The sequence below is a fragment of the Taudactylus pleione genome, unplaced genomic scaffold, assembly GCF_031769625.1.
Source record: "Taudactylus pleione unplaced genomic scaffold, aTauple2 ptg000007l, whole genome shotgun sequence".
Taxonomy (NCBI): domain Eukaryota; kingdom Metazoa; phylum Chordata; class Amphibia; order Anura; family Myobatrachidae; genus Taudactylus; species Taudactylus pleione.
This window is the reverse complement of record NW_028284410.1, coordinates 10,584,277-10,656,365: the sequence shown is the minus strand read 5'-3', so window position 1 is coordinate 10,656,365 and position 72,089 is coordinate 10,584,277. Positions and strand designations below refer to the sequence as shown.

The window sequence follows — 72,089 nt, the reverse complement described above, 5'->3', positions numbered from 1 at the left end:
TTGGGATTTTGGCATCTGGCTAAAGATAGGTATCAGTATTTAGATGCCTATCTTTAGTACAGATTTGGGCTTCCAGTGTCGGGATTCCGACATCCAGAATTTCGGCCGACGGTAAATAAACTGCATCCCATGAGCTACACAAATTTGTTGGCACTGTGGGAACAATGCGTAGCATGCAATGAGAAACATTGAAGTATTGGCATTGTGGGAACAGCGCATAGCATGCAATGAGATACACAAATGTGTTGGCACTGTGGGATTAGAACGTAGTGTGCAATGAGAGGCACATATGTGTTGCAATGAGATACATGGAGTGGGTGCAATAACCCTGGAGCTCAAAACCAGACAATGAGTGTACTAGAGTACACACATGCACATAGATCATAAATGCAAACAGGTGAAATTGGCACAGTCAAATACATTGGCACGGAGTCTAAGACCCCCACTGGAATTCACCATAGATTCCTACAAGAGGATCTTGTGAGGATCCAGGTTGCAGCTCAGTGTAGCTGATCCCACCATGAATGCAACAGAGTACTTAGCTGGTATGAGGACTAGAAACACCTCTGATGGAACATCAATGAAAGCAAGCTATACTGGAAGTATAGTACCAAAGCAGGAGTCTCTATGGAAACATAACTGATACTCCACTGAAATCCACTAAACAGGCTTTTATAGTGGTTGACTGATAGGTAAGTGAAAAAACTGTGAGAGGTGTTATGTCATTTCTAGCATGAGACTAAGGGCTTCATTCAGCTTGGATTGCAAGTCTGCGGAAACACGCAACTGGTCGATGTTTGCATTCTGCGCATGTGTACGCACTGCACCATGCATGCGCGAACTGCCTGCTGCGAACGCAAAAGCGTTCGCAGTGGATAAGCAGAGACACAGATAAATTATTGACAGGAAGTGCCATTTGGGGGTGGAGAGGGGGTTGGTCAAAGAAACATAGGCGTGCCTGTGCATTTGAATGCCATTACAGGGATGTGCATAATTAAGCATACACTGCCAGAGGTCTAGGTAGTGACAGGAAGTATCGCAGTGTGTAAGTCAGGTCAAGTTCAACCACAACTGTATGTATGGGTCCGATGTTACCGATATTTATGCTGACTTGCAGATGTATGTAATGGTAAGTGGGCAGATTTACAAGCTGGTGGTAGTTTGGTATAGTGCTGCAATCACATTAATTTGCATAGTTTTGCAACGTGCTGGTTCGTGTGATTGCAGACTTGCGAACCAAGCTAAATGAGGCCCTGTCCGGCTGGGTTCAGTTGAGGATTGCATCATCAGTGCTGATTTTTAGCCTGGAGCCAAGTTCAGCTGGATATTGTTGAAGAATTCTGATTGGGAAGGCTAGTAATCAGTGGACTGCTGAGTGTTGAGGCCAGGCCAGGGGTTTCCATGATTGCTGATATTGATAGTAGGCACATAAGCAGCAGCTCAAGGTAGCCTTCTGTAGGCTTACCAGAGTACCTCATGTCTTGAGAGCTACAGATTGCACACAATAATCTGAGACAACCTCAACATATGGTAGAGACTTGGGAGTATATTTACTAAAGTACAGGTTTTTAGAAGTGGAGATGTTGCCCATAGCAACCAATCAGATTCTGCCTAACATTTATCTAGCACCATATAGACAATAATAGCTAGAATCTGATTGGTTGCTATGGACAACATCTCCGCTTCTAAAAACTTGCACTTTAGCAGTGCTCAAAGTGGAAATTTAGAGGTCGGCAGGGCCGGACAGGCCATCGGGCACTTCTGGCAAATGCCAAAAGGGCCGATGGCCACAAGGGCTGGTTTGACAAAGCACTGGCATGCCCAACAGAACTACCTCCCGGGCGGCGCCATGCTCTGAAGCAGTGGCCGTGTCGTTGCGTGATGACGTCATGACGCAGACGCGTCATGACGTTATGATGCAGCTGGCGGTCAAGCTCCACCAAGGCAGCATCCACCCCCGGCCAGGTGAATTAGTCAGACGGATCCTGTCAATTAGTCAGACGAGCTGTCAATGTGCAGGGCTGTTACAGTGCCTAGCAGCCCTGCTTCGGCAGCTACTATGTGCGGCCACGTCAGGGCCGGATTATAGGCAGGGTGGTCATCCTGGGACCCCATGGCTGGCTCCCACGTCCCGGCAGTCCCGGCAGCATCACCCTTTTCTTTATGAAATAATGCCATGAGTAGGGGGCGTGGCCTTATGCCGTGAAGTACCCGCCCCTTTAGGAAAGCTGGTACCTAAGTGCTATTGAGAGAGTGTGCAGTGCACACACACACACTCCTTTCCTACCTCTCAATCTCTCTCTCTTCCTCACTCTACTTTTCTCTCTATCTGTCCCCTCACTCCTGTCCCCCCCTCCCTCTCTCTTCCTTTATCTCACGCTCTGTCTCTCTCCATCTCTCTCACTGTCTCCCCCCTCTCTTACCCTGTCTCCCTCCCTGTCCCTTTCTCCCTCTCTCTCTCTCTCCTGGAATCGGTATGAATTACCGCTGGACCCCTGGCCAGTGGTTCAAATCCCAACAGCGGCTGGCCGACAGAGGAGGAAATCCCTATCATCCCTAGGTAAGTATAAACTAACCTATTTTTCCCCCTAACCCTCCTTTAGGGTTCCTAACCCTAACCTCTCCCCCTGTGCCTAACCCTAATCCCCCCTCTAAGTGCCTAAACCTAACCCCCCTTCTCCGTCGCCTAAACCTAAGACCCCCGGGGGGTGCTTAACCCTAACCTCCCCCCAAGGGTGCCAAACCCTCCTTCCTCCTAGCCTAATCCTAACCTCCCAGGGGGGTGCCTAACCCTAAGTCCCCCCGGGAGCCTTAAACCTAACCCTCCCCCCCCACGGCTGTCCACTGCAGTGCCCGGCATCCGCTCGATCGGGATGCCAGGCGCCGGTCTCTCAGTGTTCGTAAAATGACAGGCGTCTAGATTTAGACGCCTGTCATTCGTCCCTCGTCTGGATTAAATTGTCTGGAAGCCGTCGGGCAGCATTCCGTCTGCCGGCTTCCTAAACATATACCCTCTCTCCCCCCCCCTTTCCCTCTCTTAGGGGTCTATTTGATGTTAATTATCAGGGTCGAACGGACCCTGATAATTAACATTTTAATGCTACGCGAGCACCGGAGCAATTCATCATTGCTCCAGCGTGGAGACAGCTGATCCAAAAATCAGCTGTCTCCCCAAAGTGTTTCACTGTTCCTTTCAGAGGAGACAAGTGCGCATGTGTGACCTACGGGTCATGCATGCGCACAAGAGCATATGTGGACATGGGCCTTTCCGCAAGAGGAAGGTAAGCAGGAGATATCTGTTATATCTCCTACTTTACCTTCTTGATGAATGGCCCAAAAACCTAATTTCTACAATTGCAGGTGAATATGTCCATTTTCCTCTGCTTTTGTAAAAATTAAGTGTCGATGAATAGGCCGCTATATATCTCACTCCATGTCCCTCCCTCTTTTTCTCTCCCTCTCCCTCCCTCGACTTCTCTCTCTATTACTCTCTCCCCTCCCTCCCTCTGTCTCTCTCTCTCTCCCTTCCCCCTGGCAATTTTATTGCTGGGGCCCCCACAAGTCTATACGACCCAGGGCCACGTCATTACTTAGTGATGTGGTCTGGTATGTGATGCACGGTGGGGGCTGGGCCTGGGAATAATCTGGGAGGAATGGCTGGACGGCATTTTGACAGCTCCTGTGAGTTGCCAGCAGGATTGCCCGGTGGCTCCATGCTGAGGACATGGTGGAGTAACTGGCTTGTCACGTGCGGCCACATTGATGTCATGACTCGGCCGGCCGATGGATGAAAAGGGCGGACGAGAAGCTGACTGGATGGACTGGATGCCATCTTTGGATACCTCATGATCTGCTGACAGACGCCATCTGCAGTTGCCAGGGTATTACTGTGAGTGGCATAATGTGTTTTAAGGGGCATTATTGTGTGTGTCATAATGTATAAGGGGCATTACTGTGTAGTATAATGTATAAGGGGCACTACTACAGCGTGGCATAATGTATAAGGGACACTACTACTGTGTGGTATAACGTGAATGGGCTCTGGGTGGCATAACTGAATGGGCTATACTGTGTGGTGTAATGTGAATAAGGGACACTACTGTGTGATGTAACGTGAAAAAGGGACACTGACGTAACGTGAAAAAGGGAAACTACTGTGTGACGTAACATGAAAAAGGGACACTACTGTGTGACGTAACATGAATAAGGGACATTACTGTGCAGTGTAGTGTGACGAAGGAACACTACCATGTGGTGTAATGTTACTAAGAGACACTACTGTGTGACATAACGTGACTATGGGGCACTACTGTGTGAAGTAATGTGAATAAGGGAGACTACTGTGCAGTGTAAGGTGACGAAGGGACACTACCATGTGGTGTAATGTGACTAAGGGACATTACTGTATGACATAACATGACTATGGGGCACTACTGTGTGATGCAACGTGATTGCTGACTCCCTATTGCTTATTTTGAGCATTATGATCGCTAATGCAGCATATACTTGTTCTGTACTCTATTGTACTGTAAGTCACTGGTTTCTTGTTCACTTATTTGTTTATGTACTGTACTTTGTAAGGTGCTGCTAAACACTTATGGCGTCATAGAAATAGAGGATAATAATAATGTGACTAAGAGGCACTACTGTGTGGCATAATTTTAATTGGGGGTACTATTATGTGCATACTCGTCTTCCCAGTGAGACCACACCTGGATTTTTTTTCGGCATGCGCTTTCCCTGCTTCACCTGTGGTTTGCGGCACAAACATTCTTTTGTCAAAATGTGTAGTTACGGCTCTGCTTTGGTATGCACAGATGTGTCTTCTGCGTTCAGCACCCCTGCCCTAAAAATTCCTGCAGTGAACACTATCTAATCCTGTACAACTGCTAAGCCAGGGATTGGTCATTTGGGAAATTGCGTTCCCTTTTCTTTGTGTGTGACCTACACCAGTAATGCCTGCCTATGGCACATGTTTGAATCCCCTGCAGGATGAGCTCTGTTGTAGGTATTACATTATTAATACAAAGAATGATGTGTACTTGAACAGTATGTTGTTGTAATATCAAATATATATGTAAGAGAATAGACTAAGAAGTGGGAGGGGCCAGGAATAGTAAGGGGAGGAGTCCAAGCCAACAGCCAGATGCTGACGCGAGGTGGGCCTGTACGCTCTTTAAATGCCAGGGCCTATTTTTAGTCCCAGTCCGGCCCTGGAGGTGGGGGTATGGAGATTTGGAGTATGGGGATATGGAGATTGAATCCCCCTCTTCGGCCCTTGCTTCCATATTACCCCATTGTACTTCTCACCCCCACACTTCTCCCTGCCTGCTCCCCTCTCTCACACCTTGCCCTTCTCACTGACTTATTCCCACTCTCTTTCACCCCCCTACAATACTAACTGCCTGCTTCCATTTGTCTGCCCCTCTCTCTACTCCCTCTCTCAAACCCTCCCATCTCTCTAAAAGCCTCTAACCTGCGTTGCTGGGATGGAGCCGCTGGGAGCATCGGGTCTTGGTTGCTGCAGTAGTGCACTGCAGTTTAATCCGGCGCCGTTGCGAGCCAATGAGAAGCTTCTCTTTGGCTGACGGCCAGCGAGCCATGTTATTAGCTGGCTGCCAGTGAGCGATTGGCTGGCGGCTAGTGCTTTACTTTACAGTGCAGCCGGGAACTGATGCTCTGTCCCGGCTACATGCCAGTGCCTCCATCGATCCAGATGTGTCCCTTGTGGGAAACATCTCTACACATTGCCACCGCTGTTCCAGCACTGGGATCCCATACCGGATCCCAGCACTGGTAGATTCTTTTCTGCGGCTATAATGAAGTGGGGCCAGGAAGTGGCGGTATGTCATACTGCCGTAAACCATCCAACTTCCACCATTGCCTTTCAGTATAGCATCCGCTTTTATTATCACTCTCTGAATGTGCAAGCAGTCTATGATGCAACATGTGTATAATGTGTGTTGTGGCCAAGGGCATAGAGAGCCTGGCCGGAACCAGGTGCAGGGGGCGTGGCCTAATTGTGGGGAGGCGTGAGCCCCTCAGCCCGGTGCAAAGCCAGAGGGGGGCTAGGAGACTGCTGCGGCTTCTGCTCAGCAGCCGCAAGCAGTCTCCCACTGCAGGCAAGCACACACTATGTGCAGGGCTGCTGTGTGGGTGGGAAGAGTGAGGGAGGGAGGGTGAGAGAGGCGCTGGACCCAGGCTCCTGCCGGGCCCCTCTATCAAGCCCGGGCCCGGGTAAATAGTACCTGCTCTCCCCTCCTCTCAGCACCACTGATTGTGGCCAGCTAGCCAAGTTCCTGCCACAATAAATATATCTTGCGCCAAGTCATTCTACATCAAATATGAGAAATTCAGTAGAAATAGATCCTGTAAAATGGTATGGAGTAGTCTTGTTGACAATCAGAAAGTCGCCAAGCAGTATGTGGACACCAGAATGCAGGATCCATGAGGACGACAAATTTTAAAATGCTGCTTACAGCATTTCACATGCCCTGGCAGTACAACTGTGAACATGATGGTAAATCATCATGTTTACTATTGTACTGCCGGCCCATGTGCAGGGTCGGCAACAGAAATCTTGGGGCCTGGTACACAGATGTCTGTGGGGCCCCCACCTCCTCTCACCACCATCAATCTCTCCACCCTTGACTGCATCACCCTTGACCCCTGCACCCACACATCCATTTCTTTGAATAAACAAAATAAACCCAGGTTTGTAATAAAAATTTAATAAATTAAATATATACGTACCACACACCGTGTCACTGTTTGATGATGTTGCAGGCTTCCACCAGTCAGTGTGTACTTCTTTTTGTAGAGTCTGACAGTAGACATAATTCAGTTGTCTCTCTGGTTAGTACTGATAGATAGGTACTCCGCTGCTGTGTAGTGAGGAGGGTGTTTGCAATGCTGCTGTGCAGCTGGCGGTGTTGCTTGCTGCTGCTTGGTTGCTTGCTGCTGCTTGGTTGTCTTGCTCCAGCCAGTCTCGCCTTGTCCTCCTTGGTGGGTACGGCAGCAGGGACTGACTGAGGTAGTAACAGAGAAGGGACAAAGTGGCACAGTATTGCATGTAATGATGCTGCAGCTCAATGATTGCTATGGCGCATGCACAGTGGCAGATGGGAGGAAGGGGTAACCAGGGGGTATACCCTTAATTTTTTGTTTTCACTATTGTGCTGGCCTATTCACAGCCGACGTGGTATCAAATTTAGGCAGTTGATGCCTCGGCCCCTTAGTATTTTGGTTTCGGGCCCATCCAAACTTGGGGTCCCTCTGAACCGCAGGACCTGGAGCAGGTGTACCATTTGTACCCCCTGTCACCAGGCCTGCCCATGTGAAATGCTTTAAGTAGCATTTAACACTTGCCAACCTCAGGATGCATGCATTCAGGGGTCCACAAACTGCTTGCCAACATTTTATTTGTCTATAAGATGTATGTATCCCATGTAAAACAAGCATTATTTTGTACATGCACCTTGTGTGATATGCTTAACATTTGCTAACAGCAATATATGTTAATTAAATGTAAGATGTAATCCATGAGTCATTTCAGGTGATTCCGGATATGGCTGTTTTTTAGGCTAGTGATATCTCTGCTAATTTTTCAGACACTTAAGCAGTACAAATATAATGATGCACATACAGTGTAACAACTAGATAGAAAATTATTGGCAGATCCTATAGGTGTTGATATAGGTGCCAGCGGAGTGTGAGGGAGGTCAGTCCACACGATGAACAACCAGGTCTTTAGAATGTATGGGGTATTGCAGGTGATGTGTGGAAAGTGGTGGCAGAGGAGTATGCATTCACTTACATATATTGGTGGTGACACAGTAGAATACAGTATATCAGAACTTTCATGTATAGGGCTGTTTTCTGCATAGACTCTTAGGAGCATATCCTTCCTCTATGGAAGACAAAGCTGAAGATCCGTGGTAAAGGCACACATGTACAGCAGTGCAACAGTGTCAGAGGTCATGTGGTGAAATGCTTTTGGCACTGTGGGGTCCTGGTATCTGGGAGAGAGGAGACCACGTCAAGTGCTATTTTCTAACGAACCTAACTTTGGGAACTGAAGACCAGGTTCTTGTAACTAACACATACATGCCTACCCTCCCGGAATTTGCGGGAGGCTCCCAATTTTTCAGGTAACCCCCCGCACCCCTGGAAGGGTAGGCACTTCTCCCGCATTCTGCCCACTTCCTAGTGAAGTGGGCAGAATGGGGAGAATTTCTGCGGTGATCGCAGGTCTCAATGCAGGGGGCGGGGCTTAATGACATGACTCATCAGGCCCCGCCCCCCGTCGCCACCCTCCTGCTTCTCTTACCCGGGGTTTCCCGGGAAGAGAAAATAAAAGGTAGGCAAGTATGAACTGACATGGTAGTTGCTTTTCGGACTACTGTCTACAATCTACCTAAAAGCACTGCACAGATCAGTATGAACTGTGCAGGTTTTGTTATATGTAAAAAATAGAAGAAATGTTACATTTTGAAAAAAATTTATGAGTTCCTGCCCACAAATCAGTAAACAGCCCAGAGCTCTGAGCCTGGTCTGGTATTGGAAAATAGGGGAAAAAAGATGGAGTGGGGTTCCCCCTATTTTCCTATAATTAGCACCAGGATGAACAAGCATGAAACCCAGAGCTATTCCTGACAGCGAAAACCCCACGCCTAATTAAATTCCCTCCTACTGTATATGTTAGGATTTCTGATTTGGCCACTTGTTGAAATAAATTTTCTGTTTTTGTGTTTGCACCAAATTAGGCTAGTACATATACAGTAATAACATAAAAATGTAATTAGATTAACTCACCTGCTACCTCCTCATCTAACAGTTGAAGTGTTGATGGTGGTGAACCTATTGATTGAACCATGGGACAATATATTAATTTGTTAAGAATCTATTAACTATAGTTATACTGTGATGTAAAAACAAGTCATACACATGGCATATTTCACTGCTTATTTATCAAGGTTTATTATTGTATTAAAATAAAAAATAAATATTTTTAAAATTCATAGTCATGCCCTCAATGGCAGCGCTGTTTTCAGCTCCTTCTCATTCCTTCCATTACTAGGCCCACCACCTATGATTGCAGCAGCCCTTCATTCCCCAGCTTTAGTAGTTTCCCAATGCAAAACTTAAAATCTTTATCTGCCGTGTAAAACATTTCACCCACCGCCCCTGCTCCCTCAATTCATACTATGCCACATATTAGTGATGCTAATATATAATATGCCATACAGTAGACCCCCAAAATCATACTGTGCCTCATAACCCTGCCCCAATTCATAATGTTATGTTCCACAATTCATTATATGCCACACATCTGTATCCCCAATTCATAATTATGCTACACATCAATGCTTCCAATACATAATATGCCACACATTAATGTCCCCAATACATAATATGCCACACATGTGTGCCCCCAATACATATGCCACACAGCTGTACAAAAAAAGTGATTGTATGCCACATAGCCATGAATTATGCCAAACAATGCCCCGAGTACATATGCACACAAGTTCCCTAAATTCTTTATATGCCATATACAGTAGCTGTGCCCCCAATACATTATACCAACCATCCATGCCCCCAATATATTATTTCACACATCTGTGCTCCAATACATGTCAGTACCCATTACCCTCCACATACACACACACTCACCCTGCCATCACTCATGAAACCAACACACACATACACTAACCCTGTCAGCACTCAGTAAAACCACCCCCACTCACACTAAACCAACCTGTCTGGGATTGAAAGAGACATCCTTTCTTTTTTTGTGGACTCAGTGGTGCCTTCCAGTGGCCGGTGCCCCTAGGTTGCTGCCTAAAACTGCTTGATGGTAGCACCACCCCTGCCTGCAGTGCAAAGTGGTTTTACCAAGATGTACAGCTACTTTCTTATTCTTGCTCTATTCCTAAATCTGAATCAGGCCTCAAGTTCCTTGTACGCACACACTATTCATAATGTACAAACTGCATATTCCTCAGTCTTTGTTATTGCAATTTAGCTTGTCTCATCAGTCCCTGCCTCATTTATCCCACATTCCACACCTCTGTCCCTTACTGTCCTAACTAGCTGTATTTCTCATTCACATTCTCACTCTCTTACTTTTCTCTCTTCAATCTCTCTCAATATCCACAAAACAGTTAATACCAAACACAAAAGAAAAAAAACACTAACTACAATCTTACTTTCACACCACGTTTATATATATACAAACACCTATCACAGATAACAAGGAAGTCGGCACGCTTTATGACATTTTGAAACTAAATAAAAAACAGCATATTTTTCATTTTTCTATTTGCAACTAACAGAGATTGCAAGTGCTATCGCAGTTGCTACCGTGGTAGCAGCTGCAATAGCATTATTATTGTAAAGCAGCAGGAGGCATCACGCTAAGGACGAAGCATCAGATAATCCGCAATCCCATCGGACGGCTGAGTGACCCATGGGTCATGCCTATCTTCTTCTCCAGCTGGGCCACAGTCATCCGGGCCTCCAACTCAACTATGGCCCACATGGCAGCAATGTTATCCTCGATAAAGGCAGACACAGGTCGGCCGCAAACTCCACGTCTTCCAGGGACTGCTTCCCATGCTGAAATTATCAAATTATTCAAACACAGTGGTTCGGGATGGTGATTTCTCCCTAAAAGCAGCTCGGAGTTGGTCAAAACTCTCCTGCTGTTGCAGACCACTCTTTTAGTCTTAGAAGATCATACAGTAGCTCTCAAGTGGCCTCTGTTGAGCTCCAGAACAAGTTTGTGAAGGAAGTGAACAAGCTGACTCTTTCAGTGTGCAGTGCTGCTTATATATGGTTCTGTGCTCTGAAATTTCACAAGAAATCTAGTAAAAGATTACAGTTCACAACCAGACAGTCAGATTGTGTCTACTCTACCTATGCACTGCACACCCGCAAACTTATTGCGCAGCACCACTACCTATATATTATACACACCACTGCCACCACTGTGTTTACAGGTGTGTCACATCAACCAGCATTAACCACATACGTTCTTGGCTGCACATGGAAGTACTGCATCCTGTAATTGCTGCACAGTTATTGACTTTGATGTTCACGCAGATTGAGTGATTGTTAGCCACTCCACATGCGTGAAAGCCGTACTACACATATGTGGCTATTATGCACACACAGAGGATTCACTTGCAAAGTGAGTGACAGGTAGTCATCATTTGGAGGAGGTAATGGGGAGTGGCTAGGCAAACGCAGGTATGTCGGGACCATTTAGACTCCACTTCATGGGCGCGCATAAATTAGCCATTGCAATCTCCTTTGCAGCATGAGAGCTATTAGCATGCCAGGAGAGCTACAGTGTTTCAGACAGGTCAGACTCACTCAGAAGCTGTGTGGCTGCCAGATCTGCATTGATGTTCCCAATGGTCATGCAGTTGTACATCATCGCATGGATATGAGAAGGCAGCAGTCTTCGCCGATATGCTCGGGTAAGCTTGGAGACATTAGCAAATTTTGGCTATTGTGATCCCTGAGAGATCACAGCTGCAATGACTTTTGCTGGAGGATGTGAATCAGGCCCTATATACATCATTTTACTCTGGGGGACTGTCATCCTTGTCTGTCTCATGTTTCTATGTGAGTGATTACCTGTGTGGAGAAACTGTATAAAAGAAAGGCAGAAGAGCTAATCTTAACATCTGGAGTAATCTTGATTTATGAAGATTACCAGTACCACATATTAGTGTGTAACAGTGTTTGTCAGAGCTATCTTCAGTTGGGTATGAAATACCAGCAGTCGGGATGCCAGCTGTCAAAATCCTTCATCCTAAGCTTCCCCCACCCCACACTCTAACCCTCCCCATCAGTGTATTAACCTAACCCTCCATCTTGGTGGCTGAACCTAACCCTCCCCCTTAGTGCCTAACCCTAACACCCCAGTGGTTCCTAAACCTAGCCTCCCTGCCCACAGCCTAACCCTACGCCCCCCGTAGCCTAACCCTAACCACAAACCTGGTCACCATCCCCCCCGTGGCTGACACCTAACCCGGCCCACTATACTTACGTTTGGGATGCCGGCTGTAGGGATTCCGGCATTGGCATCTCAACTATTGTCGGGATTTCAGCACCAGCGTTATGTCCCAGGTCAGGATTTCATCATCCGGCATCCCGTTTGTAGGTATCATAACTACATCCCCTTCTGAACAAAATAAATCATTCTGCTTCAAGTTTCTGCCTCATGCCTACTGCTTGCTATAACCTGTATCCTATAGATAACAGTTAACACTCTAATCTGTTCCCCAGCTGTCCTAACTCAACACCTGCTACCCTGCAGTCATTATTGTTCTTCCCTGACATAATCTTCTCTAATTAAAATTAGTGAGACAGCATAACCACTCCTACTTTTCAATAGTCCAATCTAGATATGAAGAGTTAAAGAATGGGGCTTATTGTACTAATAGAAAAATGTGGGAAAACTGTAATGCAAAACATAGAAATGTGCAATGAGTACAACATGAAAATGATATAAATAAAACAATCATAACAGGATTGAAAACTAACTGAGCAGACCTACCATCAATGCTGTGCTAAGGGAAGAAATATACTGCACCTGTTTGCTGAGATGTGGGAGATCTAAGATGGAGTCTGCACTATAAACTACCCAAGGTGCACTGGCAAGCTACTACAGAAGTCTGAGAAGACCAGAATTAATTGATATCAAACAGAAGAAAGCAGAACGAGGTGCCATTGAAATAGCACCTATGTATAGTGATAAGTTGGCACTCCTAGTAGGTGAGTTTCTGGTGGGTAAAGTACTACTACTAGGAGAGGTCAATAATAGCAGGTGGCTGACAGTAAGCTAACCCTGAAATCACAGTTTCTCATATGTGGCCGAAGACTGGATGGCATAGTAAACCCACTTTTACAAATTATAAGTGCTTGCATTAGTGAAATTATAAAAAGATAGTGTGATGGAGTAAGCCCTTATAATTTAATTTTTGGATATTAATAACTTAAATATAATAAATATTAATGAGGATCTGTCATCTTTGAGACTATTTTGCTGACTGGAGACTCTACGGCATATTTATTCATTATTTGGTTCTAGATATGATTATGATAATTTCTTATTGCCACTTATTGTGTCAATAAGGAATTATGGATTGCCCGGATCTACCATTAAACACATGCATGGACAAGTGCTCCAATGTGCTTAAAGTGAAGTGATTGCTAATGCAAGCACTTCACTTCTTCTTCAGGACCCCGGTGCACTACTGCACATACTGTGTGTGGTCATCAGATCCCTGCCCTGGTAAATGTTGTGGAAAGAAGTCATAGGCTACAATGGATAATTCCAGTCTAAAGATGGCATTAGCTACCTGAGCCAAAACTCTGGAATGCTTCACACCATAGTTAATAAATCACTCACATCAACAACACTATTTATGTTTCTACCTCTCACTATTACTTAACCTTATGTTCAATGCCACCATCATTTACTGTCTTATTGGTGGTTTCAATTAGTGTTCTTACTGTCCTACATTTGTGTAATATTGACACTGTACTACCTTTTGCCTAGTTTATTTCCAGATGATGAACCATCTAATGGTTAGACCTCCTTCTTTCCTTCCTTTCCCCCTTTTACCTCAAACACAAACCTCCCAAACTCTACTACTCTGTCTCTCCCCTACTTATGTACCCACTAACTCCATCAATACCCACACAATCATGGAAATCTAGCTATCTACTTCAGATCCCATCTCTCCTGATGCCCTACCCTATGAGGTCTCTCCTTCTCCCACATTCCCAGACATGGTGGCTATAATCTTGGTAATGTTGGCCCCTTCTATCCCCCAACTGCACACTCAATATCATTCCCTTGAAACCATCTCTCTCATTCTCCTCCTTTAAGGTCCACTTGATCTGTCTCTTCCATTCTATTCAGTTTCAAATTGCCAACATTTATTGTCTGGTCCCAAAATTTCTTCATAACTTCTCCTCCTGACTTCCTCTGCCACATCCTGGAGGACTTTAACATCCCAATTGATGGTTTCTCCAACCCTGCTATCCCCAATTATCTCTTCTATTCCTTTTGTGGACTCTCTCACATCAATGGTTACTCTCTTGACATGTAATTCTCTCATCTCTTTACTGTTTCTAATTTCAACAATTCCTACCCCCTCTGTATGTCCACCACATACTCTCCTTCAGCATTATCTTTCCCCAGCTTCACCCAGATCCACTAAGGCTATTCATACTAGGAAGAATCTTGACACCTTTGACCCCACTAGTTTCTCCTCCTCTCTAGATTTCCTTCTCTCTCCAATTACTACCCTCACCTGCCCTGACCAAGCTCTCTCCCTCTATGGCCATGCCCTCATTACTTTCCTTACTCTGCTGTCCCTGCTGTTACATTAATTCATCTAATGGTGACAGCTCTACACTGACCCAAAAGTGTTATTACACTGCTGCGTGCTTCTGCAGGTATAAGCACTGACTTCCTCCATTTCAAGTTTATTATCTCATACTATAGTTCCACTTGTTAACTTGCTAACAATCCTATGACAAAGCAATAATCTACTACCAGGCATCCACATCTCACCCCCTATTCATTACCTTTAACCCCCTCCTCCTCCTCCCCTCTCCTTCCTTCCTCCTTCAGTGCGCTTGATTTTGCTACCCACTTCCCCTCCAAAATAGAGTCCACCCGCAATGAAAATTTATTACTTCTGCATAAAGCTTCTCATAAGCATACATATGTGCTCATATATGAATGTATATACATATTTATAGAAAAATAGAAAACTTTTGTATGGGCTAAAAGAAGCTCAGTGAATTATTTAAATCCACAGTGAACATATTACTTGATCTGCATATAACAAAAACATTGTAAAAAAATTAGTAGTAAGTAGATGTAACCTAGAATAAACTACTATATAAATAGCTGTAAAATGTATTTCAAGTCCTTCAGACTTGTTTTATTGTATTATATATATTTGAATATATAGCAGGGAAAATATTTAATTTTTTGCAATTGCCGTATTACTTAGAACTATTTGCTTATTACTTCTCATTCCAGTGTTATCATACATGATTTTATTAGTATCTGTTGTTTTGCAGTTTCTATATTGTCTATATTGCCATAGAGACAAACACTATACTGTAGTAAACTTTACTCCCATAGATGCAAAATAAAGATTGGTCCATTGAAGAAATTTCCAATTTTGATTAAAATAATGGAAAAAATTGTACTTTACCTAGTCTCAGCACATCACAACATAACATGTTATCTACATAATAAGATTGCCATCACAAACAAGCACATGCATATTCAACCTATGGGGTTTATTTAATAAGCGTCAGGTTCTAAAATCCGTCGCTTCAAATTGTGTGTATGCCCAAAATGTAAAATGGCAATGATTTAGTAGCAAAACACAGCTAGTAAAAGCGTTTACCTTTTAAATTTCAGGCATATTGTAAAAACGATCGTAAGCCCCTGGTTTTAAAACACAATGCTTAGTAAATAAACCTCTAAGTTTATTCCTACAGGAAAGTCTAATGTCTAAATACTTGTTATTCTTCTGGTGATAAATGCAACCAGTGGTGGCTCCAGAGGTGGGGTTGCAGCACAGGCAAAACTTCAACTAGGGAAGCCAGACCAAATGCCACCCCAAATACTGCCAAACATCGCCGGCCGGGACTTACTGGCAGTTGGTGTAGCTCCCCTACTTGAACTTGGAGCTGAATGTAACTATTATTTTGAATAGACAATTGGTTTACAGTACTTAGATATTACACCTTAATGGCATTGTCATAGATACAAAGCGGTTGGGTACGAGATCCCGGCAGGCAAGATGCCAACGGTCGGAAAGCCAACAGTGGTATCCCAGGATCCTGACAGAATTTGGTAAGTAACTCTTAACCTACAAAAACCCTCCCCCTAACCCTAAACTATCTTTCCTGCAGCATAACCCTAATTCTATCCTCTCACAGGCTAAACCTATTCCTCCCCCTAGTGCCTAACCCTAATACTCACCAGCCAGGATTCAGATTGCTGTTAGGATTCTGGTGCCGGGAATCTGGACATTGGCATCCTGACCATTGGTATGCTGACTACATCACATACAGAGGTTTAGGTATGAAAGTCAGAACTACTGTAGGTATAAGGCTCTAACCACAGGGCCATAAAAAATCAATCAAGGGCTGAAAAGATTTTAAAACAGGCACAGGTAGTAATTAAACATAGGTGTCATCCTTAGCCATCTTCATTCAATACAAATCAGAGAGGAAGGTCATGCATCCGTTCGCCGAAGTTTAGAAGGAATAATTGCAGAAGAATGGTAAAATTCCTGTTAGGTAATACACAGCTGCTTTCTAGTTAAAAGTGGCATCATTAAGAATATTGCAATGTTTATTGCTGTAGAACCTGTGTTTATTCTCTGGACACCAGGGCCGGTGCAAGGTTTCTAGGTGCCCTAGGCAAATCTTCATAATACTCCCAGTGCTAACCCAATACCCTCCAACCAATCCATCACATCAAAATTGGGCTTCTTAAAATATTATGAGATTTATTTTTATATTTATCACCAACATAAATTATAAATATAACACTATAGCAATATTGAAAAATGTTAACATTTTTGTGACTGTCAACAATGCCGAGAGCATTTTTGTTACCGCCATAAACTACTAAGACTATTTTTGTTAGTGTCAAACAATAAATACTGATGCAATTTTTGTGACCACCATACTATACTGACAGCATTTTTGTAACCGCCAAACCATACTGAGAGCATTTTTGTGACCACCATATAACGTTACTATTAAATAACCTTCCTCAAAAATCATTTACTAATTTAGCATAATTCTAGCAAACTCATTCAGCATAATTAGCCTTTTTATGATCATTAACTCCCCATACCCACCAATAATTAACCCCCATGTCATCAGGTAAGTAATATAATAAAATCCACAAAGGATACCCCTTATACTTATTAACTTACTGTCAGGATCTGCAGCTTCCAGCCTAAAGCACTGCATTAATTACTGCCTGTCTGTGTGCAGTGTCAGGTGCATGCAATTAATTCCCCTGTCTATGCACAGCTGCACACTGGTCTATCATTAAGGGAGACTTGCTCATTTGGGCCTTGTTTCTGTTAATTTCCAGCCAGTCCATCACTCCATGCTGGTGATAGAAGTTTTTTTGTACTTCCAGTTCCTGTCTCCTGCTTGTCAGTCGAGCCAGTCTAGCTGTGTTTCGTGTGTGCCGTTTACTCCATCCAGGTGGCTCCACCTGTATCCCATCCACACATGCTGCTTGTACCATCTGGGCAGCACAGAGCGCTTCCTATCCCAGAAGCATCTGTCACCATCTGGTGGCCAGTGTCATCCCGGCAGCACTGGTAGCAGCTCTGCGTTCCAGGTGCGTAACCTCGCACACCGTCACCAGTGTCATCCCGGCAATACTGGTAGCCACTCCGCATTCCAGGTACGCAAATTAGCACACCGTTGCCAGTGTCATCCCGGCGACACTGGTAGCCACTCTGTATTCCAGGTGTGCAACTTAGCACACCGTCGCCAGTGTCATCCCGGCAGCACTGGTAGCAGCTTTGCATTCCAGGTGCGCAACCTCGCACACTGTCGCCAGTGTCATCCCGGCAACACTGGTAGCCACTCCACATTCCAGGTACGCAAATTAGCACACCGTTGCCAGTGTCATCCCGGCGACACTGGTAGCCACTCTGCATTCCAGGTGCGCAAATTAGCACACCATCGCCAGTGTCATCCCGGCGGCACTAGTAGCAGCCTCACATTCTGTTGCATACCTCTCCTGAGTATCATCAGCCCAATGGTGGCAACGGTCCTGGGGCCCCAGGTCACTATCAGCCCCCAAGGCTGCTCAACAGCCCAAAGGCTGCATCACACCTGTAGTCCCTTGGCCATGACTTTAAAGGCCACAATCAGCCTCAATGGCTGCTCCAACAGCCCAAAGGCTGCTTCACACCATCAGTCCCTTTGTCACAACTATAAAGGCCACAATCAGCCCCCAAGGCTGATTCAACAGCCCAAAGGCTGAATCACACCACCAGTTCCTTGGCCACATCTATAAAGGCCACAACCAGCCCCCAAGGTCGTTCCTACAGCCCACAGGCTGCATTACACCTCTTGCCCTCATCACCACTAGTACAATACATTCCAGCCCTCAAGGCTGTCATCAGTTGGCTCTACATTTATACCATCGATTCCCTCCAGGAATCATAACATTATCACCGGCCATAAAAATTTGTAGAGCCATGGATTGTGATCATGGAGCCAGCTCAGAACCTAGCTCAAATTCTGGCTGCCCAAATACAGGGCCTAACACAAAAAGTCCAGGAACTTTCTCTCCTGGTAGAAGAGACATTGTCAGCTCCCCCCTCAGTTTCTGCCTCAGCTCAGCCCCTCAAAGCTAAACTCAATCTGCCGGATCATTTTTTGGGCAACCATAAGGACTTTCTTAACTTTTGAGAAAGCTGCAAACTATACTTCAGGGTTCAGCCCGCTTCTTCTGCATCAGAGACTCAACGGGTCAGAATTATTATTTCCTTGCTCCAAGGTGACTCTCAAACCTGGGCTTTTGGTCTGCCTCCGGCTCATAGTGCTCTGCAGATGGGGGATGCTTTCTTTGCCACTCTTGGCCTCCTATGCGATGACCCAGACAAGGCCTGTCACAAAATCAAAGAGCTGCAGAGGATTACTGTACAGAGTTTCATAAATGGGCGAATGACTCCGGTTGAAATGACCCTGCACTACGAAGTCAATTCTGCCTTGGTCTCTCGGGCCAGATTAAAGATATCCTTGTCCAGCATACTGTTCTGGGGACATTGGATGACTTCATGCATCTAGTCATTCGTATTGACCACCGCATCTGAGAACGTAGAATGGAGAAGGAGCTTCCTACACCTGCACCTTGGTCTCCAGTTTTGGTAACTCAGTCGGATCCTGGAGAACCTATGCAGCTGGGTGCCTATCGGCTCTCATTTCTTTTGATGCCATTTTGCCTGTCAAACGCCCCAGCTGTATTCCAGGACTTCATTAATGATGTGTTGAGGGAGTATCTCGGGGTATTCGCAGTGGTCTTCCTTGATGATATCCTAATTTATTCCAGCTCCCTGGAGGAACACCGCAAGCGCGTAAGGCTGGTGCTGCGTAAACTCCTGGAGAACCAGTTATATGCGAAACCTGAGAAGTGCGCCTTTGAAGATCAAGAAGTGTCATTCCTGGGGTACATTATCTACTCTCAAGAATTTTCAATGGATCCGAGCAAAGTCAAGGCCATCTTAGATTGAGTTCAGCCCACCAATCTAAAAGCAGTACAACGCTTTGCCAATTATTATAGGAGATTTATTGACTCCTTCTTGTCCATAGTCATGCCTATTATGGAGCTTACCAGGAAAGGAGCGGACAGGGCAAACTGGCCAGCCACAGCTCTTCAAGCTTTTGACTCCTTAAAGATTGCCTATACCTCTGCTCCAGTTCTTCGGCATCCCAATACTGACCTCCCATTTGTTGTTGAAGTAGATACCTCAGAGATCGGCGTGGGGGTTGTACTGTCTCAGAAGGATCTTGAAGATGGCAAACTCCATCCCTGCACTTATTTTTCTCAGAAATTCGCCTCAGGAGAGAGGAATTATGATGTAGGAAATCATGAGTTGTTGGCTATCAAGTGGGCGTTTGAGGATTGGAGGTAGTGGCTGGAAGGAGCGAATCATGTCATCATGGTGCTCACTGATCATAAAAATCTTTCTTATATTGAGACCGCCAAAAGTTTGAATGCCAGACAGGCTCAATGGGCATTATGTTTTACTCGTTTTAATTATGTCATCTTGTTTTGGCCTTGCTCCAAGAATGTTAAGGCAGATGCGCTGTCTCGCAGTTTTCAACCAGTTCAATCACTAACCAGACTGGAAGAAACCATCATCCCTACCTCTAATATCCATTTCTCTGTGACCAAGGATCTTGTGGATCTTATTTGTACCTGTCAGTCGGAAGCTCCAGCAGAAACGTCACCAGGGGTCTTGTTCGTTCTGGAAAGATTTTCTTCTAAGCCATCAGGACACCCAGGAATTGCAAAAACTACCGAGTTGCTGTCCTGTTCGGTCTGGTGGAAATCTATGGGTCAAGATACTTGGGAATTCATTTTGGCTTGTGATGTCTGTGCTCACAACAAGTCTCCTCACACAGCTCCGTCTGGGCTCCTGCTTTGTCTTCCTACTCCTTCCAGGCCATGGACCCATATTGCCATGGTCTTCATGGTGGACCTACCATCTTCCTCCTGCTGCTCTGTCATCTGGACAATTGTCGATCATTTTAGAGAAATTATTCACTTTCTTCCACTCACCAAACTGCCTTCTGCTAAAGAATTGTCTTCACTATTTGTACTCCACATATTCAGACTTCATGGCTTACCGATGGATATCGTTTCCGACCGAGGAACTCAGTTTGTGGCATGGTTTTGGAAGAATTTCTGCTCAGCCATGGGTATTGACATCAGCCTATCTTCTGGGTACCATCCACAGTCAAACGGGCAGACAGAACGGATGAACCAGTCATTGGAGCAGTATCTCTGATTCTTCGTTTCCAAGTACCAGAACGACTTGGTGTCTCTTCTTCCCATTGCAGAATTTGCATTTAATAATTCTTGTCACTCCTCTTCATCGGTTTCACCTATTTTCTGCAACTCTGGGCTGCACCCTAGAGCAAACTCCTTTGAGGCAGTTTCAGCTGGTATGCCATCCTCCACATCGGTGGCAAGGCTACGGTCTGTTTGGAAAAAAGTTTGCCAATGTCTGATGAAAGCATCCGGTCGTGCCAAGATCAGGGCAGATAAACATCGACGACCGTACAATTTCAAAGTGGGCGATTTGGTTTGGTTGTCTTCCAAGAATATTAATATCCATCAACGATCGCAGAAATTAGGTCCCAGATTCATTGGATCATTTAGGATTATCTCTCGTATCAATCCTGTGGCCTTCCATCTGAAGCTGCCTGCTAACCTGAGGATTAACAATACATTTCACTGCTCCTTACTCAAGCCGGTGTCCTCTTCTCTCAAGTACAGCTCTAGACGACCAGCAAGGCCTCCACCCGTCCTTGTTCAAGGACATCAAGAGTTTGTGGTGGAGAAAATTCTGGAGGGTCCCTTCAATTCCTTGTCCATTGGAAGGGGTATGGGCCAGAAGAACACTCCTGTGTGCCTATGAGATCATTGAATGCTCCTGTCTTAGTAAGAATTTTTTTTCAAGATTTTCCATCACGTGTCATCCCGGCGGCACTGGTAGCAGCCTCACATTCTGTTGCATACCTCTCCTGAATGTCATCAGCCCAAAGGTTGCAATGGTCCTGGGGCTCCATGTCACTAGGTAGCAGATCCCGTTGTGCTGGGAGGTGCAACCAGTGTGTCAGAGTCTGTATTTGTTGTGGACCTGGGGTGGAAACAGGAGCAGACACAGGTTTAAACTGAAAGGTGGGTTGTTTTAATGTGGCTGTTTGCAGATAAACTAAAGTCCAGTAATAAATAAACTGATATATGTGGCTGAAGGGAGCTGCAGGGAATGGGAGTAACAAATGTCCAGATCAGTGGCAGAGATGAATCCAGATGAACTGTAGGAGTGAAGTGAAAATCCTGGTTTGCTAAATAGTGGCTGAAGGTGATATCCAGTAAGGCAGTGATGCTGGCTGAAATGGAGATCTGGAAATGCTGTGATGCGTGTACTGAGGAGAGTGATGCAGGCAGGAGTGGGTTGACTGAGGAGACAGGTTCAGGCAGGAGTGAGTCTGGTGGAAGGCACAGGACTGATCTCAGCAGTGAGCAAGGCTAGGCAGAGTGGTGCAGGCTATGCAGGGAGCCAGAGACCGTCAAGGAGCTAGGGCTAGCACTGGAACACCAGTCTGGGTACAGAAGCGCAGAGAACTCTCTCTCACAGCTACGCTGTGACCACGTTGCAATGTCAATTACAGGGAGCTCCAAACTCCCTTAAGTAACCAGTAGCGGAACGTGATAGGCCAGAGAGAGCAGATGACCTACAGACGATTGGCCTGCTATGTCACATGGCAAAAGAAAACATGGTGGCACCCAGACACCTGTGACACAGAGATGCCACTAGACTTACCCTTGCCAGGATGGTCCAATGCTGGCAGACCTCTGCGTACAGCCAATGCCAGTCTCCACATGCCAGCTCCCCCAACAGAAGGACCGCGCCACAGCGCCCTCACCGGTAAGGACAGCAAACCTCCACGCCGCGAAACCCTGGTCGTGACACAGTGGGGTGAACATGTTGGCTGCTTCTAAACAGCTGACTGGTCCGCTCTTGAATTATAGGACTGGTACAAGCTGTCCTTTTGCATCCCTGTTCTGATGTTTCTTCATTCCATCATGATGGACAGAGTCAGGGGGCAGATGAAAGTGTAAGTAAGCAGCTTTAGTGCCACATGACATCGTTAGCAACGGAATCAGTATGAAATACCGATGGCTGAATAGCCGACTGTTCTCATACCGATGCCAGAAGCCTGATGACAACATATCCCGAAAGGGGCATGTAAGTGTCCTATCCCTCCCCTTTCCCACCCCTCACCCTAACCCTCACTTAGTGGTGCCTAACCATAACCTCCCTGGGGGGTGCCTAACCCTAATCCCCCCAGTGGTGTCTAACACTAAACACCCTTCCTGCACCCTAACCCTCCAGGGGGGTGCCTAACCCTTACCTTCCCCCAGGGTTGCCTAACCCTAACCCACCCTCCCCCTAGCCTAACCCTAACCCTCCCGGGGGGGGAGTACCTGACTCTAAATCCCCCCCGGTGATGCCTAAACCTAACCTTCCACCCCGCGACTAAGAGCTAATTATCCCCGCTTACCTTTGTTCGGGATGCCGGCCATCGGGATATCAACATCGGGCTAAAGATAGGCATCAGGATTTCGACACCTATCTTTAGTCCCGGGTCAGCCTTTCACTGTCGGGATTCGACATGGGAACGCCTACCATCTGGGGCTGGCCCCACTGACATCACAAGTGATGTCATCACAAGTGATGTCAGTGGGAGTGCTCTCAGCACTGATAGAGCCGAAAACACTCCAGGGCTTGCAGCAGACGAGACCCTACCACAAGGGTCTTGTCGCAAGCCCAATGGTCGCGATGGTCTCGACCATCGTGACCATCATTTTGGCCGCTCGCTATAGCTGTGGGTGGTCACCCACACCTATGAGAGCGGCCAGGAGGCCGCTCAAAAAAAACAGAGGGACGGCCCTGATTCAGAGTGAGCGCTCTGTCAGAGCGTCCGGCTCTGAATCAGGGCCACTGTTCCTTGATCTCTGTTGGGTGCGCTGCTGTTAGCTCTGTGCAATCTGCGGACTGACTCTCTTTAGTCTCTTCTGGCCCTCTCAGTTGGACTGTCTGTTAAGGCCCCCATATATCAGCAATTGATTGCAGCAATCGTGCAATTTGTAATCGATTGTGTATAAAAATCTTTCCCTTTTTCAATCGATTGTGGCAATTCTGCAATCTGCAATCGATTGAAAAAGGGAAAGATTTTCATACACAATTGATTGCAAATTGCACGATTGCTGCAATCAATTGCTGATGTATGGGGGCCTTTAGATTATGGTAGTGTAACGCCTCACTAGGTGTTATTAACAAAACTGTCCTGGCAAGTGGCAAATAGTTTATACTATGCTTTGATCAGCTAAAGGCTTATACTGTCTCTGGCAATGTCCCTCTCTAAAATGGACTTGGGGATAATGTGGATAATGATGCAGGACTACCATAACTGAGGGCTGACAATATGTCCTCTTTATCTGTAGCCACTGCTCTCCCCTGGTGAATGGATACATTATTCTGCCACCCACCGAGTTCTTGTCAATGGAGAAGCTCTCTGGTCATTGGGAAAAACAACTGGGAATCCAGTAAAACACACACAACATGCAGCTTTGTTCCCATAGGCAGTTACCTCGCCACAGCGCAGCCACCAAGTGCCATTCTCTCTAGTTCAAATCATTGAGCCTGCTACAGTACTCACTGGTCCCCTAATGTCCACCACCTCTGAGGGGGCTAGGTCCATGAACCCTAATTAAAACAATTAAATCATGGCCTATATTAGACAATGGCTAGAGGCACATTATGAATTTACAGTTTTGTAGGAGTACTCAGTGTGGGTAGACACACAGGGTCTTGGTGATGTGCCACATATAGAAATGTTATTGTCACGCTAGGCTCCAGGGAATCCCCTACTGAGGGGCAGAAAGCTGAGGTCCCGGGTTGATGAAGGAATCGGAGGTGAGGGGCATGAATGTAAGTTCTTCTCATCCACAAGTATTGGATGTTGACGAGACCTGACCAGAGCGTCCGGCTCTGAATCAGGGCCTGAGTACACAATATGCGAATCCAGACGCACTGGAGGATGGCTCAGTAATTGTACTCAGCTGTGTGTACTGAGTACACAACGTGCGAATCCAGGCATACCGGAGGATGGTTGGTAGTTGTACTCAGTTGTGTGAACCGAGACCCTGATTCAGAGCCAGACGATCTTTCAGAGCGCTCGCTCTGAATCAGGGCGGCATTTTTTTTTCATGCCAGCCTCCTGGTCGCTCGCTAAGCTGTGGGTGACCAGCTACAGCTTTTGCGAGTAGCCAAGTGATGGACACAATGGTTGTGACCATCGTAACCATTGGGCTTGCGATGAGACCCTTGTGGTAGGGTCTCGTCCATCGCAAGCCCCAGTGGACTTCCTGCTCTAATATAGCAGGAAGTCCACCTACTGATATCAGTAGTGATGTCAGTAGGGCCGCCCACAAATGGTAGGTGTAACCTGGGCATTGCAAAGGCAACTTCCTGGTGTCCAGAGCCCAGTTATATATCCTACGGTAGCAGTTAATTGGAGATCACCATCAGCTGACCGAGGCTAAGCTACCATTGGTTGAAGATACAGTCAGTTGAGAAAGACTAACATGGTGGCGCCCATGACGGTAACTTCGGAAACGAAGACACGGAGCCATACATGGAAGTCCAAGAGCACCTAAGGCAAAATCCTCAGCACATCACCCACCGCCGCACTTGATGTCTGACCGTACGAGAAGTCAGGGGAAGCCTGTGCTGTGGTGAGTAACGGCCGATCCTAGACCGAATGCTGATAGTTATATTTATGGGAGAGGGGGTTTTGAACTTAAAGATGGAAGCTAAAAAGAGATTTTTCCAACTTTTTACAATCTTGTATAAAAACACAGAAAAATCACTTTTGCATAATTTTTTCTGTATCCCAAAACACTTAGGCCCTCATTCAGAGCCACTCGCAAACAGCAGTACGCTCGTTGCGTTCCGATGTTGACTAACCGCGCATGCGTCGGTGTTACACTGCGCATGTGCGTACGGCAGATTGCGAGCTTTTTTTCTCTCATTCCTAAAATAGCGTACAGGAAGTGACATGTCAAATGTGATTGACAGAACAGGGCGTTTTTGGGTGTTGACGGGGGTGGAGATGGAAAAACGCAGGCGTGGCGAGGCGTTTTTGGGGCGTACATACATTAGCAGATGCGAACGTCAAATGTGTTCGGACCGTCACATACGTCACTGGAACATCCTCTTTCCCTTCAAAATGCTCGCACAGTTTAGGGTCTGAATTACTCGACCACATTGGCGATGGCCTTCTCCTCCGTCCCGGGACTCCATGATGTTGCAGCGATTAATCGCTGGTGGTCACAAAAACAATTAGTGTTGTATTGAAAACCGGCTTGGTATGTGTTTGGAAAGCAGTTTATTGGGATAGCACAAAACCAAACGCAGGTGGAAATCATACCTGCTAATGTCAGGATTACACAATCAATTGGCGTACATTTTTTGTGGGTTTTTTTTACCTCAATTTGTTGTTTCTGGCCTATTGTGACAATAATGTCATCATGTTTTAATTAGCTCCCCTTTTTTTTTTTAATGTGGAATTTGCATCGTTATGTGAATTTTTAAACGTTCCTTCAAGAGGCCTTTTTTGTATACAAATGAAATGGTTTTTTGTGTCCTTTTTTGCCTTTATGGCCAGGATTAAATGTAACCCATTTGTACAATAATGTCACAATACAATGTCAGATTTTTAACATAAATTTATTGTTTAAACACAAACCAATTGGCATAATTTTTTTTTTTTTTTTATGCCAAAGATACTTTTTCTCAAAAATAAATAATCAATAACTGATAACATAAACGTACAAAAATAACTTAAAAACATTTCACAAGAAAGGAGAGGGAAGTTTTGACCAGAAAGGAATATGAGCCAAGCACAGAAGGAGTGTGGGAAAAGTCGCCATTGCTGTCACCGTTTTTTCGCCCGTTTGGATGGGGGAGGGTGGGCGCCAGACCGGGTCCGGGATGCCATCGGGCTAGCCTGTCCAGAGGCAGATGTTGTGGCCTCTGGACTAGGCACAGGGCTAGGCACATTTGGAGGATTGGCTGATGTTGTGCCAGAGGTGGAGGATCCTGATGTTCCGGCAGGAAGGGAGGTCGGCTCCACCATGTGCTGGCGAACGAGCTGCTCCAGGGCATCGGCGATGCGGATGTTGGCCCTGGTATTTTCCGCCAGGGCCTGACCAATGGTCACGTTGGCCGCAGCATTTTGCTCCAGGGCCTCAGCCACCCGTATCAGACTGGCGTCCATCCTCTGCAGAATCTCCGTATGGAAATCCGATTTGAAATTGAGTTCTGTGAGGAGGCCCACTGCCTGCGAGGGGGCACGCCCTGGACTGGCTTCTGCAGGGTCCTCAGCCGGATGTACTGGTTCCTCCCCTGCAGAGCCAGCAGAAATTCTGCGGCCAAGGCTTCCCTCTGGAGCAGACTCATCCGCCTGTGTCTCTGTTTGAAAAATGAGAAAAGAGTCACATTAGAATCTACATATTGGCACAATAGCATTTCAGAGTTGGTGACATCACAATACTTACCTGGCCCAACATGAGGAGCCGCAAAGTCTGGCATGTCCGTATCCATGTTGGACACGCCAAACACCTCCACAGGCTGCACACACCCCTATGCCAGCTCTTCTAAATCCGTCAACTCCAATGACACAGGGGTGGGACCCCCACCTGTCCCCCTTGCATGCCTAGCCCTGTCCGCGAGTTTTTGCTTTAGGCGATATTTGAAGTCACCCCATCTGTGGGGAAAAATGGAAGCCATTATCCTTTGGTTTAAAATGGGGTTTGATTTTAGGGGGGGCAAGGGTTTACTTACCGCCGTTTGACATCCCGGGCTAGACGGACATAATCACCCACTCTATTGACAGCAACGGCTACCTCTTCCCACATTCTCCACTTCTGGCTTAGACTCATATTCCTGTCTGCCTGTGGCAGGATGTCCACACACTTCTGGATCAAAACCTCCATCTCCTTTCTTGTGAAATGTGGCTGCCTTTTTTTTTTTGCCCGCTTTGGCCGGAATACTGGGCCCAGCAGCCTCTTCCATGTCATCCTCCTCACCTATTTGTGTAAATTTACAGAATTCACAAAATCACAACTTGCCTAATCTTATGTTTCAAATTAATCGTTGATAGAAAATGCATGAAAGACTTACCGCCTGACTCTTGTGCATTTTTTCCCTGTTCTGTCGCCATGTCTGCGGTCCAAACAAGAAATACACCAGAATTTGAATGTGTTTTCGTGACGTATTTATACATGCGTCCTTATTTTGCGGCCGCATCATTGATTGTGCGGCCCTATGATCCCTCCTTAATTTGTGCGGGAAACTAAACACTATTTATGGCTTGGTGTGTCTCAAGTCGAGGTGGCATTTTTGGATTGTTGGAGGTTATCTTGGCTGGAGTTTATTGATTGCGTAGAAAGGAGTTGGAGGTTGTAGATTCGTTTGTTGGTTAGATTTGCGGTTTTTTTTCCATTATCTTTGTTGGTTTATATTTTTGGGACCTCGTTTGTTGATTTGGTAAGTTTTGTGAAGTCTAACTTTTGTTCAATTGTTGTTTCATTGTGTTTCGTATATTTTGTAATTTTTGGATCTATAATTTCTTCTATTTTAGATTTTGTTTATTTTCGACCCCAAAGACCTTTTGATTTTGCATCTTAGATATTTGCTCTTGGTAAGTACATTTTTTATCTTGTATTACCGAACTAATTAGCGAATTTTTAGTAGTTACTCTTGTGACTTGTATTAGCGAACTAATTAGCGCATTTTTAGTAGTTACTCTTGTGACTTGTATTAGCGATCTAATTAGCGATTTTTAAACAGCTTAATAATCATTCTAACTTTTTGGTGGTTTATCTTTCGCTTTTTGAGCCAACATTTCGACCCATTTTGATGTACTGTGTTAAATGTCGCTTTGCGGTTTTGCTAAATGGGTGTTTGGCATACTTGAACTTTGGTCTAGCACAAAATTTATAAACAAAAATGCACAGAGTGAAATGTGTCAAGTAATTTTGTTGTTTATTTTCAGTTTGGACGTATCATGACAATACCCCAGCATGTAAGCAGCAATGGATGGTATCATCAAGCTAAGTTGTTTTAATATAGTTTTGGGGTGGGTCAAAAGCCTTACTTTGAAATCTATGAATTTCAGGTTGATCTGGGGCGGATTGTTCTGGCCATGCTCCCGGAAGCCGACCAACCTCAATCTCATCCCAGGCGTAGGCATCGTAGGCATGCAAGGCCCCAGATATTTCGAACACGTGTCACCCTTTTTGGAATGCCCGATGATGAGGTTTTAAGACGCTACCGTCTACCTCCCAAAATCATCATAGACACTCTCTCATTAATAGAAAGTGATCTTGAGCGGCAAATTGACAGTCCAACAGCAATACCACCACTGACGCAATTTATGGCGGTGTTACATTTCTGTGCCTCAGGATCGTTTCAAACAACGGTGGGAATAGTGGCGGGCATCTCCCAATCCTCCTTTTCCCGGATCCTGAGGGCAGTGATGGAGGCACTTTTCAAGCACCTCCATCATTTTATTCAAATGCCTTTGGATATGGGTGCCCTTAGTGTGGCCAAGGCCAATTTTTACCAAATAGCTGGCTTCCCACACATCATAGGGGTTGTGGATGGTACTCACATACCACTTCAGCCTCCAGCACGGCTGGAGGCAATATTTAGAAACAGGAAACACTATCACTCCCTGAATGTAATGGTGGTATGTGATGCCTCCCTCCAGATCCTGTCCCTGAATGCTAAGTTACCAGGAAGTGCACATGACTCCTTCGTCATCCGGCAATCAGGGATATGGCAGAAATTAACCAACCTACAAGCTGGTGATGCGTGGCTTCTGGGTAAGTGGAGACCTTTAGTACATAACAATGTTAAGCTTGATACACAGTGTTCCTGATGTTGTCTCTTATTTTTCACAGGAGACAGTGGATACCCTTGCATGTCCTGGCTGCTCACTCCTTATTTGGCTTCCACACCAGGCCCACAAAGTGAGTATAATTCCGCACTTACAGCCACCAGGCAAGTGGTGGAGTGCTGTATCGGCCTTTTAAAAGGCCGATTCAGATGCCTCCACCGCTCTGGTGGCGAGCTCATGTATTTGCCGGATATGGTGTCGAAAATTGTGGTCCTGTGTGGGATATTTCACAACATCGCCATAAGGAGTGGTGTCCCAATGCAGCCAGAGGATGCCTTAACTGAGGATGGCCCCCCCGAGGTTGGTCGGAGGTCAGTATGTGGGGGGGCCATACGCGATGATGTGGTGGCCAGATTTTTTAGTTAAGTTTGACCCAAACTACAGTGTTTATACCTAATGTGTTTGTGTTTGTTTGCGAACATCTAATTTATTTATTTTTTTTCACCATCTTCTGTTTGTTCACATAATCTTTGACACTCCAACGCTCACTACTTCCTGCTACTCTTACCAAACCTGGATCTGGTGATTTTGGCCATATATTCTGGAACCCATATCGCAACGCCATGTTTGTGGAATCATGTTGGCATGGTCCTTCGTCAACCAGTTCTTGATTGTTTTTTTTATTTAAATATTTTATTTGTATGTGTTGTATTTGAGATTATCACTGTTTTTTTTTTTTGGGACTGACCACTTTGATTTCTCATTTATGTTGTGAATAAATGTTTGGAGAGTGAAATGGTCTTCCTTTTTTTGGACGTTAACAGCAAGTGTAACCAGGTTAACACACCTTACATTTGACTAAGGGGTAATCCAGTACTGACACCAGTTGATGTAAACTGAAATATGTTTGCAGGTTCCCAACCCACACCAAAAGGAAGCCTGTCCAAACCTTTGGATTTTGAAGATTGGCCTAAGCAGCTTGCACACCAACTAGGAACCTGTAAAATGTCGAAATATCTAATTGACACTACACCCAAAAAGGGAAATAACATTGTTACTGTTATGTGTTTCTTGTGGCTGTTTAACATACAAATACAAAATACAATCTAACTTTTAAAAAAGGGAAATCCTTGCAGGAACAGTCTACTTATGTCAGGGAAAACTATTTTTGTTTTTGAAAAAAAGAATGAGCCAGAACGTATATTAGAACTAGAAAATTTATTTACAAAACGAAAAAAAACAAAAAAAACTACTGGCGAAGGATGCCAGACAGCCGGTCAAGGGCCACAAGAATGCCAATGACATGTTGGTGCATCTGGCCAACACAATCGTCCACCTCTTGTCGACGCCTCTGTTCCTCTGTGGGTGAGAAAAGTGTGTGGATTAATAAAACAATAGGGAATCCACATTAAAAAAACAAAAACACAACGAAATCACTCCTAAACCGAAAAAAAAAAAAACAAACCCAAAAGGGGGTGCTGCCAAAAATACAAGGCCTATGTACAAATTCACACAGGTGTGATATGTGTATGTTGAAATCAGCAGGAAGAGGTAAAGGCAAACTGCTAAATCACCAAAAGTAAACCAAACAAGCTCGAATAAAGGCACGACACATGATTACATACAAACAGTTTGTGGTTAAAAAAAATTAGAAAGAAAAACATACCGGGAGCCAAAACGGGAGCTCCGGAAGTCCCTCCATGTTCCTCCTCGGAGGAGCCTTCATTCCCCAAAGAACGGGGAGGGGTAATGATGGACTCCGGGGAGGGGGTAATTGGAAGAGGGGTGGGTGGAGGAGAGGGGGAAGTGGGACGGAGGGGAAGGAGGCCCGACAGTTCCGGGAGAGGGTCTTGGAAGGCTGGGGAGGAGTGGGGTATAGGGGAAATATTTGGGGTGGAGTGTTGGCTGGGGGTTGGGGATAGTGGCCGGGAACGCCGTCTGGCCGGACGGTGACGGCGTAGTCCTGGCTGTCCTCCTAAAATATGTCAAACAAATTGAGGTTAGTTTCTGGCCAAATCCGGGGCCCAAATAAAAAAAATAAAACCACCAACAAAAAACATGCAAATAGGAGTAGAATGAATAAAACAGAAATAGAGGGAAAACAAGCACACGCTGATATGAGGACAAATAATTAATAGGACAGACAGGAAAACATGCACACGCAGATATGAGGACAAATAATTAATAGGACAGACAGGAAAACATGCACACGCAGATATGAGGACAAATAATTAATAGGACAGACAGGAAAACATGCACACGCAGATATGAGGACAAATAATTAATAGGACAGACAGGAAAACATGCACACGCTGATATGAGGACAAATAATTAATAGGACAGACAGGAAAACATGCACACGCAGATATGAGGACAAATAATTAATAGGACAGACAGGAAAACATGCACACGCAGATATGAGGACAAATAATTAATAGGACAGACAGGAAAACATGCACACGCAGTTTGCCCCACAAACACAAACATGAAAACCACAATACATAACACTTACTTTCAAGGATCTGCATGCGAAAGCATGCCAGCAAGCGGGGCGTTCGCCGTTGCAGGTCTGACCACCGGCGCTCCAGCTGCCCGATGTTGCGGCGTGAACCCAACGACCGCAGGCGGGACCGTGCCTCCGCATACGCGGAGCGCTTCTGCCGGTTGGTGATGGGTGGAGGCTGGCTGGTGATCCGCCTATCCATCACCTCCGTAAGCACCAGCAGCTCGCGCCTGGTGAATGCGGAAGCTCTCATGATGGCAATGGAGTTTTTCATACAAAACTTTTTTGATAAAGTGTGCAAAAAATTTCTGATTGGCTAATGTATTTTGGAAATTAACAGGAGCAATTTTATTGGTTAGTGTATGAGTCATGTGTTCAACAGGGCCAGAAATCTCTGGAGAGTTATGATAGGCTTGATGCAGTGACATGCGTTTGCAAATTTAAATAAAGAAATGAACCCCGGAAAATATGCGGGGATCCACAGCAATAGAACAATTGTTTAATTGTGGTTCACATGTTTTTTGAACAATAAAAGCGAATGTTCCATCCGTACGTATTCTGCAGGTAAACACAAACACGGACAAGAGTAAAGTTTCTTGCATTGTGTTGAAAAAAAAAAAACAATTAAGCTAATTGATACATTGATTGGCATGATACGATTGAGGGAGGTAGGCAGAATAAAGGAGCAGGTAATCGACATCTGACAAGGCCACTTCCGGTTTCACTTGTGCGTGCGTTCCCTTCAAGCCATTTCGTGGATGTACGCTCGCTATTTCGCACGCTCGTTAGTTAGAGGAGGGGTCGCCTGAGTTTAGGGAGGAATTTTAGATGCGAACGAAAATACGAGCGAGCCATTGAATTTAAATAATTTTGTATGTACGCCTAACGTACGTGCGCCCGCTTGCGAGTGGGTCTGAATGAGGGCCTTAATTTGATGAAAAACACTTACTTGCTATCATTTCATTGTTATCATTAATGAAAATTGCAAAAAACAGCCAATTTACATTTTTTAAGAACCTCTAGTACTTTCCTTATGGCCACTGACAGCCTTATATATGGTCACTTTTTTAGGGTCTAAGCTGTAGTTTCTCCACTTTTTCAATCACTTTTCAAAGCTCACTTTAAGTAGAAAAGTCGCAAAACCTTCCTGTGTGTCCTGCAAACTGGCATTTCTAATTGGTTCTCACATTTCTTGGGTGCGCACATTTGTGCAATGTATGCGAGTTTCATTTATTTTATTTTATTTATTTATTAACAGTTTCTTATATAGCGCAGCATATTCCATTGCGCTTTACAATTGTAAACATTAATAGAACTAAACTGGGTAATAACATACAGATATATAGGTAATAAGGCCCTGCTCGCAAGCTTACAATCTATAGTTTCATGATGCGAACTTGCTTTTGCCAACTCATACCTAATAGGATTGACCCCATTGAATAGGGACGTGGCACTAAATTATTGTTATACAGTACACTATGATGCACAGTAATAAAGGGAAAAAATATATATTTTCTCTATAAATTCTCTTTATTTGATGTGATATTTGGTTTACAACAGAGATGCTTTGCAACTAGTATCTACTGTAAATGCTATAAAGGAATAGGAATAAAAAGCTTAACCATTCTTCCGCATACATAAAGCTTAACTCCTTCTTGCTAATACAGATGAGTCCTCATTGCTGCAATCGCGACAAACAGCCCCTCTCAATGCGCTAGGTCCCGTGCGACTCTACTAGCACTGGGCATCTTTTTGCTGAAAATGAGTCTTAGGTGCAATGCAATGTGACTAAGATGCACCAAGAGACTGTACTGATGAACTTGATACTGTATGTGATACTTGTATATCTGTGTGCGACTTAGGGCCTCATTTAGCAATGAACGCATGGATGCAGATGCATGCAATTGGTCGATTAATTCGCAAAGCACATGCATATGCATCGCAGGGCGTATGCGCGAACTAGCTATTTGCAGAGGCTAAGAAGACTCAGAGCACAGTGATTGATAGGAAGTGCCATTTGTGGATGGTAACGGGGGAGTGGTCGGGCAAACATAGGTGCGCCTGTGCATTTGGACGGTATTTCAGGGGCACTCATAATTAAGCCCTTGTGGCTGCAGACGCAGCCTGAGGTCTAGTTGCACACAGGAAGTCTCGCTATGTCTGCGGGAGGGTCAGGTCAACCATTATTGTGCGTATGGGTCCGATGGTTCTCGATGTTACTGATGTTTCCGCTGTCTTGCCAGGTATAGAGGACGCAAGTAAAGGGAAGTGGGTGGTATTATGTAGTACTGGGCACCTGCTAATTCTGCCGCGATTGCCATGCATATGCATTCATTAGCATATTCTCGCAGCGGCCGGGTGCTTGCGTCTGCATTCATGTGTTCCTTTCTGAATCAGACCCTGTGTCTCTGAATCAGTATACAAAGTGCAGCAATGCTTGGCCATTAGTTTTTTTCCACGCCAAGTTCCATTGTGCTTTGTATACAGACTCAGTCGCACACAGATATACAGGTATCACATATCAAATTAATCACTACAGTTTTCAGGTGCGTCCTAGTTACATCAGATTGCACCTAAGACACATTTTCGGCAAAAAAGGATACAAAAAATACAAAGTTGCATGGGACCTGCCAGGTTCACTTGCGTCGCATGGCGTATTGAGGCTGGATGTGTGAGGATATATCTGTATATTTATAATAATTACTCTCAGTAATCCTATTATTATTAACACTCGTGTTTGTGAAATATTGTATGAGCCTACCTGTAGTTTTAGCATTAACCTCTTACCCAATAACTGTTCTCACTGCTAACAGTCTTCTCCTCTACCAGTAGACAGCGATAGTGTGGTTCTATGAGGGCTCCCAGTAAAATGGTACAGTACATGAGGGGATTTGTGTTCCTATTTAGAAGGGATTACAAGTAGGTGTACAACCACTTTTTAAGTTTCCTGATGCATAACCATATGCACTCTCTGTGGGGTAACTGTTTCTCAACACAGTAAGACAAATTTTAAAACTGCAAAGAACAGAGGACCTGATTCAGAGCCGGACGCTCTCTGTCAGAGTGCTCGCTCTGAATCAGGGCCGGCCCTCTAGTTTTGCAGAACGGCCTCCTGGCCGCTCACATAGCTGTGGGTGACCACCCACAGCTATAGCGAGTGGCCATGATGATGGTCGCGATGGTCAAGACCATCGCGACCATCGGGCTTGCGATAAGAACCTTGTGGTAGGGTCTCGTTGCCACAAGCTCAAGAGTGCTTTCGGCTCAAACAGAGCCAAAAGCACTCCCACTGACATCACTTGTGATGTCAGTGGGGCCAGCCCCAGATGGTAGGCGTTCCCATGGGAATGCCTCCATCTGGGCAGCCACGCCCACGGCCCACCCACCAAAGGTCGCACCATACGTCATGTCCGCCATTTATTAGATTAATCGAGTACATCGAACAGGATATGAACTGCTCGCTATTCTTGTGGTTGGTTTTTTCAACCGCTATTTTGCGAGCAGTTCTGAGTTAAAAAAAACCAAGTGACGTGGTCATTGACGCTGCTATATTAATTATGCACACCAATAAAACGCCCGTTTTGACCTTTAAGCACGCCTGCGTTCTGATCTCCACTCCCCGTTTTCAAGCACCTTCCCCTGTTACCACACACATACGCCTCATTCTGTCACTCAAAATAGCAGGTACTCGCTATATTGCGTACAAACGATTTTCGGCCGCACTGACTGGTTCGCGCATGCGTACTAAAAACCGTACGCATGCGCAGATGTGCGAACATCGCTCGGAACGAGCGTACTGCCGCTAGCGAGTGGCTCTGAATGAGGGCCAATGAAAATTATACTTTCTTAAAATTGCTTAAGCCCATCATTAAACCTCAGAAATGTCTGATTGTGATAACTTGGTTGTGCATTGTACCCAGACGTCTAGTATGATTCATTTGCTCATTTAGGGGGCTATTCATGAAAGCTTATAGAGGGATAAAATTGTGAGTGATTAAGTACCATCCAATCAGCTCATAATTGTCATTTTACAGGCAGTGTTTCAAAAAGATCACCATCCAAATAGTGAATTATGAGGACAGTGGTTCTATAGGGGGGATTGGTATGAAATACGCATGTCCGGTGGTTCGAATCCCAATGCTGGAAGACCGGCACTGAAGATCCCGACAGGTAAGAATTTTCTATAATCACTCACCTAACCCCCCCATAACCCTCCCTTAGGGGTGCCTAACCCTAACCTCCCCCCCCCTGGGAGTGCCTAACCCTAACCCAATCCCCCTTCCCCCAGCCTAACCCTAACCTACCAGGGGTGGTGCCTAACCCTAAGTCCCCTCCGGGAGTCCCTTACCTAACCCTCCCCCCACACGCCCACCGCCCGTCTTACCTGCGATCGGTATGCCAGGTGTCGGGCTCCCAGCGTAGATAAAATTACAGGCATCGGGATTACAATGCCTGTCATTAGACACCTGCCGGGATTAGACAGTCAGAAAGCCGGCGGTCGGCATTTCGAACGTCGGCTTCCTGACTGCATCCCCTTTAGGGTGCATGGTGGTACTGTACATTAGTAAATTCCAGAGATACAACTCCATCCCTTTGTCATACCTGGGTGAGATAAGACCGCATTGCGACTGAAAATGTAGTTTCAGTGAGTATTTACAAAATGTTAAAAATAGCAGTACACAAAGCAAACACATTAAAGTTAATAGCCAAACAGATATATAACAAGAAACAAACTGGCTTGGTGCATCTGAAATGCTTAGCGAAGCAGATACAAATTTTATATTTTTAATGAGAACACTTTAGAACATATGTGTAACTTCCTCATCCTCAACTGAGTCTATAGTCTTCTTTATTTGTGTAAAACGAGTGTGTAGTGCAGTGTAATGTCACTTTTAAAACACTGTTGCCTCCATAAGCATTTGTGGCCAATCGCATACAGTCATGATCAACCTTACACTTAAACCAGGGTCAGATCACAGGCAACTCAGACCCCTCCAGGGGGTAAATTTACTAAAGTTCGATTTTGTTTTTTGTTCGATTTTGCATTCAATTTCGGTTCGATTATGGTTCAATTTTTTATGAAAGGATTTACTAAAGGCAAACTTCAATGTCAAATCGAACAGATAAAGGAATTTGAAATGAAATCTAATTTCTGAAAAACATTGATGTTTTAACATAGAGGACAATAAGATCCCTTCATTTAATAACATTCAATTTGAAAATTGAATGAAGAACTAACTCATACTCGAACTGCAAATCCCCAAATGAATAGAAGAACTTCATGCAGTTGTTTTCAGCATGAGCAGTTCGATTTCACACAGATACATACATACATCAGTGAGATGTATGCATGTATCTTACTGTAACAAGCTTGGAAAAAGTTAATGTTAAAAAAAAAAAACGTGGGGTCCCCCCCTAAATACACAACCAGCCCTGGATTTTTCATAGCCAGTCCTGGTTGTGTAAGTACAGGGAAAAAATTGTGTAGGTTTCCACTGTACTTAGCACAACCAGCACCAGGCTCAGATCCGGTACTGGTTCTGAAATTACCAGTGAAAAAATATGTAGGGTTCCCCTGTAATTTCCACAATCAGCACCGGACCCTTTCTAGTGGGGGGGTAATGTCACAGCCATGGAAACCCTATCACTGGGTTCCCCAGCCAAAACATTACACCTGACCGCTGGTCAGCCCAGGCTGGGGATACCAGGGGAGGTGGGGACCCTCTCCAGGTCACCCCTGGCCTAGGCTGATAGCCCTGGGCTATCCCCGCCACCCATGGGTGATGGGTGGAGGGTTGATAGTGTAAGTGAAGTGTAGAACAGTCTCCCCCGCATGCTGGTACTTGGAGAACCACAAGAACCAGCATGTGGGGCATTAAGGGCCCGCTGGTACCTGTAGTTCACCTGTAAAAAAAGTTTAAATAAACACAATACACACACACCATGACCATATAGCTTTAATACATACATACACACTTACACATACTCACCTACATTACCTGGACTGGTCCCCTTCTCACTATAGGCATCCATGGTCTTGGTAAAATAACAAAATTAAAAATGCGACCCACGAACTAGGTAACAAACACGATAGTTGTTACCTCATGAATTTAGAGCTCAGATGCCACTTCTCCCTTTGTAGAGCCATTTATGACCATTCATTGGCTGAGAGAGGTCAGCCCCACCTCTCTTAGCCAATGAACGTCTCCCACCATTGAAGTCAATGGAGAGCCACAGGGATACTAAAGTTTATTCTGCGGTTCTCGCAGAAGATTTCAGTGATTCATAAAATGAATCTCTAATCGAACTTTAGTAAATTTACCCCCAGGAGGCTGCAGTTGTGACTTTTCCATGGCCAATTTAGTCGCATTCTGCATATACATTTGCCACCTCACTTTAATAAGGGATACATCTGTGCCTGATTAAAATTAGGTGAAATGGAGACTTGATGTCAGCCAGCCACAGAATCTATGTAATTCACATGGCACAGATGACATCCTTACTGTACTTTATATGCAACAGTGCTCCCAATACCTCCAATTGCATGTCTACTGGTCTAACAGTACACTAGACACAGACAGTCTCAAGTCAAGATTGAGACTGAAAACTAGAGATTTGCGTGGACCCCATGTTTTGGTTTTGGATCTGGTTTCATCTTCATGTTTTGGTTTTGCAAAACCACTCTCAAGGTTTTGGATTTGGATAAAACTCTATAAAAATGTATTAAAAATCAATAAAAATCGATAAAAACAGCTAAAATGTCCGTTCTGGCAACAGATCAGAACTGGGACTCTGGAGCTCTTTAAGACCCTCTCGCTAAGATATGAACGCTCATAGCTGGCCAATATTTGCAATCTGCACATGCGTATGCATCACATATGCATCGCAATGCGCGTGCGTGAACCACTGCGAAAGATCGGGAAGCATTTGCTCGCCCAGCATAGACAGCTCATCTGAATGAGTGACAGGAGAGGCCATTTGTGGGTGGTGACAGGAGCAGTGCACTAGAAACGGGAGAGTGGAGATGCGAACGCAGGCATGCCTGAGTGTAACAACGCTGTTTCAGAGGTGTACATAATTAAAAGGCAGTGTCATTGTACACGTCACTTGGTTGGATTTCACACTGAAGTGATTGCAGTGCTTGCGGCAAGGTATAGTCAACCTCAAGTGCTGTGATCGCATCCGATGTACCAATGGTTTCATGCACTTCCAGGAGATGACGTGCGCAAGTGGGCGTCTTATGAATTGCTGGTGGGTGACTGCATACACATAGTGATCGCATTCTAAGACATAGTGGGCGTGCTGATGCCTTGCCATGCGATCGCCTGCCTTGCTGGGTGTAAGCGAACACATCTAGTGAGAGGGTCTGAATGAGCTCCTCCGTTCGAACCGGATCACAAAAGTGAATCCAAACCTTGTCCCGGTTCTACTTGGTGGACGCAGTCAGGAAGCCGATGGTCTAAATGCCAACCGTCGGCTTCCCGACTGTGTAATCCCGACAAGGGTCTAATGACAGTCGTCAAAATCTCGATTGAAAGCTTTATTGTGCTAGGAAACTGTAATGGAATATAGTGTGTACAATGCCATTTAATTTTTTTTGCTCAATATACAAGGAAATTAAAGCAAATAAAATAAAACTAAACACAAAGGGCCAAATGTAATAAGTAGTCTGTTTTGGTAAATTGTGAGTTTGGTGCTAAACTCGCAATTTTTCACAATTCTCCAATGTAATAGGGTGTCTGTTCACTAAAACTCGAATTTTTCAGAGTTACTAAAACTCCCTATCCTCAAACTCGCATCCAGATGTTTTCACATTGAAAACAATCAACTCGCCCAATGTAATAGAGTGTCTGTTTCAGACTCGCAAAAAAAAATTACCAAAGGTCCCCAAATAATAGACCTGCTTCAGGCTAGCGAGTACATCCTGAGCAGGTCAGATTAACACTGAAACATGCACATATCCACCCCCTCCCCAAAAGCATAACCAGCCCCGGGCTTTATATAGCCTGTTCTGGTTCTAAAAATACAGGGGCCAAAATGCGTAGGGGGCCCCTGTATATTAAGAACCAGCACAGGGCTTTGTTGAGCTGGTCCTGGTTCTGGAAAATCAGGGGACAAATTGAGAAAACCGGTGAAAGGTTTTCCCTGGCTGTGGCATTATCCCCCCACTAGAAAGAGTTCGGTGCTGGTTCTGGAATTTTCAGGGGACCCCTACTCGTTTTGTCCCCTGATTTTCCAGAACCAGGACCAGCTCAACAAAGCCCTGTGCTGGTTCTTAATATATAGGGGCTCCCTACGCATTTTGGCCCTTATATTTTTAGAACCAGAACAGGCTTTATAAAGCCCGGGGCTGGTTATGCTTTTGGGGAGGCCGTGCACGTTTTTTTTTTTAAAACACACACAGAAGCCATCACGGATCTCACTGATCTGTGATGGCTTCTCTAAAACTCGCACCTTTTAATGCTACTCGCATTAAAAGGTGTCAGTTTACATAGTCCTAAACTCGCCTAAACTCGCAAATGCAGTAGCCTCGAGCTGAAAAGTTCGCAGGCTATTGAATTTGCGAGTTTCAGTACAAACTCGCACTTTTTAAAAGTGCGAGAAAGTGCGAGTTTGTACTGTTACTAAAACAGACTACCTATTACATTTGGCCCAAAATGTTATATTGTAACATCAAAATAAAGTGTACAGATTCTTGTTCATATAAAAATATTTGCCTGAGCAGCAAATGTATTGATTCTGTAGGGTACAGTTAGTCTAGACAGGAAATAAGTGCATACTTGCAAACTAGGGTCATTGTCCATCAACATTTTCTAACAGTCTGATAAAACAGTTTAAGACAAGCACTCCCTTTCAACTCATCAGCCAACACCCAAGCCTCTAATCTGCCTTTTACAGCATTGTGTAAAAATCTATATAATATATTGCCTACATTTAGACATACCATTTATGTTTCAAACTTATACAGCAATATATGGCTAATAAGCAGTATTTCAGCTATATGTACAACTAGAGTCATCTGAACCCTAGTATAAAGAATTCAAATAGTTACATTAATAAGTATTATTTTCTAGTAGCTCAGATTTCTCACAACAACTTTTCTGAAGTGGATATTATTTAAGGTATCATCACCACAGTAATCCACATTGATGTATTTAAAACATGAAATTAATTTTTCTTGACAATGAGAATAATTTACTAACAGTTAAAATCTACACTAAAGCCAAAGATACCCAATATCTGCTCTCATTGTTAGGGGCTCATACAAATAGAACAAATCTTATACTTTGCGGAATAATTTAACAGGGCATTAGAAGTGAGTACTTAGAGCCTCCCTGCAGCATTTTATATTATGCACTTATGGCCTGATTCTGAGTAAGATGTAAGCTCAATAGTGGCATAAAAGGGGGGTGTTTGTGGGGCACCTTGCCCTGGGCGCCATCTGACAGGCCCGGCAGAGGGGGGCATTGCCAGTCTGGGCAATGTCGAAAGCTGGGATCAAGTGTTGATCCCAGTGGTGGAAGTCCCGCAGTCCGGTGAAATGTGTCCCCAGACACCAGATCGTTTCCAGCAATTGGTGGCATTTGGCACCAGCCACAAGCTGGGTGCAGCACACAGACCAACGGGCATTGAAGAGCTTGGCACCGGCCAATAGAAAATTACCACTGCGGACTGGCAACCAATAGGAAGCGGCCACTGACGTCAGAAGCCACTAGCCGAACGAGTCAGTTCAGCTACGGCGGTCGAAGGATGAGGACATCACACGAACAACTCAAGAGATAAGAGCTCCAGTGGTGACGCCGCTGGCCAGGACCAGCAGCAGAAGAATGCGGCTGAGGATTGGAGAGTGCCGTAGTGGTGGGAAAGTAAAATAACTAATGAAGCTCCCCACTTTAGCCTCTCCCACCGGACAGGTGGCCCTCTATTAGGATTTCCCTCATTAATGCTCCCTAGACCACCAGGTTGACGTGCACTAGACCCATGGTGGTTATTAGGCCTTAGACTCTTGGCACTGATAGGCAGGCATTAGGCCTGTGCTCCTGAGGCTATAAGTGACCCTGGAAAATAAGCCCAGGTCACATAAATGGAGTGGCAACATTTTTTCCAGCTTGCCCTGGACTCCAGACTACCTAGTTACGCTCCTGAAGCTCAATAACAAACGCATCCTCAGAATATTTGCAGACTGAGCATGTGCCACAAAAAGCAATGGCAGACTGCGCATGCATACACTCCTTGATGAGGGATATGAAAGTGGCCGGTTTGCTCTGTGCATGGCTGGATCTCTCCATCTGTGAAATGAGTGGATTTGGGCAGCAACTGGATGGCTAGCTTACAAACACACGGAAAAGATCTGTGTCATGGGAGGTGTCACGGTAATATCCTGAGTGTTTAACCAAACATGCTAGTTAGAGGCGTGCATTGGAGAAGGGATGCCTGTTTCTAATAAATTATTTGCACCTGTAAGTACCGATACTAATGATGATGGCCGCGGATGAAAAAACAGTGGGTGACGCATGAAGCCATACAGATACTTGCATTAGCATTATTAAGTAAATCTTGCTGCCACTTGCGGCAGAACTAGGCTCCTAAAGAGCATTCCCATATATAATTATTATTATAATTTTTTTTATGGCAAAAGGGGTCTGCAGCACCTTAGAAATGAGCAAAACAAGAAAACAGTGACTTACAGTACAAAACAATGCAGGACAAGGACATGGTTTATGAACATTGCTGCATCCTCAATCAACACATTCAAATAAGTAGCAGGCCAGCAGCAACCACAGGTTAGGTGCCATTATAGGGAGTATAAGGTAATGTAAGCACGGGAAAAGAGAAGCACATGACAACGGAGGGCTCTGCTCTAATAGGGAGAGAATTCCAGAGGAAGGGAGTAGCATTGGCAATATCTTGGAGGCTGGACTAGGAGAAAGTAACCAGCTGGCAAAAGAGGCGGTGTGCATTTGTGAAGTGGTTGGTTGGGAGTGTGAAGGGAGGTATGGTCAGAGGTATAAGTAGGAGAGGATAGGGTGAGGGCTTGAAAGTGAGTGTGAGAAGCTTGAATTGGGTTCGGAATGGGAAGGGGAGCCAGTGTACACCTTGCTGGAGACGGGTAGGCAGATATAGAATGTTTGGAGAGGAAGATGAGCCGAGCAGCAGCATTGAGGACTGATTGGAGTGGAGAGAGGTGGGAGTGAGGGAGACCAGATAGGAGGAGGTTACAATAGTCCAATCTTGAGATGACCAGTGAATGGATAAGGGTCTTAGTTGCCTCCGGGGTAAGAAAGGGTCTTATTATCGAAATATTTCTGAGATGGAAAAGGCAGGACTGCGAGAGGTGCTGAATATGTGGTTTGAAGGAGAGGGACGAGTCAAGGATAACTCCTAAACAGCACACTTGGATGCTAGAGAAGATGGTTGTGCTGCCAATAGATAATGAAATTGTGGGAAGTAAGGATGTGCTGGAAGGTGGGAAAATGATCAGCTCAGTCTTAGACATGTTAAGTTTAAGAAAGCGCTGGGACATCCATGAAGAAGTAGCAGAGAGACAGTACGAGATACAATTGAGGAGAGAACTGGAGCGTGTCATCAGCATAGAGATAATGATGGAGGCCAAAAGAGCAGATAAGCTCACTTAGGGGTCTATTTACATTTACTAAGCTGTGTTTGGAGATAAAGTGAACGGTGATAAGGTACCAACCAAACAGCTCCTAACTGCCATTTTACAAACACAGCCTGTGACATGGCAGTTAGGAGCTGATTGGCTGGTACCTTATCACCGTTCACTTTATTTCCTAACACAGCTTAGTAAATAAACCCCATAGAGAGGAAGTATAGAGGGAGAATAGGAGATTCCTTTACACTGTAACCAGCATTAAGAATTCTGAATGCTGCAAACATCCAAAATGACGCAAAGCTTATTAGAAAGTGTGATAGTTAATGTCTCTATAAGTGGGTACAGAGAATACATAAAGACCACACAAATTAGACAATAACTCAACAAACATCAGTCAGAACACAGCAGCACCATACATCATTCACTCAGCTCATTAAATAAGTGCAATCAAGAAAGTTTAGTGAAAATCACAAGTTTTATTCAAGCAATGAGCTTAGCACAAACCAATTCTGTAGCACTGTACTCCTGCAGCACTGTACTCCTTTCTAAAGCCTTTCAGAATGTAAGTCAACCATTTGATTTCACCAACTATATCAATATTAAACAGGTTATATTAAGATAAAATAATTAAGAAAGCATTTCTTACCATTTTGTTTTTTACAGCTACTGTAAATTGTATGATCAATATTAAAAGGATTAAATTCCTCGGTGATGAAATGGCACATAGTGTCAGTTCAACAGGTTATACAGGTTACCAAGTGGCAGGTCACACAGGAACAAACCAAGACAGCTGTTTTTTTTTTATCCAAGCCGCAGGCAGGGCAAGAGTCCAGCAGCTCAACTTGGCCACAGAAAGTCAATCACTGACTAAATGACTGACTCAAACGCTTTCAAGTAAAAAACAGTGTCCATGAAAATAGGATTTTAAGATCAGTTAAAATGATCTTTAAAGACGTTACAGAGAATGAATGTGTTTTCTGGAGCAGATGTGTGTTTATCCCTTTTATTGTTATTTATAGACCAGCCACTTGATTTTACACTTAAGGTGCATACACGCACAGCAATTTTTTGAACGATTATCGATAACGATATCGTTTATTGTTCAATCGTTGAAAAAATCGTTCACTTTCTGAGTTAAAATGATGAACGATTATCGTTCATGCGTGTTTGTAGTTCAGTCAGACTGACTAACTCAACGATTTTCAGTAAAGGAATATGCAAAAATTGTTTGTAGTTCAAAAAAAATCATTCATTACATTTAGTAAATGAACGATTTTAGTAAACGATTTTCGTTCAGTTTTTCCCTTGAAAAAATGAACGAAAATCATTTACTAAAATCGTTCATTTACTAAATCGTTGTGTGTGTATGCAGCTTTCAGCTGCATACAAACACAACGATTTTGGTACCAACGATTTTATGAACGATTTTATGAACGATTTTCTGTCAGATTATCTGTCAGATTTTTTAAAGTGAAATGAACGATTTTTTTGAATTACAAACGATTTTTGCATATTCCCTTAATGAAAATCGTTCAGTTGACAACTCTGACTAAACTACAAACTACAAAAGTGAATGCGCATGAACGATAATCGTTCATCGTTTGACTCAGAAAGTGAACGATTTTTTTCAAACGATTATCGTTAAACAATATTGTTTAACGATAATCGTTCAAAAAATCGTTGTGTGTGTATGCACCTTTTGATTCAATACAATATGTATCAACTTGTCAACTGCCTTTTGGCAATTGTTTTGTTTACTCACAAGTATCTTATTTATATTTCAGTCAAATCTATGTCCTCTCCTTGCACAGTGTACTTGTAATGTGCAAACTTGCTCTCTGCTTAAAAATCTAGGGATGAACTGAATCCATATTTTAGATTTTGGCTGTATGCTGAATCCCTTTACAATGTATTGTGCAGAACACCAAGCGTAATCTAAATCCTAATTTGCATATTCAATTTAGGTGATTATATTATTTTAACTGTAACTCAAGGGAGATATTAATTTCTTATAAAATCACGCATAAATCAGAATGAATAAAAACCTTAGGATTCAGACAAAGTACCAATAAAAATCCAAGATTTTGCTCATCCCTAATAAAAGCATTAAGGCATCTGTGCAGGACAGCAAAGAACATGAGAGACTGTTTTTTTTTAGTAATGCACAGGCTGATAAAATACCCTATCCTAATTAGTTTGTGTATGAAACATACAATGTTTCATTTCAGCTAAAATATGTACAAAACATAAATTGCACTAAATGCACAATAACATTTTACATAACAAAAAAAATCATTATAAAACAGAATAGACTCATTTTGAGTTTTCATAAAGATGACCTCTACTGTTGTCAATTCACAATATTGTAGCCATGTATTTTAAACAGGAATTAAAGGAAGGGTCAAGAACCTATTTTTATACAAATAATGTTACCAGCTTTTTACTGGCTTCTGAGCTGAATGGTGCTCTCTTCATTGCCCAGGCATACATTATGCTTTCATGTGTGTGTTTAAACAATTTGCTTTCTCCTCGTACCTGAGATGGGGAGTTGTTTGTGATGTATTAGAGACGTATTTGAAGTTTTATTGTTGCCTAATAGTAAATGCATAGCTTGCAAACAGAACAAATGACTGTAAACACGGGTATACATTTATGTGATGATTGCCTGGCTTGTATCTTGTAATAGTTTCTATTTTGCATGTGTGTATACATATTGCAGCTTTTTTTTGTGAATGCAAATGACACCCGTGTTTTGGGTCATCATTTTGGCCATCTCTGCCTCAGCTCCCCTGTGTCTAGATCATGACTGCTTCTAAGATCTATGTCATACAACCAATGACCTCCTTTGGTGAATGGAGACACAAAACAGTTTGTAATTTCAAACACCTTCTGCACAGATAATATTAATCAAGAGGCTTCTTTTGAAACATCTTGCTACTTTCACATCCTGTTTTGGGATCTACAATTAAATATTTCTGCTGCTAAAATTTGTGGGTCCAGCAGTTGTGGGAACTTATTCATGACATGATCTACTAATGAGGGATTGAAGATAGCACAAAGTCTGGTGCGCACACTTAATCTCTCTGCTGTGTACTGGTCAGAGTTTGGCCACTGTTGGAAATCAGTGCTTGAAGGTGGAACGGCTGTGTATACTGGGTAGTTAGGCTGTGATCTAGTGGAAGAATGATGAATGGGGCTTGGTTCAGAATAATACTTAAGTGAATGGGGAGGTGGAGTTGTATAGTCAGTTGGAAGGCTACAATGAGCAGCTGGAGAGGAGTCAGACATTTCCCTTCTGTACATATGGTGCGATGGGTTTGGGGCTGACCATTGAGAAGGTGGATTATAGGAGAAGTAAGGTGCTGAATGAGAACCATGTGGAACCAATTTCTGTGAACTAAGGTGTTTGCGATGATCAGTATCTAAATCACTTCTATGATGACAGCAGGGCATCTGCTGGCTACAGTTGCTATACACTGCTGGCTCATGTGATTTGTCACAGAAACTGTTCGATATACTTGTCCACAACTCCACACCAGAGTCATTAGAGCTATAAGCAATGGAGTCCTTTGAGCTGACAGATGGTTGGAACCATTCAGAACCTCCAGTGTTGTAATAATGTTTTAAAGCATTCTTGTCAAATGTCCTTCCTTTCTGGGAAGACCCAGTTCTCTCTAGAGGTAGTTTCTGCATGGAAGAGGTATTCGATTCCACAGTGGAACTCTCAGCAACTGACAGTTTCCTTGTCTTTTTGTCCTCGGAGTATGTTGTCCCCTTAGTTGGAGAAAGTCTTGCATTTTCACGCAGCTCATCAGCAACAGAACGCTGAGTTTGGTTTATCCTCTCTGGGTGATAAAACTTGCACTTCATTCCGTACGTGCATTTTTTAGCTACAGGTCAAAATAAAAGCAAAAGTACATCATATAAAAATTTTATTATATGCAAAATAAATGCAAACAATATATTTTCAGTATATTGAAGTTGTTGTTGATTTGTACATTTCTCTGCACATTATACAAACATGTAAATTAATGCTGCGGTCAGACTTGAAGTATTATGATATTGTAATACTGCATATGATTTATTTATACTATGAATTCTAAATATATCAACCAAGACAGTTCACCACCAAGATCACAAATAGGACAGTACTGCTAAATAATAATACTACTAGTTTTACAGCATATATAATGCCTCCAAAAGCTATTCATATCTAACACAATATTTCCAACTGCATGAATCTCCATCAATTTTATAATCATATGTTGTTTCTGATAATGTTATCTGCTAGTAGTGGAAAGTCAAGGTACAAGTGATACAAAATGAAAATTCTTATTTACCATAAGGACATTGCACTTTTTTGTTCTCTGGGCCAAGAGGTCTTATTCTCAGAAAGTCATCCAGGTTTGGACCTTTTCGTCCCATAGGATCGTCCGGGGGCATAAATCTAAACCAAAGTCAAGTTAAAGGAAAAATGAATAGCTATATCACACTGGCTGAACTAGTGTCTTTGAAATGTTGATGTTAACAGGTCAAATAAGCCAACATATAACTTGTCCTCCAATTTTCATTTTAGTAATTAGCTGAAATATATATCCTGCTACAATACTGGAAGGGCTATCTAAAACTATAATACAGCTTATTGAATTTATCAACAAAATGTAAATATATTATTTGTGCACACAATGATTACTCTACACAACAGCATACTTTCTCAAGGAAAAGCATTATACAATACCATTAATTTCACCAATTTATACACAGAAAACCACCTTGGGTTTAATAAATCACCATACCCTCTATAAGGACTTTTGAGAAAATTTTTAGCACTTTTTTTTGTAATTTTGTCTTGAAACATGATACTAGTATACACCATAGTAGATTTAAAACTACATATATACTGAGTAGCTAATTCATATGAGATATGTCTATCATACCCTGAGACACACTGGAACAATACTATCCTGTAGTATTCAGTGGGCTCATGTTAATGTATTACAGGTGGAATGTGGCCTTAATACAATTGATTGAGAATGAAATTATATGTTTTTGAAATTGTATGAGCTACAGTATGTTAACAATGAAATGTTGATGAACAGTGCTGAAGTCCAAAGGCTTTTAGGGGAGATTTATCAAATCTTAGAGGGAGATAAAGTGAAGAAGTTGCTCAAAGTAACCAATCAGCTTCTGTCAGTTTTCTAGCAAAGCCTGTAAAATGACAGTTAGAAGCTGATTGGTTGGTATGGGCAACTTCTCAATCCAAGATTTAATAAATTTCCCCCCTTTAATTTTAGAGAGCTTGTTTATTGATTTAGAGGATATAAAGTTTTCAACAAGTATCTTACATGTCATTGACAAAGGAATACATGAGTAGCCGCTCCTCTATAAACTTCTTCCATTCTGGCTTCTCACTCTGTAGGTCTCTGTAGATGTCATTTGAGACTATGACCCCATCACACTTGTAGGCCAACTTTACAATAAACCTATCATCGTAACACACAAGTCGTTTTCCACCAACTCGACGAGACGGAGTGAAAACCAAGATTTTCTTCTTTTCAAGTTCAGTTAGAATATGTTGATCTGAGAAAAATTATGTTTAGAGAGATTAATTATTCAGTATTCCCTATTATTTCCTTAGATTGTGTCATAGTTGAGAATGATGAGGAATGAAAAAATTAGCAAAATACATTGTAAATAGCAGCAATTACTGATGCAAATAAGATATACATGCAATAGTCCAGTATAGTTCTTTAACGTAAAATAGAAGGTTAAAAAATGTTAAACAAAGTTCTATTAATTTGGGTGATATTGGATAAAATTAGTCATATTGTCTCCTCTGTAAAAGTTCATAGTTGACCACTGTGGGCCGTGTGAAGCACCCAGTATTGGGTAAATGATATACAGGTTGAGTCTCCCATATGCAAATATTCCAAAATACGGAATATTCCGAAATACAGATTTTTTTTGGCATAACTGAGATAATGAAACCTTTGATTGTTGATGGTTCAATGGACACAAACTTTGTCTAAGGCACAAATTATTGAAAATATTGTATAAAATTACATTCAGGTGTGTGTATAAGGTGTATATAAAACATAAATGAATTTCATTTCTGTACACAAACTTTGTATGAGCCACAAAATTATTGAACATATTGCATAAAGTTACCTGCAGGCTGTGTGTATAAGGTGTATATAACACATACATGCATTCTGTGTGTATATTTGGGTCCCATCCCCAATATATTTCATTATTAAATGCAAATATTCCAAAATACGGAATATTCCGTTATCCAAAATACCCCTGGTCCCAAGCATTTTTTATATTGGAGACTCAACTTGTAATACAAACTCTCTTCAACAGATATCTGTGATAATATCAGTGCAGTATCATCTAAGTGAGTGATATATAGTGTATGTGAAAGTTAAAAGCATATTAAATTGCAAAGCTGGGTTCTTCATCCTAGCTAGCCATTCTGAACTATGGGCCTGATTTAGAGTTGTATGGTATTGCATAGCTGCAGGGATGCGGCTGTCCAACACTGTACAACTGATGCTAATACAGCAGGAGTCGCCCGGGTGTTAATAGTAGCGTCCTGACCGCATTGCAGATCTGAGTGCTGCATCCTAAGACACAGCATCAGATCTTCTGGGAGACCATCAGCAATCTGAGGTTACTCAGATTACTGCTTGCAGCTCCGTAGCCGAGGGCAGGAAGTCTGCACTGGAAGATGCAGACCCTGGTCTGGGCACTCTCAGAAAATGGGGATGACACACCCCTGTTTTCTGGAATGGAGGCCCGCCCTGCCCATTCCACATCCCCAAGCGGCTGCAGCCTGTCTGTCAGGCTGCGGTTTGGGATGATCTCGCAGAGGGAGACTTGCACATGTGCAGTACAGATCCTATTATACGCAGGACTCTCACAACTGGTGTTGTATACAAACCATCGGGTTTGCGTACAACACTGAATCAGGCCCTGTTATCCTGTATAGTACTCTATAGCTTGGCTATCCTGTATAGTACTGAATTACTTGGCCATGCAACAGTAAGATTCTTATTTCTTTATTAACATTTAAGAATTAATAAAATTCAACCAAGTTAAGATTAAGGAGAATTACAACAGGTCAGTTGAAAGTGAAGATAACCAATGTTAAACTGTGGAATACTTATTGCTGTCATACAATAGTTTAGGTACTGTATTAATCTTCTTTCTGTATCATATTTTGTGTTTACCTGTAATGGGCATATCAGGCCTAGGCTGCTCCTTTCTCCATAATGGTACAAACACTGTGACATCTATATGTCCTCGTTCCAGAAAAAAAGTGACAGCCAGTAATATCCCACGGCATGAAAACACCTCCTTGTTTCCATGGCTACAGAAGAAAAGGAAACATATATTGAGTTTTGTAGACATTTTACTATTATAAGTGAAGTAAATCACGATACAGGATTTTAGATAGTTGCCTTCCTGGAGGCCAACAGTGCAGGTTTTAATGGGCACAGATTGTGCAATGTGCAAGCTAATATGTTTATTATTCATAAAACAAAATCTAAGTTTAGCAGTTTTGATTTGTTATACGTGAAAAAACAAGCCAGCTATTAACCCATATCACATGATATAATAACCACTGAAGATATGTGTGCATCTATTCCGCTATTTCCACCTCCATGCAGGTCAATTAGAGGTCTTTTTTTTGTTATTTAAATTAAATCATGCGGAGATGAAAGTTTCCGCATGATTTAAGTATCCCAGCTATGTAGGACAGGGTTAACCGAGAAGATAACACGATTAACTTTTCTGTTGACACACAAATCTTACTACATTGCATTGTAGAGAGCAAGCCATTGCTCTCTACAGCGCTTAACATTTTCTGCTATTCAATCCTTACCTCATGTAACGAGAATGGTATTATGTAAGGAATATCCTTATTTCAGCAAAAAAATGCAGGGACAGTCCTTGCAGACGGCTGCTGTAACTCCTCCCACTCTCCTCACCTCATTCAGTAATTACACGGCTAGTGTTCTTGGCAGTGTAATTATACAGTTTTGCAAGAGTGCATTTTTGCAAATATATTCCTTGAATTCATACTGCTTCTTCCCACACAAGACTCCTCCATCGAAGCCAGGGAGATGGAGGAGCATGTGGGAAAGGGAGCAATATGAATAGAAGGCAGACATGTCCTGGGAAGTGCTATACATATATATATATATATATATATATATATAGTACATATATGTTGACCAATATGAGGAATATGTTTACATAAACATTGAAACGTTGGTGTACGCTGGCCTCCTGTGTTGTTTTGCAATGAGTGCTGCCTGTCTACGCTATATATATATATATATATATATATATACAATGTCCAAAGTCCTTGTGAATAAGAACAAGGCGGCACTCCAGTGCCACCTTGTTCTTATTCACAAGGACTTTGGACATTGTATTGACTTTAGGAAGGCACCCTATCATCATACCCGGAGTGTAGGCTAACCTGGGAGATATATATTTATATATATATATATGGATATATATATATATAATATATATATATATATATATATATAACATATATATATATATATATATATATGTATATATGGACTTCTCAGGGACAGCGTGCTAACACAACCGTTGCTTCTGCAAGGATTTTTCCTGCATAGCATGGAAAACTTACGTAAAAATGGTAGGCAATCTAGGTATACAAAGTGTACACTTTAAAACGAAGGAGTGATGCAGTGTCTATCTTTTGCGCTTTGTGAAGGAGGTGAAAAACTCTAGTTGTAGACCACAGGATCAGTATTTATAGTCCTGATTGAAGGAAAATGTAGACTACAGGTTAAAAAAGTTTGTTTATTTCGAACTGTTATTCTTCACAGAGAGGCCGATTTAAATTGCGTCAAAGTGTTGCTGAATATTTCACAATGTTCAGTTGCATAAATATCCGCCAATTATGGTAGACTCGACATTGCTACTTTTCCTGCGCACCTCTATGAAGTGTAAGTAAAAAGTAGCAAAGTTGCTGGCTGTGATTCCATTGTCAGTCACTAATTATTTAATTGTCCTCAAATAGTCCTATTTCTCTGCATACCATGATTAATAGCAGTTTTTCTTCAGTGGAGGAAACATAAAATATCAACCACAGACTCAAATGTAAAATAATGGCCAATAATATGTAATAGCAAGATGCACTACTAAACAAAAACAATATTAAAATGTTCAGTGGATACAAAAGTAACCTTTTTATATTTATTTTTTTCAATAAAAGCCATATGAAACATTTAATTTTTTAAAAAACAATATCATTTTCATTGGCTTCTCCCCTTTCAGCTTTGAATGTTTTGTGCAAATCACAATCCAGTGAAATTCAAATAGATCAACATACTGTAATGTATTAGAGAAGGTGACAAGGTGAGAGGTGTGCTTCGATAGAACATGCTTGACTAGCCTAGTCATTAGTGTTCTAAGGATGGGAACCAGCATTCTGCTCTTTACTATGGTTGTATTCAGCAAAACATGGATATATTATAAGTAGCCTTCATCACAATCATGTGATACCAAGAGATCTATAGGATGATGGACTGTAAAAAAAAAAAGCAGTGATGATATTTTTTTAGGGGGCTTGCAAGTTCCTCTCGATCCCACATTATTTTATGAAGAAGCTTCAATAATTCAGAGTAGCTGGATTATGTGTTCACAAAGACCAACAGAATACTAACCTACAGTATGTCTGCCTAGTAAAACCAGTGAGAATTTCACAATACAATCAGACTACCCTGCTATACATACTGAAGATTAATCATATCCTTTGTGCTTGCTTACTTCCCTTAACACAAATTAAATTAATGCACCACTTAAGCAGCGCTCTCCCAGTAACAAGTTTACACACTAAGGTAATAATGAAAGATAGTCACCATATAAATATTAATGTCCACAAAAACGTCTGATGAAGGACTATGAAATTCTGAAACACGTTAAGCGTAGGCTCTTTTACACTATTTCCCTAAGAGACTACATGCATGTGCAGTCGGTTGTTTCCTGTGGGACATCCAGTTATCCGGACCTGTGGTGTTACCTATCCTAACTATTCCATCTAGGCGTTATTGGACCTACCCTGCTGTTGATGCTGCTTTGTCACTGTGGATATATTTTCAATGCTTGAATGTCATCTACACGTTGTAAGTGCAATATATTATTAAAGTGCTTTTAAAAGATTGATCTGCACTATATTTCTTTTCCATTGTTTCCATGTGTTCTCTCACTATGAGGCTGTCCTGACAAGTACGTGTGGAGGTGGAACAATACTTACTAAGGAGATCTCATTATAAGGAGCATTGAGGAAACCCATACACTAATGTGGACATTAATATATATAGGGTGACTATCTTTCATTGTTACCTTAGTGTGTAAACTTGTTATTGGGAGAGCGCTGCTTAAGTGGTGCATTCATTTAATTTGTGTTATATGATTTTGGAGTATTGGGTGGTATGCTCAGTTTTACATCACCTGCACCTTCACTTCTGATTTTATTGCGCACTTGTTTTTTGTCAATCTTTATTTTCACTGCTTACTTCCTTTACAAATACTACAGAGGCAATTATCTGTGTTAAGATTATAGCTTGAGGCCCCCGGACAAAATACTGTTTACCTCTGGACTAAAGGGCACCAAAATAATAAAGCATCATTGTTTTACTAAGCAGAATCTTATAAGACAATGGATCTCTTCCATACAATGTGCTTTTAACATTGAGTACAATTAATAGGGTTGGCATACTGCATTACACAGGAGGATTACTGTAACATTTTTAAAACTATATAAATTTCATATGAAATGTGTTATGACAACTTACAACTATACTAAAAAGAAAATATAGACTCTATTAGCACACTTAGATGATCTGTAATATGCCTTGCTATAAAGTTGAGTATGCTGAACAACTGTTTGAAAGGTCACCAAACGGGAAATTAACATGAATTAAAATAACATTCTCCTCATGTTGCATCCGACCTTCAACTTGTTTTTTTGTAAGTATATATTTGGATGATTTCCTGGTTCTGTGTTTAACAAGGTAATTTCATAATCAGCACCCTTGTTAGTTTAACAGCATATTCATGAAAAAAACAAAGGGAAAGTTCCAGTTATACCTACTGGTGCAAGCATTGTTAAAAACTGGTGTTACAATCTTGTATATACATGAATTATACAAACCAGATTCCTTAAATTAACATCTACAGAAGAATTAAATTTGTTTGTTTACCATATGTATAAACAATTCCTAATGGAGTTTGAATTTATAGCTTGGTGAGTGGGACTGGATCTGAAAACAAACTTTCTGTCCATTAGGTGTAAACCAGGGACAGACTGGGGCTCTAGATTAGCACTCACATTCCCTTCTGTGTGCATGCCGTAGGTGTGCTTGCTCACGTAAATGGGGTGTGGACTTGCCTCATGGGGTCGTGGTTAAATCACACTGGGGCGTGCAGCAAAACATGGGGGCTGGCCTTGCAGTACACCCCCATCTCTCAGTATCTTGGCCGAGCAGAGCGCCGGGAGGTGGAGCTGCTCGGCCAGGCTTTCAGATTGGATTGAGCCATTAGGCCCTTCTGGCATTTGCCAGTAGTGCCAGATGGCCAGCCCGGCTCTGGTGTACACTATAATGCAGGAAACAAGCAATTCCCAGATTGTTTGGATTCATTGTGACACAACTTTTTTCGTAATCACTGCTAACATAAGGCTAACGGCTTATGTGACACACTAAGGTTGCAGAATTGTGGTCAATGCCCCTTCCAGTATTCAATGTGTACTTTCTCATACAGAACAGGTGATATTAGGTCCTCAATACATTCAATGAGTGACTGATGATAGGGGTAGCTTAGTGCACCATGACCTTTGTGGGCACACAGCCTAATTTTTCTGGATTCTAATTTTTTCAGCAAATTCTCTTACTTAAATCATGTGGAAATGTTAATTTCTACTGAGATTTAAGTAAAACTTTGCTTGCTGAATAGACCCCTATAAAAGATCCTGTAAAGAGAACTTAAGGTCATAAAATGAAGATGGGAAGAGTTTCATGCTGTGAATACTATAATACATTTAGAGGAACAGTAAACTTCGTCAAGCAAAATGAAATTTAAAGTAGTCAACAAACAAATGGAAATAGACAAAAACAAACCTTTTAAACTTGTTTGTTGTGGAATGTGAAAGAAGTTGAACAGGTAATAAATCTAACAATATTAGGAAAAAAAAAGTCTATATACTGGGCCTGATTCAGCAAGGATCGCATTTGCTTATACGCATGCAATCGGCTGATTATAGTGTATTGCATGCGTATGTATCGCAGTGCCTGAACTAGCTATTGCGATCGCAGAGGCTATGCAGACCCATTGCAGAGTGATTGACAGGAAGTGTCGTTTGTGGGTGATGGGGGTGATGGTCGGGCGAATGCAAGCGTGGCAGTGCATAGGGATGGGGTTGCAGGGGTGTGCTTAAATTAGCCACTGCGATACCATACGCAGCCTGAGATCTCATAGCGTGCGCTGAAGTAAGCAATTCCTGAGTGAGGTCTGTCTGACCTACCTTAACTGTGCGTATGGGTCCGATGCTACTCGATGTTACCGATTGTTTTGCTATATAGCCAATGTATACAGGTGTGAGTAAGGGGAAGTGGCCGTCCTTATGTTAAGCTGCGATTGCAATGCGAATGCAGACATTTGCATATCACCTCTGATATTAGCAACTGCATTGCATGTGTATAAGCAGACTAGTGATCCTTGCTGAATCAGGCCCACTATTCCTGGCATCACATTACTGTATGTCACAAAAGTGTGACACACTTAGAACAAAACTGTCTCGATTTACCTGTATTGTGATATGACCTCTTGTAAAATACTTAAGCTATATTGCATTAAAAAAAATAATAGTTGAAATAATACAATAAGCTGCAGCAGACAACACTTTACAGAAGTTTCGTTTTAAAATAATTTACTGTTGCTTCCTGGCCAACCTTCAAAATAGCTGCAGTATTTACCCAAGGCTAAAAGGTGTAAGTATCTCAAATAGCAGGTTCTAATTTTGCAAATGCTGAGAAAATTCCCAGGAGGAGGAAACAGCAGGTATATTTACATAAACTATATTTGCATAGACTGCTAGTGAGCTGTTCAGGCAGGCAGGTCTCTGGGCATGTGAATCAGCAAGGAACAATGTAGCAGATTAAGCATACAGGAAGTAGCAGTGTGGAATTTCCCTGTAGTCCACCTGACACTAAATTATACTTTGTACTTTGTTCCACACTGCTGCAAAATACCTTTCTTTGATTATACATACAATGCATGTTTTTCCTGGTCTTAAATTGTCCACAACAAAGAGGGATAGAATAGGACTATGTGGTTTATTAAGTTGCATGTGACAACTGATGTTGTACAGATGAGTCCACATACACCTATCCTCCGTGTGCTACAAGTCGCATTATATATAATGCGATAGCGCCATTAGTGTCATTTTGTGCAACTTTTTTTCCTTAAAATGCGACTCAGTTGCAAAGTGATGCGAATAGGACGCACAAGCAACTTCTGCTCATTAAAATGATTTGCGGCATGCCTAGATTCTGTGTGCGACTGTAAATTACCGAGTCTGGCGTGACTAGAAGGGCTGTTTAATGCACAAGGAGGCTAGATTTATATGGACATATCAGTGGCACTACCATTTCTTGTATAACGTACATAGTTAAAAGTTATTAGTCACAACGATGTATATACAGTATTATTTGTAAAATCTAGTAACACTAATACATTTATAAAAGTAGATGAATTAATTTGTAATTCTAGACCATTACTACTATTTGCACTATGTTGATTATACCAGTTGATGTGGCATGGGATGAATTCAAACACCATTTAAACAAAATAGGTTATTAAAACAATTGAGTCTAATTTTAAGATTTGTTTACATGTGTTGCACTAGGATCAGTTTATTAATACAAATAAATAACAAAATGATATACTTTTATTCAATGCGCATACACATGCACACACAAAGATCTACTGTATTCAAATATATACAAAAAATGTTGCTTACACTGTTTGTTTTTAGAGCCAAGCCTTTCAAGTAGGTTAAGAAACCAAACAGCAAAAAAACAAACCCACAACATGTAGTGTGACAACAGAAAAAATGGGTCAACTAGTCCTTATTTGCTTTAGTTACATTTCTCTGAAATAAGTTTCAAAACACAGCTAATGAGCCCATTCTAGAACAGGAAGTGAATCAGCAGAGTCCTGCTTGTAAATGCATAAACCAAACATGCCTAAACATCTCTATTATATATATATATATATATATATATATATATATATATATATGTATATGTATATTATAATCGGTATGAAATGGCCAATAAAAGCAGAGTTCCCGGCAGCGGAAGTCCGACAGCGCTGGAAATCCCGATCGTCGCTAAGGTAAGTATAAACTAACCTAACCTAACCCCCTAACCCTCCTTAGGGGTGCCTAATCCTAAGCTCCCCCCAAAGTGCCTAACCCTAACCCCCCCTTCCCCGCTGCCTAAACCTAAGTCCCCCGGGGAGGTGCCTGACCCTAAGTCTCCCCCGGATGTGCCTAACCTTAATCCTCCCTCCCCCTAGCCTAACCCTAACCCTCCTGGGGGGGTGCCTAACCCTTAAGGCAGCCGGTTTCCCGATTGTATACCATATATATATAAAAATATGCAAAAATCGCAGCTACAGGGATTTGTATTGAGACACCCACTAGTGTCATCTCCAATCCACCTCTTGCATACAAAAACACATGACCCATTGCTCAGAATGTCTGTCACAATTAAGTCGCCGAAGCCTTTACTACGGCATACAAATTTGCATTTGCAGGCTGAGACACCCCCCCAAAATGGTCTCAAGACTCCTGTGTTTGCCTTACCATCCCCATAACCTCCCACAAATACTCCCTGACTGTCAATCACATTGAGTCCAAGTCCTCACTTCAACCGCCGTTGGTGATCTAACTTGGTGTGTGCATTATACGACTCATATGCACTTCGCAGTATGAAAAATTGTTCAGATACAGTACATTAGCTTTGCGTGCACCTCTGGATAAGGCCCAGATTTGGTAATACAGTGGATAATAAAAATAAAATAAATGTAATAAAAAAGCAAAAAATTACCTCGAACTGCACTCTCTGATATTGTTCAGTCTTTGATGTTAGTAAATTACGAAATTGGAAAAAAGTGGGGTCTTAGGTGTCACAAAATAAACCTGATTATTTTTGCCATCAAAATGGGTGTCATTTATGTTAAAAACAAGGACGCAGGGCGCTGGTCGCTACACAGGGCTGTGTCGTTGCATAGGGGGCTGGTGACGTGCAGTCAGGGTAGGCAGAGGGGTGTGCCTTGAGCACTGATGGATACCTTGGATGTGTCATGTGACCAGGAATTGCACTGCAGTGTTTAGAGATCGGAACTCAGCAGCAAGAGAAGCCACAATGATGCAGGTATGAGAATCAATGGACACTGAAGCTTAGTGTAGTGAGGGGAAAGTTACAGTGAGTAGGGGGATGAGACAGGCTCCCACCACTCAGACTCATCTCCATGTGTTCCTCCCCAGTCATTGACCTCAAAGCACGTCACTGTTGCAGGGTGCTTTGGAATGGCACCCTGCAGCCAGTAGAGCTACAGCAGAGCTGCCCAGAGCGTCCAAGAAATGCTCTTAGCAGGCACAGTACAGCCTGTAGAGCTGCCCATCCTTAGGACACTCCAGACAGGCAGTGCTCTACTTCCCAGAGTTGGCGGCCCCACCCCGTATGCGTGTCACCATGATGTCACAGGTGTAGGGGTGGGGCCGGCACATGGTGCCCTGCCATCCTGATACAGCTCTGTCTACAGGTTTGCAAGAACCACATTTGTGTGAGCACACCTTACTGTACTGCTCTCCAGACATAAAGTAGTTGTGAGCCGCTTCGTACATTCCCGCATATATGTGTGCCCTCTTTGTGAGCATGCAAACTGATTTGATCTATTTACACCTAGAAAAGTGATATTAGGCCTTATGTTATACCTACAAATACATATTTTAGTTGCCACAGTAGTATATAGAGTACTGTTTTTACTATCTGAATAAAATAATAACTCTTGTTTAATTATAGATCACCTGGAAAATCTGCAGATCCCAATATATTAGATTCCAATATATTAGATCCTAAAATATTAGTTTTTTTTTCTTTCAATTAACTGTACTAAGAGAAATGTATATAGCATCTCAATGTGGTAAATGTATGGTATACATGTACAGTCTGTTTCAGGGAATAGGGTGGGGACACAAATGTTGTAGGTAGGTGGTTATTTTGTACCATTTAACTTATTGTTTTAATAATCTTCCCATAAAAATTTGCAAAATATCCATTCACATCTGTCAAAGGCTAGTAAGAACAGTGCAGTATTCCTCATATCTAACTCCCTTCTTACAGTAAACACATATCACATTTTCTCTTTCTTCACATCCTCCTAAGACTAGGCCAACTTTCCAGTGCGACTGGATCATACAGTCCACCAAGAACATCTGCAATCGGACTGCACTAATTTGCAATATGTAGCACCTATCCTTGTGTATCAACACCTATTTCCCTATATATTGTAAGCTTGCGAGCAGGGCCCTCTTACCTTTATGTCTGTCTCTTACAACCCAGTTTTGTTCTATTAATGTTGTTTTAAATTGTAAAGCACAATGGAATGGGATGTAGTTATGAGACCGGCAGCCGCGATGCCGCTGGTCTCAATCTTGACCCTGTAAATCCGACAAGGGACTTAAGATAGGCATTAAAATACCGTCATAGGGTTAGGTTTAGGAAGCATAGCGGGGCTAGCCTTAGGTTTTGCATGGGGGTTTAGGGTTAGGCACCACTAGGGGGGAGGGTTAGGGTCAGGCACCACTGAGGGGGGGTTAGGGTTAGGCACTAAGGGGGAGGGTTAGGTTTAGGCACGAAGGGGGGCAACTTAGGTTTAGGTAATAATGGGGAGGGTTAGGGAGCGGGGTGGGGAGGGTTAGGGAGGGTCAGGGGGAGAAGGGAGGAGGGTAAGTACACTTACCCGACCCGTCAAGATACAAACCACCAGGATCCCACTGTCGGTATTTTGACAGTAGGCATCCCAACTGCGCTATATAAGAAACTGTTAATAAATAATAAATAATACTTAGAAATTAGAAATATCTGCAAACCAAAATGTATTCCTTTTTATACTTTATTGAGCACTATCATGATTTTCCTTGGTTTTGTTAATCAAATTTGATAGAGTAAACTGAATTCCATGAAAATACTGACTAATGCCACAAATACAGTGGGGTTAAAATCAAGACCATCTGACTGGTTAAACAATAATAATAATTTTGCCTAACATGTGAATCCCATGAAAATGTCTATTTGGATCTGCATAAAACATCTAATATTTATCTGAAAGCAGATATTTACAGTATATATATATATTCATTAATTATCTTAGAATATTTAGGTAAGCAAATAGAAAAGGTCGAATCCTATCTGGTGAATATTACATGGTTTAAAATAATACTTCTGATTTCTAGATTCTTGGAGGAAAAAAATATCTGCTGCGCCACCTAATTTTCTAATGCATAGAACGTTCTGGGGAAGGAAGATGAAGGAAAAATGCTAAGACCTGACATAAGGAGTATTTTATAATCCCATCCACTGTGTTATTGTCAGTGTTAATAATACTGTTAAAATGCATCTGAAGTACCAAATACAATTATATAGGGGGAAATGCAATTTGTTAAGATTCATTAAGAATTGCAATAGAAAAAAAATATTAACAACAGTTCAATGCAGCTGAAGACATGTCAATACACAGCGGACTTCCAGAAAATATACAAAAATGTAACAAACCTCATTGCCACATTGCTGCCGTCAATGACAATTGGCCTTAAATTGTTACTATCACTTTCTTCATTTGAAGTTGTGGAAGCCTTTGCTCCCAAGCTCCCTCGAGGTATTAAAACAGCATCTGTTGACTCCTCTGGCACAGCTTCACGCTCTGGATTTCCTCCATGCTTCACAAGCTCTCCCAATACAGTATTTGTATCAGAATCAACACCCAGATTCTGCAGGACTGCATGGATTTCATCTGAGGAATAACCTAGTTTACGGAAAAAGTCTACTTTCATCTGCATCTCAGACTGGTCGGCAAGGTCAGGTGAACTGGCTTTTTCTGGTGACCGGTCACTTCTTGCCCCTTTTTGACACCTTCCCTGGGGAGGACCATAGTTTAGGCCGTGGCTGTAGTAACCTGAGTCAAGTGTGTCTCCATATCTTACTGCATGGTCATTCTTTGGAAGTTCATACCCTTTACATTTGTTGGGTTCCTTCCAGCAAGGCGGATCCAAACAGTAGCTGAGATCAAACGGAAGGCTATCCATTACAAGTGCTTCAGTCTATTATGCTGTAGTGACCTCCAGCTTCAGCTGCAAACACAAAATAAATCATTAACTTAGGTTAACTTATACCAATAATATTCACTGTAAACTGTCAGATCTAACTTACCCTGATTACAATAGCTCAAGAACATTCCACATAAGCTATTGCTCTTTTCAGAAATATTATTTCTTAGTGTTTTCCAAAATGTATCAAACATTTTCCAAAATAAATAGTAAATTGATACACAATAAATATTATAGTGCTATATTTAATAATTATCCAAGCATTAAATATACTGTTTATAATGCTGTGGCTGGAATATTAGAGGTGTAACTGGGGAGTGAGGGTTATGTAAATCAACCTTAGTTGTCCTACCACATTTGGAGAAAACAATTGCACAAAACAGATCCAACTTTTATATTTTCTCCCTATGTACCCACCTATGACAAATGTCATAAATTTGTAAGACATTACATTAGACTAATAGGTACATCAGTTTAATAGCCAACAAGGCTAACATACATACAGTATATATATACTGTACTTAGAAAATACTTTTAAAATGGTGTTAAATAACTTATCACTTGATGAACATAATAAAGCGCCTGACATCATTAGTTGTATAGGTAATGGAAATAAAATGTTACTCAAGTGTAACATTTAAGTTCATATAAATGTGGTTAGACTTCTGCTTTCCATGCTGAACTTAATATTGACGTTATGAGAAAAGTGAGTAGAACATTAGGAAAGATCAGCTGAGTATTAAGCACTAGCAGTAGTCCTATGATATGTCAGATTGCCACAAGTGGTTATATATGGTTAATGTGCTTCTCTTTCTGGCAACAAGCCTCAAATGGTGAACCTCTAAGTAACAAAATAAAAGTAATTAACTCCATACTGTATATTTATGGATGTATAGCTCTACATTGTACTAATAACATGCAAAGAATTTAGTACACAGAAGTTTATACAAAAAGATGTTTTCATTATGACAGCTGGTAATTATTTTTTCCAACAACTTGCAAAACAATATTACTTTCATTCTATTGCAACCTTCATTTGGTTTAGTTCAAGTAATATGTTTGACAATAGATTAAACATGTTTGAAAAAAAGATTAACAGTAATACTGTAAACCGTATATATCAAACATTGAAGGTTAAGCATAAGTATATACATATATGTAAACTGATACCATGAAAATTGTTAATATTGCATTCCACTTAAATGTCTTTTTCCAAAATCTCGGTAAAAGTGGTAGCATTCTATTTATTTATTTATCACATTACTTGTCAACATGACTGTTATCCCATCACATGCACAAAGCTATGTGATATACTATGATATTATGTGTTCAGGCAAATGTAATAAACCCATACATCAAAATAAGTCTTAAGATACCAGTTGCAATTCCACTCAAAGAAGAATAGAAATCATAAACAATCCAGCACTCATACATAAAGTTATATATATAAAAGATAATCAAAACAAAGTGACAAAAGGTTAAAAAAACTTAAAAGAAAATATATAGCAGTCTTCGTGGCTTACCAGATGATTCAGAACAGACACACATAAAATACAAGAGTCCTTTAAGCTTAGAGGCTGAGACTTGCAGTGAAGGCCTGTCTGACATTTCTTCTGTGTTTATGCAACAGGAAACTACAGTACAGTCAGTTGGGCGTGTACATGTGGGTGGTAATAACACAGCTAGATCTGCTTAAAGACATATTCACCCTATCTAGTGTAATTTGATGTACCTATTAATAAACATGTTCTCACTTCTCTTGGTAATGGAAAAAAAGTTAAGAAATGCCAATGACTTGAGAGCTTGACTATTGTATCAGTTCTAAATGTTCTGTATCAGTACAGAGTGTCCTTTAATATAAAATATAGAGCTATTTCATATTTTCTCAGGATAACATCCTTACTATTTAGAATAGTCACTGTAGCATTGTACCAATACATTTGACTTGACAAACCCTTGTGGTATTGGATACAATATTGTTCTCTGTTCTAGACAAGCTATTCATGAGATACTTGAGATGCATTATATATACACACAGATCTACAACTACAAACAAAAAAAGAGTCCTTAATAGAAACAGTTAGTAGGTACAGTAAGATTATTGGGAGGAGATGGAATATTTTTAAGGGGATTTAGATCATGTGAAAATACGCATCAGACACTCAGTATACATAGATATTAGTTTTGTAAACATCCAATATAATTTATACAATGACTATTTTCCTCTTGGCAGAAACAAGATGTGCTCCTCCTTTCACCCCTTTCTATATTTATTATATTTTCCACATATGAAACATAATACAGATATCGGTCAGGTAGCATCACATAAAAATCCTGCATTTTCTACACAATACACAAGATCTAAATGACAGGAGAGTTGCAGTCTGTTTACGTTGCTGTGACAGGAGTTCATGTCTTGCCAGCCAGCCACTGTCTCCACCTCACAGTACACTGAGCTCATACCTGAGACGTACTCACTGTACTAATCCTATCATTATATAGTACTTTAGGGAAAGGGAGTGCCAAAGGGGAATCACTGTACTCTGCCTGTACACATAATATAGGGAGAGGAACCAGAACATCAAAGCTAGATAGATAGATAGATAGATAGATAGATAGATAGATAGATAGATGATAGATAGATAAATAGATAGATAGATGATAGATAGATAGATAGATAGATAGATAGATAGATAGATAGATAGATAGATAGATAGATAGATAGTGCAGCCTTTGAACTATATATATTTGCTGATAAAACATCCAGTTACCGATCACATTCAAGTAAAATATTTTTATCCAAAGTGAACAGCGCAACTAGGACAAAAACTATCCCTTATTTCACTTCAAACGCCCTCTTCCCTTGTCCCCCCACCACATCGCTGCTGCTCCATGTCAGCAGCCCCGGGGCACTCGTGGGCATTTGATTTACATGCAGAGAATGAGATCACGCTGTGTTACTGGTGACTGGCAACAGATCAAACTTTCTGCAGACTTCTATTTGTTCACAAGAGCCCTATATTGCTGCCCTTGTGACGGGTTAACAAGATAGATGAAGCGAATTGTACTCACAGCGGTCTCTCTCTCTCTCTGCTGAGTGTACCCTGGGAGGGAGTGAGGAAGGGAGGGAGCGCTAGCACGTTGCTCATCATCGGTAATGACAGGCGGAAGGAAGCCACCTCTTTATAACCATTCAGGTACAGTAGTAGGCGTCCTCTAACACCTGACCAGCAGCATCACTCCTCGTTACCTATTGCTCTGCTCTAAACTTTACAGCTAGTGGAAAGAGGAGGAGGGAGAGGAGCCAGTATACTGTTACAGTATACTGGTATATTGCCAGCAGCTGCCTGAATTCAAAAGGCTCCTTTTTAACCCATAACTGACTATATATTGTCCTCTTTGATGTGAAGTAAATACAGCTCTGGCTTGTGGAATTAATTTGCAGGGGATTTGCTAAACTCAAAACAAGCTTCATACAGTGTGTCACTTATTTATGCTGCAGTGACCACCATTATTGCGTGGTTCCCACTCCTAGAGGTTGCTGATCCATGGGTTACAACTTAAATCTTCTATAATATCTAGTACAGGTCCTGAGTGCATCCCAAATCCATCAAGCCTGGTATGGGGAATATAACTATAATATAGAATTAACTATTTTGATAACTGTTTTCATGCTACGTTATATTTGTGTTGTTACCAGCACAAATGATAAGTCATCATTCAATAGCTGACTGATCAGCATCAGTAATACTGTTGCGCTTCAGCAAACATGAGCAAAAAGAGTATCTTCTCTGTTCAACGTATGGGCCTTTACTGCCTCCTTCCCACTTTGGTGTCAGGTTTAATGCATTAGATAAATATTTGAAGTTTTATTGATGCCTATTAGCGAATGCGCAGTTTGCAAACAAACATGGTCATGAGCGCATGTGACATATCCCTGGTGTAAACTTAACACATGCACTATGGACGGGTTGGGTATGGGTTGCCGGTGCTCGGGATCCCGGCAGTCAGAATCCTGACACCGTGACACCGGCATCCCGACAGGATTAGGATACCAACACCTGTCGGCAGGGGTGTCTTAAGAGAGGATGGGCCCGTATGCACTCCCTGTGCGGGGCCCCCTCCTCTCTCCCCGGTGGCTGGCAGCCGGCTGACGCGGCTGGCCAGCCATCGGAGCATTAGTAGACTCTGGGCACGAGAATGTGCTCGGAGTCTACTGCGCATGCGCAGAACACCCGAGAGATTGGCCGCGTCTGCCATTTTTCCGGTGTTCTGAGCAGCGCTGACACCCGACACAGGACCACGGACAGGTAAGTTTAAAAAAATATGGGTGCAGTGTGTGCGGTGCGGTGCCCCCCTGGACCCGGGGGCCCGTGTGCCCCGCACACACTGCACCCCTTATAGATACGCCACCGCCTGTCAGTAAGTATCTTAACCCTCCCCCTCTCCCTACCCATAACCCTTCCTCTCTGCTGCCTAAAACTAACCCTCCCCGCTAGTGCCTAAACCTAACCCACCCCCTCACCCCTCAGCATAAACCTAACCCTCCCCCCTAGTGCCTAAACCTAACCCACCCCCTCACCCCTCAGCATAAACCTAACCCTCCCCCCTAGTGCCTAAACCTAACCCACACCCCTCACCCCTCAGCATAAACCTAACCCTTCCCCCTTGTGCCTAACCCCACTACTTACCATCGCCGGGATTCTGACTGGTGTCGGGATTCCCGTGCTGCCATTCTCAGTGCCGGGATTATGATTACATCCCATTTGTATATGTTGGACAAATAATTTATTTTAGTTGTATGTATGGGGGCTGAATCAAAGTCTGTTTTGCGGACGGATATTGCAATTTATTTCGCACTCTGCATGGATCTGAGCCGAGGATACATAACTTTGATAAGTTATGTTTGAGTCATACAAATCTCAGCCACATCACTTGATGCTAAGTGGATGTACTGTAACTAAGCGGCAACTGGTCATATGAGTATAGTCTACTCTAAATGCATGTATAAACTATCCTTATTACCAATGACATATTTCATTTAGTATCACAGTGATACTAACAAATATGCCAGTGGTATTTAGCATTACCTCTCAGATGAGGTCCAGCGACACCATCCTCCTCTCCTTGGCAGCATCTTCCATGCTGTTGCTGGCAGCCTATCACTGCCAGCGACAGGCTGCTGTGTCATGCGCACCCTTGATGGCCAGTCTGCACATGCTAATTACACTTTCACCAGGCAAAGACTCGCCAATGCCTGGAAGGCTTTGCTGAATCTGAAAATGCTGTTGCTGGATTACCGTATTGCTATCGCCATTTATACAATGACAAACAGTGGGACTCTATGCTTACTTTTGTTTTTCAGATACTAAAAGGAGGACATATCCTCTTTAGTGAATGCTAACAGGTTTATGCCTCTTTGTTAAATGGGGTCCTAAGTGTTCTGAGGATGGGCATGGCAAGTAATTGCGGGGTACTAAGAGTTCAATATATGCAGAGGTATTTCTGATTTCAGACAGATCTCTTGCACAGTGATAGAGCTACTCACTGATAGTGATAATTTCTTCTTTCACAAGCAGAAGTTTAGGGGTGATTCAGTTGCAGAGATGAGGCCAATTCTGAATGCAGATGAAGATACGCATTTACTTCTGATCACGCAAAGCATCCTACTTATGTGCAACTCTGACTTGCGTGAAACTTAGCCCCTTGGAATTTAAGGACAAATAAGAAACAATTTTCATAGTGTGTGAGGCAATGCTATTTTACAGCAGATTTGTAAATACCTTCCTCTACTAATAATAATCTGAATAATGTGATTTTAATGATTATTATTAGTATTATTATACATATAATATATAGTTATAAAAAAAATATAATAAACATTGAAGTTAGACAATGTCTGTGTTGGGGAATAGAAACACGCAATTATGAATGGCCCCCGCTCCGCCTACTTGAACTGCCCCCACCCTCCCTGCTGGACGGACCTGCCAGCCCCCTCACGGATCCCCCTGTAGAAATGTTGGCAAGTATGGTTTGATATACTGGGCGGCTCTGTAGTAATGCTACTGGCAGGACGCTGTTCCAGGCACCATGAAAGACCATCCAGGTGCCATTGGGCAGCGACAGTGTTGCCGCTATGGCTCCGCACCGTGTGTGACGTCACCACTTGCACACACCTTTTTACGGCCCAGAGGTGCCTCATAAAAACATCTTTATACCACCTGGCTGTTGGACACATTAGATATCGCCATCCAATTTTTTTTTTTTTTTTAGACAGAATACAAATCGTGAACTTTATTAAGTTGCAATTTCGACAAACTGTCACAAATAAAGAAAATAGGTGGTTGTAAGATACAGAGACAGATACAACAGAAAGCAATTAAAGATTCCAGAAAAGATACTCCTTCCCCTTCTGTAACAGGATGTGCTACTCAGCATTAGCTCTAGTTCAATAGCCAGTGGCTTCCATGGTAAAATATACTATAGCCCTTTTTCTTGTGAAACTACATCTGCTAGGTTATACTGCCGCACCCAGTGGCACATGTAGGGGAGGTTTCTGAGTATGCAAAAACCCCCCTGATGGACCAAAATGTTTTCTGAGATGGAGAAAACTTTGTCTACGTCTCTGGCTGTGACCCACAATCTGAGCCCCAGGGCCGTAGCTTGGGTAGTGCGGCTGTTGCCATCGCACAGGGCACCACAGGTCAGGGGGCGCTGTTTGGGCCTGTCAAATTTCTGTTTATTATCATTCTCACTTCTAGCTTCCTCTTATTTCATCCCCAGCATCTCCTGGCCTCCCCTATCTACTCCCTGGCCCTTCCCCATGAGGTCATTCCCCTTTTTTTGGGTGTATTATATCCTTTTGAAAAATGAGGGGGGCGCCAATGCTCTTTCTGGCACAGAGCACCAAAAAGTTTAGTTACAGCTCTGCTGAGCCCTGCAGAACTTTGTGAACACTTGCTGCTGCATTTCTCCCAGAATGCACGATGTCTAGCACAGGTACAGTAATACAAAAATATTTATAGACTCCTGTAAATTATAAATGTAAAAATGTAGTGATAGCATCGCTGCAATATTTATTACATGTCTACTCTTCTGAAACATCTGGGAGACTCCAAAATCTTGGCTGTCTCTCCCAGATCCCCAGAAAAGTGGACATATTTCCTGGAGGCCCTCCATGGCCATCCGTTGTTACCCCACTTTACGGGTGAAGTGGGCAGTCCAGGTGTCGATGGCATGATTCACATTAAGTTGAGTCATTGTGGTCCCGGCCCCAACCTTACAATGCCTGTATTTGTGGCATTGTATAGCTGGGGATGGGGAAGCGATTATGCAACCACAGTTCCATATATTGTATGTCTGTGTTATATATAATATATATAATATTTATATGTAGCACATATATGGAACCCCATTTCCCCCCTACAAATCCTGCAGTTGGCCCTGGCTGGCTCCAGTTAATATGAGCAATTGTGGTGCCATGAAAACACAAAAAAACCTGTCCCCTTAATGTGATGAAAATAATACTGTGCCTTTTAGTAACCAATATATATGTGACCCCATAGTATTCATAATATATACATATTATGTTTCCCTCATCTCTGTCCCCCCCCCCGCTCTTCTCTCTTTCTCGTCTCTGTGCCTCCTGTCACTCCTCTCCCTATCTAACTCATCTCTGTCACCCCTCACCTCACCTGTCTCTCTCATCTATGTCCCCTGATGCCAACTCTGTTTCTCTCATCTCCTTCCCCCATCCAGCCTCTCTCTCTGCCCCATCTGTCTCATATCTGTCCCCGCAATTTTGTCTCTCTCATCCTTGCCCCACCCTTGTATGTCCCTCTCACTCTCATCACTGTCACCTCCATCTGTCCCCTCCCTATTTTTCTCTCTTGCTCATATCTTTCCACTCCTCCCCCTCTCTCTCTCTGTCTCTCTCTCACACACACCTCTGCCCCCCCTCCCCACCTCCCTCATCTTTTTCCCCACTCCCTATCTGTCTCATCTCACTGACAAGAGGGTAAAGTACAGACCTGTACTTTCATACAGGAGGAGAAGAGAGGCAATAGTCAGACATTACAGCTAGTAATACTATAGTTTTGATGGGAGTCTCCGTCCTTCAGTGTATATGAGCTGAGTGTGTGTGGCGGGGAGAGATTCACTCCATCTTGTCCCTAGCAACCATTGATAGCTGTGAGGGGGCAGGAACTCCCTTATCTGTGCACAATTGTTGTAAGGACATTTAAGTCTATTATATTATAGGTCATATTATTGTGGGCATATTCATTTTTTAGTAGTCCTTGAAACTTCTCTTTTTGATGTGCTGAAGTTCATATGTAAAAAATAAAATATCCTCATACACTAAAGTGAACTGCTGAGGAAGGGCTCTTCGCAAAATGCATTGATGTCTAGTAAACACAACGACTTAACAGATGAGCAGCTGGTCAGACTCTCATCTGCAAGAGATGATAGACTGCTCCTAATTGGCTGTTCACTTTTGAAGTGGGTGGGCTTACCAGACATTAATATTTAAAATATTGAACAGACACATCCACTATATTGCAAAAGGTCTAACACCTCCAGAACATTCATAATGGATCTTTGCACAGCATATATGTCTGTGCCACAGCAAGTGCTGATATATGGAAAACAATCATCTTCTCGGATGCATGTTATTTACATCAAGATGTAATGACATAAATGTCAATAAAAATTGGGAGTTGCGTGGTGGTCTAGTAGCATAGCTAGTAAATGATTCTGTATTGAAATTGCTTTCTTACATATGTTATCTTTGTGTACTCATCTGCGATCTTTATTAGTGTATTATGCTCTCACTCTCTATAAATCACTATTCAAAGTGCATCTTTTCAGGCATGAAGTATGGTAATCAAATTAGGTAAGTGTTGGATTATTTATATATACACTGTTAAACTAATACTGGAATTATTAAGAGCATATCCATTATTTGAGCAACACTTTTTTTTTTAATTCATTTAACTTACAGATCCCATAATGTTGATGCAGTCATTAGTTAGCCATTTACAATGCTGGCATTTATAATGTTGACACCACATTGTAAACAGTTATGATGTTGACAGTTTTAAAATGTCGACAAGCAACACGTCAACATTCTCTCAATGTCGACATGTGAAATGTCTACATTGTGTGAATGTCGACATCAAGGTTATGCTGCAGGGCAGGAGGGTTAGGCACTAGGGGGAGGCTATGGTTAGGCTTGGGGGGTTTAGGATTAGGGATAGGGGCCCTGTACATACGGAAACACTGGATAATCAGTTGACTCTGCTGTAAGTGACAGTCACATGACCGCCGGAACCTGGAAGCCACATTGGAGCTGCTGCAGCTGTTGGGAGCAGGTAAGTCATTGCTGGGCCATCAGGAACAATATAAATCAATATTCTAACATGTCAACATTTCATCAGTATCTACATGATGAAAGTTGACATGGTCAATGTCAACATTATGGCCATGTCGAATTCTCACATCGACATTATAAATGTCAACAGTATACATTTCGACATTATGACTGTTGACATATCAAACCACACCCTGATGCATAGTGGATGTTTGTGGAACTCTGTGATTCTTCACTAATATTGGCAACTCGTGATTCCTTGGGGTATATTTACTAAAGTGCAGATTTTTAGATATTCTACTTAACATTTATCTATCACCCTCTAGAAGATAATAGCTATAATCTACTTGGTTGCTATGGGCAATATCTCCACTCCTAAAAACCCGCACTTTAGTAAATATACAACCTAGTTTGTATCGAATTCTGTATTGGATATACTTTGGGATGAACCAAAACTCTTCTAGGTCATTAACTATATTCAGCTACATTTGTTTTATGGAGTAACTTCACTCTCTTGCTTTATGCTGCTCATGTTCATCTAATACCCCTTTCAGATATACAACCCGGGAAATTTCCTGCTCAGACCCGGGAATTTCTCCTGTGCAAATTCCCGGGTATTTGGTCGAGACCCCCCGTTCACACTACAGTGTCTACCAGGGAAATTCCCAGGTAGACCCCTTTCAGACAAGAGCAGGGTTTTTCTGCTTACCTGCCTCTTCTCTGCCGTCTGCTCCTCCTAGCCTATCCCCTCTCTGGCAGATGATGATGTCATCATTCAGCTGCCGGAAGCCGGCCGATCATAATGCAGATTTTTATTTTTTTTATATTATTATTTTTTAAAAATTTCTTTTTATTCCCTGGT

General features: G+C 42.6%; 1 protein-coding gene across 2 annotated transcripts; it reads right to left on the bottom strand.

Annotated features, from left to right (window-relative positions):
* Positions 1–43,868: 43,868 nt before the first annotated feature.
* On the bottom strand, positions 43,869–65,012 carry ZC3H12A (zinc finger CCCH-type containing 12A). Of its 2 annotated transcripts, none has more exons than XM_088461620.1 (6): positions 64,930–65,012; positions 61,307–61,881; positions 50,645–50,784; positions 48,758–48,992; positions 47,753–47,859; positions 43,869–47,302 (listed from the first exon to the last, which is right to left on the bottom strand). In XM_088461620.1, the coding sequence occupies exons 2-6, from the start codon at positions 61,834–61,836 to the stop codon at positions 46,353–46,355; spliced, it is 1,962 nt and encodes a 653-aa protein (XP_088317746.1). In that variant the 5' UTR covers positions 61,837–61,881; positions 64,930–65,012; the 3' UTR covers positions 43,869–46,352. The 2 variants fall into 2 exon arrangements, with proteins under 2 accessions (XP_088317746.1, XP_088317814.1); XM_088461688.1 differs by lacking the exon at positions 64,930–65,012 and adding an exon at positions 63,381–63,463.
* Positions 65,013–72,089: the final 7,077 nt, after the last annotated feature.

Excerpts from the sequence above, each read along its gene's own strand:
- ZC3H12A (XM_088461620.1), bottom strand. The coding sequence starts at position 61,836 with ATGGATAGCCTTCCGTTTGATCTCAGCTACTGTTTGGATCCGCCTTGC. Across the intron at positions 47,860-48,757 it reads TATTCCTTTGTCAATGACAT|ATTTATGCCCCCGGACGATC; the intron begins GTAAGATACTTG and ends ACTTTGGTTTAG. Across the intron at positions 47,303-47,752 it reads AAAAGTGCAATGTCCTTATG|CTAAAAAATGCACGTACGGA; the intron begins GTAAATAAGAAT and ends TTTGACCTGTAG.